Source organism: Trachurus japonicus, chromosome 11, assembly GCF_045865225.1.
Source record: "Trachurus japonicus isolate A0001 chromosome 11, Traja_1.0".
NCBI lineage: Eukaryota > Metazoa > Chordata > Actinopteri > Carangiformes > Carangidae > Trachurus > Trachurus japonicus.
In genome coordinates, this window is record NC_140917.1 from 25,284,100 (window position 1) to 25,345,047 (window position 60,948).

Below are 60,948 nucleotides of genomic sequence, written 5' to 3' on the forward strand. Positions count from 1 at the left end.
TGTTGTTTTTTGGTGAGAGTGCTGGCTTCTTTCCTACACTGTTTATAGGAACCATCAGACATACACATCTTGTATTAATATGTAATCATAGGGCAAGGTCAGCCTTTACATATAAGTTTAGACACAAGATTTGGACACAAATCATAAATTATTCTATTCATTTATTTATTATTCAATTATTTTTTCATTTTAAATTGGGCCTCCTTCACATCATGGTGTAAATTTAGTTTTCCCCATACCAGAGTGCTCAATCTGTCAACTAATATTAAGAATCTAATTCCTGAGAAGCGAGAGATCATGTCAAACAGCCACAGCGCCGTGCAGCTGTCTGGCGACACAGGGAGCGGGCTCCTTGGCTCAGTGCAGCGAGTGATTATCCAGCACAATATGAATGAACACCACAGCACAGGAAATGATGCATCGGGTCAACTTGTTGTGGTTAGTGGAGCGGGTGTGTCCGTGACCATGCAGGCACATTGGCGGTCGTCACAGGAGGGGAGAGGTTAAAAGACGGTGAAAGGACAGAGGTGAGGGTCATTCAGTCACCATGGACACAACCTGTGACCTCGGGTGATGACGGGACATACTTACGAAGAACACGCCTCCTTCCACCTTCCGGGCTCGTCTCCCTGTCACCTTGGCAAAATGACAGGTTGTTTTTTATTTATCAGAAATAATTTCCCCACATCTGCACATTTTCCTTAAAGTCTATGGGAGGATGGATACAGATAGTTGTGCATAACAGAAAAGCCACTCAGATGTGTCAAAGTGGGAAACCGTGGGTCTCTTTATGATTGCTGCACAGAAACAGTCTCGCAGATGTATGAGACCTTTGGTGCAGCTTATCCATTAGAGTCAGTTTACGCTATAATTAAAATGTCACACAGTCTGGGAGCCAACCCTAGCGCAAGAGGCCAGTTCCTCGCTGTGATTTGATACTGGTAGTGTTAACTGCCTGCCCTCTCCCAGTGGGGCCTCCTACCTACTGGGAATGCATCGATCACAAGTCTCCTCTTCACAGAAACCCACAGCAGCCATGATAAGTCCCTCACCACTGAGGAGAATTAAACCTGCCAGGAATGGAAGCTAAACATTCACTGTATATCTAAAGTCAAACTTAGGGATTACAGCGCCATTTATTGCCTGGTAAAGCATAAAAAAATGAAATTGTCGTTGAACCCTGCGGCCCCTCCCCTCTCATTCCACCACTATATATTAATCCTGTCAGAGCTTTGCTAGATCAGCAGGACTGGTATCTGTACATAACCCCATGAGTCATCCGTTATTTACATATCTGAGGCTGTGAGACATCTCTTCCATTCGTCTGAGAATGGAGAGACAAGAAGTGTGAGGGATTTCCAGTCAAGAGACAGAGAAAGAAGAGAGGGAAGCTGGGAGAGTGTGGGGAGAACATGTTGGGATGGGGGTAGAGCACCAGGGGGGGGGGGGCTGATATTTATAGATAACTAAAGGCCAGTGATGATGCAGTCCGTTCAGGCCTTGGCACATATGCTAACACAAGAGTGTGACTGAACACACTGCCAGTAACGGAAATGTTAATGTGTTTGTGTGTTTGAAATCTACAAACTTGGTCTAGAACTTGTTTTCCTAATCAATTTCTGTTTGAAAATGAAATTAAAAACTTAAAATCTAATTTAAATTAAATTAAAAACTTAATATTAGTCCAAGGATGTTGTTTCTGGCACATGTCCATCTTCATATTTGTTAAGAAAGCTTTTGACCAGTTGAACCTTAATTTTAAGGAAAAAACACTATAATATACAAAGAAAACAAATAAAAGAGTACACACACATCTAAGCCAAAAAAAAATAAAATAAAAAATAAAGCTTCTTTTTTTTTAACTTAGAGAAAAAGCAATTCATACATAGCTTATGTGACAGTCAAGTTTTGATCAACATATGAAAATGAGAGTTGGGCTTTTCCTGGAATGGCAACTGTGTCCAACATTTACCAATTCTACTACTAAAGAAGCATAGTAGATTTAATTTCTGTTTTACATTCACCTGTTTGGCTGACAAATACTTCTGGTATGCTCTGGTATGTTTGAGAATTTAAGATGAATAATGTCTTTGCTTCCAGGAAATAGCCATAGGCCCAAACTCTAAAGTCCAACACTGTCACTACCCCTTAGTGAAAACTACTTTTGTTCTCTGCCTGCAGCACACCAAGGCTTTACAGTGGAGGAGAAGCAGTCTGCAGTCATCATGAGCCTTCACCTATCAGAGGGATTTGATCAGCATCAGTTCATGTCCTGCACCTGGCTCCGCCAGCTGAGTGTGGATGATGGATTTGCCCTAACGCTTCACCATAACCACCAAGGTGAGTCTTCAACAGCAGCCAACCTGATGTAGCTGAGCCACATCCCCAGTCTACAGAGTTTTGTTTTGTATAAATACGTAGCATTACACACAAATGAGTTAACTTGTCCTCTGCACTCTGCTCAAAACATAACAATTGCAATAGTTGAAATTCAAGTGTACATCCTCATCCTGTGTGTACTGAGAAAATAACAACTGAGCCTCCCAAAACAATCAGCCAGTGATATTGGAGGATTGTTACTGTCTATAGATAGATAGATAGATAGATAGATAGATAGATACTGTAGATAGATAGATAATCAGATTTAATGTAGATTAAAATTTAATTTAATATGAAAACTGCCTAATTACAGTCTTTAATCATATTTATTACATTTTTTATAGTGAATTAGTGCTGCATTTTGTTTTTGTTATATCAATAAACCGTGTGTTGTTTCGGAAAGGTTCAACACCAGCCTTGTCATCCAGGTCATCAATTAATAATGTGATTGGTAGAATAAAAATGTTATAGGACCATTACAGTAATGTAATGAATGGCATGTCCAGCAACAGGCTCCAGGAAACATAACACGTTTAATATGCTGGTATTCATTGCACTATACTGTATATTATGATAACAAAAGCACACACTAATGTCATCAGCTGCTCAGCTTCAACTGTCATGTAGCCCTCTAATTTCACTGGGCATTAATTTGAATAAAAGCCCTGTAATCTGCCCCGTCCATCACCCTGATGCATAATCACATGCAGTATACTAATGCTGTGAAAACAGCTGCATGTGAGCACAGCTAAACCCTCCCGTGTGCAGTTTCGGATGAATGTATCTCCGGTGTCATATCTTTATTGCAGTGTTGTGATGCAGTATATTTGGATGGATAGTTGAGCGTTATCACTGCATGGTAATGGATGTTTACAGTCTGGAAATACACCACCGTGGTCACGCTAATCCTCTGGCAGCAGAGATTACTCAGCTTTTAGCTACTTTTAGCTCTCAGTTTGGTCTCCTCACCAGGATTTTCCTCATGTTTATTTATTTATTTTTATGTACTTCTTCTTCTTTTTTGTTTAGGGGAATACTAAACAGCTACTAATTCTCTTCCATAGTCCCTCAGTGTGGCTCAGCAGCCTGTCCCAACGATTCCCTGGAAAATGCTACAGTTCCCTGTGCAGTATGCTGATGTCCTGCAGTGCTATAAACAGCAGTGAGCCCTGCCAGTCGCTGGGACTGCTCTGCTTTAATTGTCAGATCAAATACATGCTAACCCTTTAGAAACTAGTGGAGTTTTATTTCTCATACAGAATTGCTTCTGAGAAGTTTGAATAACCAAACTACAACCAAATTAAGCCAGTATCCACCAGATAGACAAGAATATGTGAAAGAACCTTTTCATTCACTTAACTAAGAAACATCAGATAATTGTATTGTCCTTTAAACCTGTTTTCTTTCATACTTGGATAAACTTGAAGTACTTGTCATACAAGATATAATACATGTATATTAATTTCATTTATAATCATAAAGTGCAAAAATGTAAATTTTAGACTAAAATACCACATGTTATGTAGGTTAGCTTCTAAGCCTGGTATCTAAACCCATGAACAATTTTGGATTTTGAAGGAAAAATACAAAATCATTCACGTCTTTTCTGGTTTCTAGATGTCTTATGTGTCTCCTATTAAAACTATATTGATAATCTTAAAGAGATACATAACAGACGTCTGACACCCACTCTGTCTCGCCTTGCCTTGCCTGACCCCACAGCCCCTCATCAATGAGCTTTGCTTAAAGCTGCACGTGGGCCATGTAAACATCAGCCAGCAGAGGACAGGCTGGTGAAGAGAGGAGAGGGGGGAAGAACAGAGGGAAGTTTGGGAGAAGCTGTTTTAATCTGGAAACAACGATATACTGGCACATGAATGGTCAGTGGGACTTACTGGTTTTGGCTTTGTGGTGAGGCCCAGGTGATCCTGATCAAACTCTTCCTTCCCATCCCATGATCCTCTGCTCTCCCCGTTAGACGATGGGGAAACTTTGAGCTCTTTGACCTGTCCACTCATCACCTGTACAGGGTCCAGACTCATCTTCACCATAGAGAATCCCTCCCTCTGTGCTCCCAAAGGTGCCCTGCAAACCGTCCTGTCTGCTCTACCTTTGATAAAGACACAGTTCTCTTCTTAGGCAAAAAAAAGGTGCAACCGAGTGAAGAAAACGTCCCGCTACAGTCCGTAGCAATTATGGAGATCCTCCTACATTGATGATAGTGTCACTAGAGGAGGAAGCCGGGCTTGCACCTGCCCTGAAAGCAGTCCAAGTGTGAAGAGCAAAAGTGTTCAGTCCTCTGTTTCCTGTTCACTTGTCTGAATCCTATTTCTCCTCAAGAGGATTAATGCTCACTGCATCCAATTCCAGAGCACATGAAAGACGCTCACTCATTCACATCCACTATCCTGCACACACACTCCTCTGTGATCCATGCATAGACACACACACACACACAACATACGCATACACGCTGTCACTCAAACAGTCTGTCCTTTCAAAGTGTGTAGCAGGCTGCGCAGCGGTCCATCTGCTGCTATCTCTCTGCCTGTGTCTTCCCCCACTCAGTGCCCCCTCGCTCCCTCGCTCCCCCCTCCCCTTCCCTCCGTCGTCCCTCTCTGTCCCATTCAATCACTCTCTCGGCTCCCCGGCTTGGCCCATTCCCCTCTGTCCTCTCGCTGACCAATCGCGGCTCTGCTTCCTTATTCAGCGTGGCTCCGCCCCCAGCCCAGCACCAAACACCCTGCTGTTCTCTGTTGACGGTGCAGTTTGCCCAAGAGGCTCACGGGACGTTCACACACACACATAAGTACACAGTAAAAAATATTCATCATAAATGTAGAAGAAATCAAGTTTGTATAGAAAAAAATGGCTTGATTTCATGAAAAAAGTAGAATTACCCCAATTCTTTCTGGCACATTATTTTAACTCTTGAAAATATTTAGTGATATGTTTTGCAGTGTATTGTCTGTGTCTCAAATAAGGTTATCATTAATCTATAGCAGTGGTACCTACCCAACCTTTTTTGGCTCATGACCCCATTTTGACATCCCAAATTTCTGGCGACCCCATCCGAGATATTTTTATATGCTGCATTTTATTTGAACTCGATTTATATTTGAGAAAGTGAAAGTATAGAATACAGTTGTTTAAGATTGTGTGTGGTGTTTTTAATCAGAATTTTAATAATAATAATAATTAGTTAAAAAACTAACCCTACTTGACATTTTGGGTGACCTCATTTGAATTCCTGGCGACCCCACATGGGGTCCCAACCCCAAGGTTGAAAAACACTGATCTATAGACTATAGTAAAACTTCCCTAAAAGCTGAAAAAATAAGTAATTCCAGTTTAGAAAGGACATGGCTGGTACCTCAGAGAGAGGGGGGTGGTGTTGGTGAAAGAGAGTGGGGTTGAATTGGCCCAAAGGTAGCAGATAATGGATGTAACCTTCATTTAAAACCAAGGTTGTACAGCGAGTTGAACACAGGGCCATTAGTGTCCTTACTCATGCATGGTGAACACAGCAGCACAGTGTGAGGGCTGACCACGGCCAAATACCTCGGTGGTCTGTTGTCTTGTTTTACACAGAGGTGGCTTTACACAATGTATCTCATAGCTTGAAGGCAGATGAGGCTCCGTGAGGATCTGTGCAGCACAGGCTGACACAGCCTGGCTCTGTAGCCTCACACACACTTCTCCTCACTGATTCATTTCTGAATTGCTGTCAGTGTGTTTGCAGCACATTTTGGGTTTTAAAGCCCAACTTTACCTCTGACCTGATGAGTCAGTATGAGAAGACAGACAATAGAGAACAGACCATCATCAAACCAGCAGATTGTGAAATTATCATTAAAAACTCATTAGCAGTCATTACAGAATGTTATTTCATTCTTATTTTAAAGCAGAAGTAAGCGACATTTTTGTGTTAATATAAGTCTTAAATAGTTCTATCTTCTGACAGCAATCACTTACATAGAGTGTTTGGACCGAAACACGGGTCTCTCAGTCACTCTGCTCTGCTCTGAGCCGAGGAGAAAACTTTCCTCGTATCCTACAAGTTTTATCCAATGAGGAGAGAGAACGGCATGAAGGGCTGTGTGTGCAGGGACGAGGACCAATAGATCCATGACGAGGGCGGGGGCTGCTAACTCCATCGGCTGACAAGACGTTATGGTGCGTTCAAGGCAGCCCGTAACTCGTGTTTTTCCGACCTGTGAAGTCGTACCAGTTCGATCTGGTGCGAGTTCACGGGTCGGAAGTTACGAGTGGCCGTTATAGTGACTTTCACAGGTAAAACAGGTCGGAAAAACACGAGTGGGTTGCCTGGAACGCTACTAAGTCGTGACTTGAAGCTGTAATTTACGGTTTCAAAAGCCTGCCTGGAACGCAGCATTAGCCAAAACGACCGGATCGCTTACTTCTGCTTTAAATTATTATTATTTATTCAGTGCTTAAGTCATTTGAGATTTGAGTGCATTTAGATTCATCCTTGACTCTTTTATTTATTGTTATTTCTTTATTATTGATATAGAGCGAGAAGAAGACGTATTGTATTGTCTTATCCAGTATTATATTATATGAATAATGGCACTTTTTTTAAAAAACTCTTCCTCCATTTTTTTTTTATCACAGTTTAATATTCTGATCCCAGTGTTGCACTAACATCACTTCTCTACAGAGATCTGGGACAGTTACAGTCTTTGGCTTTTCAAACAAAGTAAGTTTTGTGACATCAAATGATCATTGATGATTATTTGATCACTTAGGGAACAGGGAGTTGAGTAGAAGTAGAAGCACTAGTGGTGCTGTAGCAGCAGTGTTTACAGCAGGATCAGTTCTGCTGGTAGTCACAGTAGAGACTAGTGGTAGTTTTACTTTGTCCTCAATTCATCCAGAAATATGTTTTAAGCTTCACATTATTACGTACACAGTATGTTTTAATGTATTTAATCATAATATGCCAAGTGAATGTGATAGCTGTGAGGCTATATTTTGGAATGCTTTGCCAGATTAACATTTAATAGTTTTGTTCACAGTAAAAGCTGAAAACTCTTTCTTTGCTGTGCTTTTATTTAAACTCTACTGTGTATTTTTATTTTAGTATCTGGTTAACATTATTATATTATATTATATTATATTATATTATATTATATTATATTATATTAAGGGCTACAGTATCACTGCTATTGACACATGACAAGTTGTTGTTTTTTTAATCCATGTTATTGCAGCATATAACTCTTGTGGCATCTGTTAAACACACTGACATTTTTGTGTTTGTGTTTGTATATCAGTAGTAGGAGTAGTTAATGTAATGGCAGTATTATAGAAGTTGTAGTTTTCTTCTTTCCTCAGCTCATTCATTAATCTCCCTCTGACCACACAGTGTGGTTGAGTGTTTATCAGCTGGACAGTGACAGTGTAAGAGAGTGTTTTTTCTGACATCCGTCTGACTGCTCACTGATACTGACTCTGTTAAATGTGTTTTGTTGTAGTTGAATGCTGGAGTCTGCCACCCATATAAGTTAAAGTTTTGCCTGTGGGGTCTTTCACTTTGCTCTGTCTTCACTGTGCTGATGTGTTTCTTGCTTGTACACTGACACAAGAGTGCTGTGAGAGAACTAAACATCTGACCTTTGCATTGGTCCTTGCAGTTTAAATGTCACTGGCAGCACTTTGGAGTAGTGGAGCAGAGTGTGACTGAGCTTACGGCGCCATCCTGTGGCTGTTTTATGAAACGCGCCTCTTCACCGTGACCTCTACCGCTGCAGTGTGATTCACTGTTTCTGCTGCTCAGCCTCTGCATGTGCCTTTGTGATGTTTGGTTTTCCACTGAGCTGAAGCCTGATACAGCCGGGCTCAGAATAGATTTATATTGATCTGTGATGGATGGCTGGAGAGGGGGCAATGGAAAAAACGGTTTAGTCAAAACAGTTTTTATCAAAAGAATGAGCTAAAATTAGAGAGCGAGGGACCAAAGCTGTGATGCCGATGTCACTGATATGCAAAATGCGGTTGCTTTCTATTGATGGCCTGTAATATTCACCCTTGGAAAAACACATTATACCCCACACTAAAATATTACACTAATGGCATGGTGTTTCCCTTTGACAAAGCACTTAAAACAGGATATTTATTTTCATTCAAATTTATAATAACGATATTTATGAGTCAATTTGTTCAGTTATTTCTCTCTTGCACCAGGTGAATTAGCCTCTGCAGATACAAGAGGTACAATTAATTTTGGCTGTCATTAAATTTCACTGGGCCTGTGTGCAAGTAGTTCAGATATTACTCTGTTTTGTGTTCATACACTCACATTATGGGGACTTGCTTTCCATATGGGGACAAAAACAAGCCCCCACTACATAAATGATTATAATTTATGGTGTAGACGGGTTTTAAGGTTAGTGTTAGGTTCATGTTTAGGTTAAGATTAAGGTCTGGTTTAAGATAGGATTGAGGCAAGTTTGGGTTAGAGTAAACCTGCAGGAAATGAAAATAGGTCAATGCAGTGTCCTCGGAAGTCATGTGGAGACGCCTGTGTTTGTTGTTATGTGTTTGAGTGTATGTATTTACATGTGTAGTGATGTAGGTGGGAGATTGTGTTGCGTGTTGCGTGTTTATGTACTCCCTGCCGTGTGGTATCAGCGTGGTTACCATGAGAACAGCACGAGGGTGACATCACTGCAGCAGTGTGACATCATTGCCAGACGATGACTCATACTCTTGGCTCACTGTTGTGTGTGTGTGTGTGTGTGTGTGTGTGTGTGTGTGTGTGTGTGTGTGTGTGCATGCGCGCGTGCGTGTGTGAAGCTGCAATCAGAGGAAACACATGGGCCAAAGCAAAACAAACACTTGACATTCATGTGTTTTATTCTATGTAACAAAAATAATTACATTGTCTTTGTTCTAGCAGCCTACAGTAACAATATTGAAAACAAAGAAAACAAAAAGCAAAATCATCCGACGGGACAAATAGACATTTACATGAACATCATAGAGAAATGTTGAAGAATAGCATTATATTGCACAACTGAGCACAAATGGTCCCCTGTCCAAAAAAAAAAAAGTACAATATCCATGTTCATATTCATGTCACACAGCTCAGAACACCTGCCCAGAGCTTCCTGGGGACCGACAGCTGATGAACTGCATCATGTGATCAATACAGCATCACCTCATGTTAAACTCCACCTGATACAACCACACAGCAGTACTGTAATATACTTCAGTATTCTAACGCAACACAGTCCCATCTTTGGCACATAAATCTTCAAAGAGTAAATCTCGGGTTTTTGTTAATGTGGTTTTGAATTGGATGGCGCACGGGAAATATCAGATGTGAAAGCAATCAAAACAATAAAACAAAAACCATTTGTGTCTGCAGTCTGCAGGTAGGAGAGACAGAGCGGCTTTCTCGCTCTGAACCACCGCTAATTAGGATGGACAGAAGCTAATCAGTGGAGGAGGGTGGAGATCAAAACATTGTGGCGCCACTTTGTGAGGCAATCTGCTCGAAACAAACTGTTTTGCCGCGTACCATCTTAGTCAAAAACACAAAGGAGGCAACAAAACACTTTCTGGTAGACCAACTCTTATTTTTGTTTTTTTAATAAGTGCAAAATATCTGCACTTACCTCAGCTAAGTGACTATAATTCCAATAAATTCATACACATAGTAAATTGTATGTCAAATTACACTGATTCTGATGTCAGTATTTGGATCTTCACTTTCTTTTTCATCTACAGAGTGTGTTAAAGAGCTGCATTAGGCTAATATTTATAATTTTTTGTTTGGTTTTGTTTGTTCTACCACTTGGGGGCAGTAAACAGAATATAACAGAACAGAATTGTATCACCTTATAAACTTATTATGGTGGACATGTGCAAGCAAACACATTACTGTATGTCAACGGTCCAATATACGCTCACTCATATTTACCTGTGTTTTTTTATCACCACTAACTCCTGTGATATTGTGTTTCTTGTTCACTCGCTGACTTTCTTTAATTCAGTGTAGGTTTGGTTGTGTACAGAACTGCAGAGTTAGGGATCATTTTCTGTGAGTTTGAGAAACTTCATCACAGCTTCAGGTACTATGATTTTTTTGTCCAATACCTTCCATAGTGACATTTTAAAACCTGCATAAAACTGTTTGTTGTCTCCTTTGCCTTTTGCTTTCAGATGCTGCTGAACTTTAAAGTTTCACTTTCAAATCCTTTTCCATTCCAGAAATTTCATGTCTGGTGAAGTTTACCCTCTTGACTCATTAGTTTCAGTTACAGAGGTCCACATTTGCACCTCCTTTATGTTGGATTTGCCCATGGGAATTAAACAGATAATGTCAACCAAACCGTAAAAATTACACTATTTGCCACTTTGAACTTTTTGCCCTTCCTAAAAAAATAAAAATAAAAAAAGATAGTAAGACTGAATCCAGTCTGATTACGTTGTTTGCATTATATAATGTTGCCATGTTTGATCTTCAGGCAAGTTCATTACATCATAAACAAAGGAAGGCTGTGTAATAATTGAGCTGTTGTGAGGTGTGACAATGTACTTCCATCCGCGGGTTGACAAAGTGACAGAGGACACTTTCTTTTCTTTACATCACTGACACCCCTCTCCTCGCACCTCAGGCTTCCCCTGCCAACAACTGCTCAACAATTTCACAGAGACCCCCCTCACCCCACACCCCCCTGCCAGCAACTGACCTGCCAACTCTGCCACTGTTACAAAACCTGACCTCTATTTGTGAGTTTTATTCGTAGAACTGCAACAGTAGGCTACAGCAAACAAAACGACACGTCCCATATTGGAGACAGTACATACCGTATACCAGCGGACCACAAAAGCAAGTGTAGGTGTGGGTAATAATACTCAGTGCTTCAGTGTGAGGGTTTACACTCAGATTTTTACAAAGTTAAACTAGACTGAGGCATCTCTTGTTACACAAATGATACAAATACAAAAACACATGTGAGCACTCGCAAAAGTGTCACACACACTGAGCTTTCACAAGCACTCACAGTTACATCCAGTTCATTACTCTGTCACGCGCTCTCACACACACTCAAACACACACACACACACACACACACACACACACACACACACACACACACACAGGCAGAGTAGCTGTGTCATCATATGAAATTAGGTCTACGCTAGTGGTACATTTACATTTACATGTTATATTTGTATATTCATAAATACGATTATACAGTCGTATTGTAATGTACATGTAGTTTTATCATTACAAAGGGGGATCATTCTTTAGCTTTCGGGAGGGAGCGTGTCCATTGGCTGGTTGAAAAGGAGACAACTCTAATCAACTGACAAGAGAGAAGTCAAATGTTTTTTGATTTGCGGAGAGGAAGTGAGTTTTTTTAAAGCTCATACAGGGTAGGATATATTTGATACTTTTTTATTTCAATAACTTCTCATGAAGAGTGATAACAACTATTAAACATTTTGTAAAATATGCTCCTTGGCTTTATTACTGAGAATTAGAGAGTTAACACTACTTTCAACACATGCTAAGTACAAAGCTACAACCAGGCAACAGTTAGCTTAGCTTTCTACCAAAAGCTGGAGGAAAGCTACTGTAGTTAAGCTAAAAACTTGGCTTTGTCGAAAGGTTAAAAATACGCCTCTTGATCTCTAATTAACACATTATATCTTCATTCTTAATTCTTTACAAAGTTCATTAGCTAGATGTTTTCCACTGCTAAGAGTCTGTCTCCTGTTTCTAGTAAAATAGGCCTACTTTATGAGAGTGGCATCAATCGTATTGTAACTCTGTATCTCTGATCTAAAATTACAGCTAAATAGGTTAATATGTAACATTAGGTTGTAATAGGGCCAACAAGCCGGGCATTTCTGGCTCTTCATTTTAATGTAGCCTACATGTATGAGACCACCTATCTGCTTCAGGAGCACAAACACCACACACACCACACCACACGCAAGGCTTCCTCTTCAACCTTTTGCTGTTTTTCACATTGATTTTAGATCTGAGCTGAGTTCAGCAAAGTTCCTCTGCCTTCACCCATTATCAAAGCGTTTCCTCTCTGACATTTAGGGAAGAGAAAGACAAAGGGGGGAGAGCAGGACAGTGGGAAGAGGGAGAGGTGGTTATTTCAGTAGCAATTGGAGGCAGGTTTGGCCTTTCTGAGAAATACCGGCTCTGTCATACAGCCTGTAATTACTGTCCTGATTATCCCCACTTCACACTGTAGTTCCTATTGCTATAATTACTGGTCTTGCAGAGGAAAAAAAACACATGTCATATTATACTAAATATTTTATCTTTTTCTGTTTAAGAATTTTAGAGGTAGTTCAGTTTTGATAACCAATTTCACATTTTTATTCTAAAATGAAAAAAACTGTGGTCCTGGGAGACAACAAAGCACATTCACCTGCTGATAATGAAATAACTCATCAAAAGTTACATGCCCATTCATTTCATTTCTGAATAAATTTGTTCATTTTAAGCTGGTAATGCTAATGCTAGATATGGAGCTATAGCAAAAACTTTTTTTTATAGCAAAAAGACCTTTTAAACTCTACATAGGTTATTTTCCATTCGTGAACATTGATTAATATTAATAAGAATTAGATTTTATGAAGAAATTCTTATGGTCTCCAACCAAATTGGTTTCCTCCTTTAAATTGCTTTCTAATTTCTGACCATCAGAAGACTGTGAAGGAAACTATAGTCTCATAAAAAATCTACACATAGGGCCTTTAATTATAATCAGCTGATGTAATAATTCAATGTCATTCTTGCTCCTCTCTTAATAACTTAATAATGTAATCATTAAAATTAAAAATATAATATAAATTTGTCACACTACTGTAGGCTATGTGTTACCTCAGGCCACTGCAGCTGGTATGCAAATGTTACCTAAAATAAAGCAGGAGAGCCATGCAGGGAAGACGTTATTCTATATAGGCTATAGGCTTTATTCTAACCTAATTACATGTCTTAAATGAAATGCATGCAATCATAAGATATTGATTTTGCTAGCATGTGTGTGAGAGCTTTATGTGCAGCCTGAAGTCACTGATTAGCACATCAGTATGCTCCACCACACCATAGGAGGCAGCCGTCTGAGACATTCATCACCTGCCCGCCTCATACTTAGAGTGTAAAGCATCTGGACACCATGCTGTAATCTATCGGAGATGCTCCCTTCAAGTGCCATTTGACTGATTGTGGATTGTTGAGGAAATAATTAATGCAACTGCTGCACACATACAAACACACACACCGAGGGCGAAGTTTAAACTGGGTTTCATCTGGGAACAAATGTATTTTGCTCGTAGCATGTTACAGTACATTCTCTCACACATACACACACACCCATACTCACACACAGCTAATGGCTATGTTCATTTGAATAATTCTCTGGCTGTCAAAATAACATTTGCTTCTCTCTTGTATCTCGACATGAACCATATGGACAAAAACAACAGGCTCTCAGTTGGTTTGATGCCATTCTTTTTTTTCAGCCTTTCCCGTGGTGCACAGCATCCAAAAAGTCTGTGTGTTTCGACACTGGCTCTGTGGGTGCCAGAACTCAATTGGCACACAATAATACATTAAAGGAACAGTCTGACATTTTGGGGAGTGTTTTCTTGGTCACTAATACCATTATGTCACCACGGTAATGTCTGTATGGTACAAACCTTGAGCGCTGAGATTGGCTCATAAAATGGAAGCAAGGGGAAATGTGTTTAAGTAACAGGTTTTGTTTTTGCCCCAGAGCTCTGACTTTCTTGAATCTTCATCATTATCACTGTGATGTTGCTGGGCAACCACCTAAAATCTGCATAAACAGCTGCAATTTGGTGCACATATCAACCAGAAGGATCACAATGGGTTCATTGGTAAATTTCAGAAGTCCTGCTAGGCTTGATTTTTTTTTTTTGTTTAACTCTTGGACAACACCAAGCTGTTTCCACCTGTTCCACTCTTTATGCTAAGTGTAACCTAGCTGCAGTTTCACACTGAATGCAGAGATGCTATTAATGATATTAATCTTCTCATCAAAGTCCCTGCAAGAATATAAATATACCCAAACTATTCCTTTAAACAACGGGTGCAGTTTGGGACAATAATGAAGTAGTAAAATCAAATGGTACAGAAGTAATGCATCCCCTGGATAATTTACATCAAATAAAAACAACCCGCTTTTCAGTTGCCTTTTAAAATTAAGCCAGTGGAAGGTTAAGCAAATTGTGCAAATTTACAAATAAAAAAGTTGGGTAGTTGCAAGTAGAAGCTGCAAGACAGCTGACATTTACGCTCAGCTTCACCCTGCAGCATTGTAGTCTCACATGCGAGGCAGAGAGTCTGACGGTGTGAAAGTGTGAGTGACACTCTTACAGTATTTCCTCTGTTAAAATCCCCACTAGATTTTTTTTTTGTGATGTATGCCAAAATGAGCTGGCTGGAGTTCTGCTTCTCACTGATCATCAGAGTGAATTTATAAAGACTGAAGCAGAAGTGCCGCAACGCTGGAAGAAAAGAATGGCATCAATCAGGTGTCCATTGTGTTCCAAACATGGCTCATTTCTAGTCATCACTACCTGAAGGAAAAAGCCTCCCTACCGCTCTCCTCCTCCTCCTCCCTCAACCCCCCCCTCCCCTCCTGCCTCTCTGTTCTCATATAGTTATATCCTCATATCCTTCTCTAGTTTCAACTCAACTGATCCCTCTCCCTCCCCTCCCTCCCTCCCTCCCTCCGTATCTCTAGCCATCCCTCTCTACTTCTGCATGTCACACTGCAGCAGTAGGACGATGGAGGGGTCAGACTTGGCCGCCTCTTTGAACTCTTCCAGGGTGATCTCATCGTTGTGGTCCTTGTCCATCTTGGAGAAGATTTTGTCCACGCGCTGCTGAGGGGTCAGGCCGTCCTCGTTCATACGCATCATGATCACTGTGCCCACCATCTTGTAGATGGCCTGCAGAGGAGCAAAGGGGGAAAAAATAAAAATAAAATGTTGGATATTGTCTTACAATTACCAGAGTGGACATCCTGCCACATCAAACGCTCCTGAAAACAAACACACCTCTATGATCTCCAGCATCTCCATGCGTGTGATCTTTCCGTCCCCGTCCAGATCGTACATGTTGAAGGCCCAGTTGAGTTTCTGCTCGAAGCTGCCCCGGGAGGTGATGGACAGGGCACAAATGAACTCCCTGAAGTCGATGGTCCCGTCACCGTTCTTGTCAAATGTCCGGAACGCATGCTGGGCGAACTTGGAGGCATCACCGTATGGGAAGAACTGAGGGGTGAAATAAGACAATGACAAGGCGATATAAATCATGAGTCAGTCAATTTATGCAGTACTTGGTCTTGGTTAATATGTAATGTATTAATCTCAATATTTGAAGTAATGAGATTTTTCTCAAACCGCACTTGAAGGGAGCAATTTAAAAAAACCTGACATTTTTAATATTGCATTTCTCTCGTTCAATAAGTAATATATTCATATAATATATCAGCTAATGTATCTGCATGGACATTGACCTGCTTGGTTTTCATTTGATTTGCATGTGTAACCACAATGATTGTGTACTGACCACTGAGCATATCATTATTCTTTCATTTCATTTGAATAAAAGCATCTTATTAACTAAAATAATTATTTGCTGTGATTAGAATTCAACTTGTAAATTCGATTACTATTCATATTAGAATTCAAACGGATACATGTGATGATGGACAGGATGCAGGGTTCCTTGTTTTCTTTCCCAGTCCCAGTCAAGGTCAAGTTGTTTACACAGTGACTCTTCATATACAGGAAGAAGTATGTTTATTTTACAATGAAAAAAACTACTGCAATTTTATGTAGCTGCCAGCCTTGAAAAAACTGTCTCTAAGTCTGTATCTTCTTTTGAATCCCTCTATAAAGCATATTTTTTTATCACGAGGTTGACTGATGGTAGTGATTGGGGACAACGCAGTTTAACATAGTTTCACAACAGAGTGTGAACCTAATGTGCAGCGTGTGAGTTTATGGCTCCTGTTCCCTGTTGGGCTTTTCCATACTGTATATGTACAGTCAACAGCAAAACAACAGAAACATAGAACTCCGATGTTAATTACAATTGCAGAAAATATACAGATGTACAGTCTAAAAAGAGACAATAGCACAACAAACAGACAGATTGTCAGAAATGATTAATAAAATTACCAAGAAATTATTTCTATTTCGATGCTATCTTTCATGTTTTAGATTCGCTATATAAAGTTCTTGTTGTTATTGTCCTGTGCAGATTACCACACATACTGTTGTTTTCTGAGTCACTTTAGAATTGAATGACAGTCAATGAGCCTGAGAGGTTATGCAAAACCGATTTAAAAATATCTTTAACTCTTTGTGCGTCCATAAAAAAATCAGCCAGCCTCTCTTTGACGCATCACAGAGGCTCCAGAATATTCTGAGACGCCGACAGAGTCAGTGGCAGTATTACAGTACAGACTCTCTCTCTGTGTGCCCCAAACACAGGATGATTAGTCACAGTGGCAACAGTAACATAAACTTTCTATGCAGCAGCCTAACAATGGTATGAGTCATTTGAAAGGTTTAAAAGGTTCCTATATTCTTATATAACTATGGAAAAAACACAATTTGTGCCGCGGGCTATTAAAAACTTAATGAAACCCGGCTGTACAGGAACTTTCTATTATTCTATAATCACCTTAACATAGAGCTGCTGAAACTCCTCCAGGTTCAGAATGCCAGATGGGCAGTCTTTGAGGAAGCCTTTGTACCACTGCTTGAGCTCCGCCTCATTGAATTCGGTGTTCTTGGTCAGGTCATCCAGCACCTCCGGAGCCAGCTTGCTGTTGTGTTTCCCCATGATGCTTCACCTCGCTGTGGGTGGGAGGGAGGGAGAGGGGGAGGAAGGAAGGGGGGAGGGGGCGGAGAGAGAGAGAAAGAAAGAGAGGGTGAGCACAGGTGAAGAGGTGCTAGACAAACAACAGCAACAGCGGCAATGCCCCTGTGATGTGGCGGCAGCGGCAGTGGCAGCAGCAGCGGCAGCAGCACAGGTCTCTGAGGATGATTACAAACAAGGAATTACCTGCATGGATGCACCTGCAGAGGAGAGCTGCTTTATCTCTGAGTGGCATTGTGTGACAAAATAACACATGATATCCATATTAGCGAGTGATTTATCCCTGCATTCATTTAAAGGGGACATAATGGAAATATCACTTTAATATATTTGGGTGTTTTTCTTGCCTTCTGGCCCCCAAAATGTGAGAATTGACATAAAAATCTGTAATTTTCAGGCTCCCTAGGTTGAAATCCACATGGTTTTATGAGCTGTTCCCTCAGTTGTCTTCCAGTGATGTAACTAGGATCCGAATTTGCATAACCCCACCCCTACCTGGGACCGGTAGAAGGGGCGGGGCAAGCAGTGGTTCATTTGCATTTAAAGGGACAGACACTGAAAGCAGCCGTTCTGAACAGGGCTGTTTAGAGAGGATGAAAAGAGCTGTGATGTTTGATCATTGGCGTATTTTGACCAAAGCATGTCACAGACATGTCTTTAAGGGTGCTTTCACACCTGCAGTTGTTCCGATTCATCAACTAAACCGATACAACTGTTGCATTCTTTTTTCTGGGCCGTTTGTGTTCACACTGCATGATTCTAAAGTGGTACAGCGCTTTGCACTGTGGAACAGTGCCATAGCAACGGCCCATAACAACAACCCATCAGCTGATCAGCAACAATGGCAACAATGAACCACGGGCTGACTTGCAGTAATGAGGGGGTTCAATTTCTTATTAATATTTGGGCAGACGAGTAGCCTATTACGTTGAAGTTCGATTAAAAAAAACCTGACTGGTTTATGACTGGGGCGCATAGACTGTATGAGGCGAGACCTTGAAGTGTGCCTATAATGTGCTATAGCTACAAATGTAGTCTAATAGGCTACATTATTATTATTATTATTATTAGCCTATATGTGACCAAGCGCGCTGTCCGCTGTCTCAGTGCTGAAATGTGAATGAATGACAGAGCGTGTCACTGCCCGTGAGAGAGAGACAGAGTGTGTTGGTCAAGCTGTGTTTTCAGTTTCAGGTGTCATAGTTATGTCAGATGAATTGTCCTCTACCACACCCTAGTTTGACTTTTTTTCTAGTAAACGGGCAGCGTAGCATACTGTATAGTTAGTAGGGGTTGTTTGCGCAGCTCTGCCCGGTGCTGATCGCCCGCGGCGGATGCTTCCTCAACGACAATGCGCCGTGACCGGCTCTGGGTCAGCTTGGAAAGGCTGGTGGACTCATGGCTTGAGTTTGTGTGGCTTTCCTGTTTTGTGTACATTATTAAAAGGCCAAGACGACACGCTGCTGATGCTCCATTATGTTTTTGGAGCGGTTGCCGATGGTCCACCTCCTTCAGTTGCCAAGTAACCAGTCAATTTGTTCCGATACCTGTGCCGATTACGTTATCACTACAAACGAACCGCTCCAGGGCTGGGATGGAAACGAGCCGAGACCGCCTCTCCCAAGCGATCTCGGCTCGCTTGTTTTGTTCCGCATCGAGCGCGATTGGTGTGTTCACATCTGACCAAACAAACCGATCTATGACGTAAAACGCTCCCTGTTTCGGAAATGGTCAGGTGTGAAAGCGCCCTAAGACACCTGGGAACTATTTTAATTTGTGGAAAGGCGGCATAATATGTCCCCTGCAACACAAATTAGCTTTAAAATAATTTCCAAATTCTATCTTGTTATTACCGAGACAGGTTGCACATGTGCATAGTACATATATGTGTGTGTGTGTGTGTGTGTGTGTGTGTGTGTGTGTGTGTATAGGAAATTGATCATTATTTAAAAGGCAAGTAAATCTGTATTGGCCTAAGTGGAGTCATTTGTGTATATGATTGATGCTGCTAGAAAAGGTCTTTCCATTGTGAATATGACTCATATTAATCCACCTCCATAATCACCTCCTGTGACTAAAGCCCCTGGAAGCATCGCCGGTATTTTGTCCATAAAATCTGGCCTATTACCCTGGCTCCGAAACCACACACCTATCCACACAGCTGAGGACCACTGCAGCGCCTTCATGACGCCATGGCTGACTCATAGCCCCGTCTGACAGTGCTCGCACTTTGACACCAGGACACAGCCCAGCCAAGCGACCACAAATCCTCCTCTAAATTGCGAGGAAGAGCGTGGGGTCGGCTTGCTGGCTGAAATATCATCCTGTTGTGGTTTTTATGGCGAGTGAGTCATAGAGAAAGAGGCGACAACACCCCAAGTCACTGCAAACTGCACAAATATTTTGGATTTGCGATATTTGCGAAGTGCGAGGCAATGTAAGAGAGTAAAGGGCTCAGAGGAAGAACAATAAAGGATATCAATAGGAGAGAGGTCATTCTCTCATTAACTTGATTTGAAAAGGTCACATGTGACATAATCAAGCTGAACCACAAAAGAATGAATGTTTGTCTTTTCTAAGGGGTGTTCATCCGTTCATGGAAGTCCTGTTTTCTCTGTAGCTGATGGAAAGTAGCTTCAACTTTTAGCAGCTTCATAATAAAACCAAGCATGTTAAAGGGAAACTACATGTATAAGTCCAGTCGCTTTTCCGCTGTTTTGCTAACCCTCCTCCCAGCCATGTGCATTTGTTTTCAACAAAGCCAGCCAGAAATCAATCCATGGAGCGGGGGATAACATCATATATGTGTGTATATTTATAGTCTTAGCCATCATAACCAGGATATTACCGCTACAGGGCACATTTGTGTCACGGTGCTGCAGAGACGAGAGCTGGGACACCGGGTCGGAGGCTCTGATCTTACAAGGTTGGTTTTCAACCAAGAGACACTAGGTGGAAGGCAGAGAGCCTCCATTCTTCCTCTAACAAGTTACAGGTCATTTATTTAACCATCACAATTACTCCAAAGCTGTTTAATTAAGGTAAAATACGTAGTTCCTCTTTAAGTCGTCTGTTTCCGAAGAGTAGTTTGTATTTAAATTGTGCAGTGACACCAATGAAAACAGACTCTTGAGGAGAATTTTAAGAAGGCGACTCTACGGTGGCCCAGACGGGTCAAGACAAGTCACAAATAGAAATGCCAAAAAAAGAACAGATAAATGCAAATGAAGCCACGACACAAACATAAAAACAACTGTTTTTTGCATTGCATTGATCCATCTGGGCCACCGTACTCCTCTTCCAATGTTGCATCTCACGATTTTTCTACATCAGTTTAAAAGCTTAACTAATGTAATCAAGACACAAGTACAGCAACACACACACACATACACAGCTTCACTGCTGGAGGATGGATGGAGACAGATGCTGAGGGCGGCTGTGCAGAGGAGGAGGCTGATGTTGTGGCACAGACACCTGTAGTGCTATTTCCCCCTCTGTCAGAGAAGGTCAGTTTTGTGAGACACCTCGAGTTAACACAAGAGCCGGATCCACAACGACCTCCCTCAAGCTGCAGACGTGTGAAATGAAAGTTTAACTCTCGAAATGATTGACAGCGTCCAGGTAGCTCAGTAAATCACTGACTGCATCAGAGAAAACACCACCAGAGGAACACCAACCTGAGGCCACAGGCAGTGGGTTTATTTAGGCTTGTACCCGTTTACACACACACACACACTGCACAGAGCTATCCACCACTTTATTTTCCCATGATCCATTGCGTCACACAACAACGGAAGTCGGTTTTAGTAGCATTCTAGCAAGCGGCTAACTGGTAGCATTAGCCACCGGTGTGGGTACCAAACGTGGGGGCTCCGGGCTGCCAAAACCGTTTTGACTAAATCTGATGTTTGTTAAGTCTATAAAACGAATTATTGAACAAACTTTATTATTTTTGTGTGCACATTTTTGTAATTAGTCATGGTTATTGTAGTTGTTAGCTGTCGGACACGACATGAAACTACTCCAGTTAGCTCAGTCATGTTGGAACTAGGATATCCACTGGAAAAAATATTTTTTTCATGGGCCGTTTATTGAGTTATTGTTTATTGACACTGCTAACGACTAACAGCTAATGGTTATAGCCCAGCTAATCTGAAATGTTTGTTCAAAAATTCATTTTATAGACTTCATAAACGTCAGAGTAGTCACAACGGTGATAGTGATGTGAAAATGTGACGTATAAACCTTGTCTGTAGTGTTCTCATTAAAATTACGTGATGATTATAAATAAAGTCATCACGGCAAATGTCTATCAACCAGTCTATGCTATCAACAATACAGTAACGGTGGAATGGAGTGTCATGGTGACACCCAGCGTCAATATTCTCCGGAAAGTGGTGGATAGCATTGTTTCTTATTTCTGACTGAGGACTGAAGCAGAACCAAATGTAGCAGATAATAGAGTTTCCTGTGGAGGATAGCGAGGGGCCGTGACGAGCCAGGCCAGCGAACACATCAGAAACTTATCCCATCTGAAAGAATCAAAATAAACACCGCTCACAGCGGCAAGACAGGCGACCCACGGGCTCCACAGGTTGGATGCTGTCTTCCAGCGAGGCGCTCAGGTCTCTGCCAGCTCATCTCACTCAGGCAGAAACCGTGATGTGGGGGAGTAGATATTCAGTTGGTGGAGGTTATCTGGAGTTGACCCCGGCTGTTTCTTTTTCTTGGATTAGCAAATAAATCACATCTCTGTGGAGCCAATGAGATCCAGTGAGGAATACAGATTAACTGGTTGTTCTCCCATTTTCTCTTTTTGGCTGCCTTAGAAAAGGTGATGCCTATCTGTGTGACTGTGTAGGGGAAGTGTGTATTTGTACTGCTTTGAAGATGTGCTTGTGTTAATGGTGGATGTATAAGACTCTTGATGTACCTAGTCCAACAGCAGACCTCTGAACCTGTGCAGACACAGCAGCTTTAGCAGTGATTTAAAAGGTTCTTACACTGCGCTCACTGATGGATGTTTCCTGATAATAGTCACAAAGAAATGTCTGTGTTCATTAAATACATAAACAGAAAAAATGCCACTTATAGACACAGCTGTACTACGGGTTTATTTAAGATACAACATAAATAGAAATTCATATATTGTTTTTATTTCGTATTAAGAGTGGGTGAAATTCTAATGCGCAATGTCAAAGGCAAGGGCCTAATTTTGGATTACTTTGGGTTGGGGGGGGGTTACGATCTCTGCCCATGTAAGTATTTTTTTAAAGCAAAAAAAAAAGTCAGCATGTGTCCTTGTGCAGGGGAAGAGTGTAAAATACTTAACTTTATAAAAGGATAATTCAATTCTTTATTTTGGTATTCCAATATTTCAGTCATTTACCACCACTATTTTTAATGCATTTTATTTTGTTGTTAATTCTTTGAGTGCCAGACCTTTTATAAAATGGTCAGTGCCATGTGCCAGCGTTTCGGGGCATTTTGAGTAATATTTTAAGACCAAGAGAATATTTTGTATTATGACTCTGAAAACACAAAATAGCTCAAAGGAAAGAGGAGACTCTCTATTTAACTAGAGAAAAAACCATTTGTTTGTACCTTGTTCCATTCTTAATTTATCTTAAGTTGAATAGAGCCTGGTTGCACCAAAAAGAACACTTTTTTTCTAGAAAGCTGAGAAAAATGCATTTTTGTGGAAGAGAGTCTCTCAAGAAAAACAGTGATTTATCCGTTTTAATTTTGGTTTCAAAAACATGTAAGACATCTGAAAATTTCATTTCACATGTTTTTTCATTGTACAAAAAAAAAAAATAATAAAATACAACAAGTAGGAGTCTTACTCTGCAGAGTGATGCCTGCTCTCCTACTCCTCCTGCAGTTGCTGCCCCCTCACCTCTCCTAACCCTCTCCTCCCCCCTCCCCTCCTGCTGCTTCCCCTCGTCTCTGCAGTAGGGAGGGAGACGTCGTGGCGTCTTCAGCCTCTGTGCTGGACGCGGCCGCGCTGATCTCTCGGTTCGTCGTCACAATGTCGGTTTACAGCAACTGGTGAAACTGACTCCGCGATCCGCTTTCGCTTCGGCATTTTGGTGCTGATCATCTAGATGAGTTTACCTTTCCTGCCTCCTCCCATCACTTCATGCTGGAGCTATGCTAATAGCATCCGTGGCTAAGCTTTCCTCCAGCTCCACGTTACACTTGTTCCAGGCTCTGCCCGTCGTTTTTCCTCTAGAAATAGAAACTTTTCCCAACTTTGTTATCTCTGTACCGATCGCACTCGTCTTCTCCTTCCTCTTCACTTCTTGCTCTGATCTACAGTCTTCTTCGTTCTACACATCCCAGAAGCCCCAAAATTACTCACATTGGACCTCATTTATCAAACTTGCGCAGGATCTGGTGTAGATTCTGGTGTAAATATCAGTGTACGCCAAGTGTCACGTGTGATTTACTAAAAGTGTGTACGCTGCTGATTTCGGCGTAGAACCGGCGTGGTGGTGATAAATCCGGCGGCTGAAAACGAGCGTAATTTAAATGTCACGCCCCGATATATTCCTGCTTTAGAGGCGTCGCCCTGCCCCTTTTACGACATGGAGACACGGAAGACGGCCAAGAAGACGGACTTTACTGACGTTACCGCGTTGAACAGGGAGAGGGCGGCAACATTAAATATCTGCACATTGATAGATTGATAGATTTTGTGATTGATAAGCGTCATCCCGATGGATGGAGGCTGCAGACGCACGTGTCACCGACCACGTCAGGAAACCCAGCGATCTCATGAAATGCTCCTGCAGTTTACTAAACACAAGTGATTGAGGAGAAATCATAGGCATATTACTGCTGCGAACGCGACTTTATGACCATCAGCACCGCTGGCATGGTTCGGCTGATGGAGGGATGTGAAACACCGGCCCGATGTCCCGCTGACAGGTCCCGGTGACGGGAAAAAAAAAAAACACTCCGCCGCGGAGATCAGCTGGACCTGGACAGGTAGCGGAGCCCCCCCCCCGGGGGTTCCGGTGTCCAGCAGAGAGAGACTGAGGAGCCGTCCGGTCATGCTCTGGTGCAGGAGATGTTGGAAGTTTGTGTGTGTGATCTACAATAACAGGTCTGTCTGTCATTGACTGTTTCTGTTTACACAGCTGATTAACGAACATCTGTCACGTCGTGGTTTTTAATTCATCTCAGTTGCTCAAAATAAAAGTTGAGTTAAATTTTCAACACGGACTTGGTTGTAGCGTTTCTTTCTTTTTTTTGGGCTACTTTTTATCTTTTTATCAATATAAACAACAACAACATGTGATCCACATCGCTGCGTTATTAGACTATGGTTTAATAATCATTTTGACACAGCAGCACTCGTTCCTGCATGTTCTACGCTGGTTCCAAATGTGCGTATACCTGGTCAGAGCTGGCGTGAGATTTGTGCGTACCGTACGCTCACGCTCAGATTGATAAATGCCGATCCTTGCGGTGAATTTGGTGTACACCCATTTTTTTGGTGTACGCAAGTTTGATAAATGAGGGCCAGTGTGCTCAACAGCGTCCCCATTTACCAGCCGCAGAAAACTGCATTTGACATATATATACGTCAATGGCACTCAATGAGTTAATTAGTTGTGGTGATTACGTAACACGTTTATTCTGAAATGACCAAGCGGTGCGAATGAAGCGTCTGGCGCGATTGTATTCGCGTCTATCGCGTCCGGTGTGAACGCCGCTTAATAGGTGACACTGCTAACATGTTTGTCATAACAACTTTTTTTTTCATGGTGATATAGTGTTGTAAATTTATAGATTGTTCCACTTGCCCCACGTGGGCAGATAATCAATTGATGCAGCTTTAACTTACAGTATTTGTTCAATTTTGATTGTGAACAAGACTGTGCCACGCAGCCACTCTGTGTTATGTAACTCTGGACTGGCTGATCGGGGAAAATATACAGTAACTATGTGCATCGGACTGTGCAAAGTGTCTGAATAATAATGTGAAGCAATGGTTATCAAGCTGTTTTTACATGAATCTCAGTCAAAAACATTGATGTTAAAGAAGAGAAAGAACACTAATGTGGTGTTGGATCAAGTGTCTGAATTCCTTATATCTTTTATATGGTGGATATCAGCATGAACTGCAAGAACTAAACTAAAATTGATTTTAGTATTGGCATCAAAAGCTCTAAACAACGTGACAGCGGACACCCATGCTCTCTAATGACAGTGCATTCAAAGTCATTCCCTCTGGAGATAACATGAATAGCTTTATTCCCTATACTGCAATTTCCCTCAAATATACAGCACTCAACGCCTGCTCTGCACATCCCGCCAAAGGGATCAATTGGCCTGGCAACATGCTGTTGCTGTGCTCAATGACGTCTTTGACAATCCCTTCACGTCAACGCGCGGCACAGTACACAATCACACACACAAACACGCCGGCTTCAACCGGGGGACTAACACCATGTATTAGCCCCATCACAGACAGACCTGTCTCTGACATTCTTATACATTGCAGACAGTCAAACGGTGACATGGAAATTATAAAGGAGGGGGGAAAGACTCAGCATGGGAAGATAAATAGGCCGTGTGTAGAAAAAAAAACATGAGCGGGAGAGGATGACTCAATCTGGATTCACACCTCTGTGGGAGAGGACAAACAGAGAGAGAGGAGGGCATTGAAGAAGTGATGAAGATGGAGAGACAGAGAAAGATGGTGGGATGAGGGGGGGCACAGGAAGATAAGCAGAGAAAATTGTAGAAAATTGTCTCAACAGGCGTTCAATACAGAGAGACATGTATCTTATTGAGTCTGAAGGGGCCTTAATGCATGTTCATTCCAACTGTCAGACTGATAGTAAACACAAGGTCTAATCTGGGTTGTGAATGTGTGGGAGGCTCTGTATGTGTGTTTGTGTTTTGTGCCACTGCATGTGTGTGTGCGGTGATCCAGCTGGATAAGCTGGTTACTATACAGGCGGCAGGTTTGTGTGACAGAGTCTTCCGTTTTAGTCAAGACTGATGATGACTGATGTCTAGTGGGTGAAGCTGAATCGGTGGCAGTTAGCCATAAATGGAAAAGGACTTTCCTTGTCTTAAAGAGGAACTAAGCAGGATTTCTCCCGTGGCTATGCTACATTTTTACTTTTATTAAAAAGCTCCGGAGTAATTATGATTTAACTACATGACTTGTGACTTGTTACGAGTGAGAATGGAGGCTCTCTGCCTTCCACCTTGCATCATGGCTGAAAACCAACCTTGCAGCATCAGTGTATTACCTGGCCACCACCCAGGTGTTTTAGCTTGTCTCTGCAGCACCACGACACGAATGCACTCCGTAACCCATAATCTCTCTTGTTTATGACAGCTAAGACTACACAAATATACACGTTGTAACATCGTATATAATGTTTTCCACCGCTCCATGGATTGATTTTTCTCCAGCTTTGTTGTAAACAAATGCACATGGCCAGGACGAGGGTTAGCAAAACAGAGGAAAAGCGACCAGACTTGCATAGTTCCTCTTTAACAACCACTTCATGCACTTAACACTGCTAGTCACATTCACCCATTCACACACACATTGCAAATGCAGCATGTAAAGTAGCACTCTGCTGCCATACACACACACCGATGATACAAAACTTGAGGGCTGGAGGAATCGGGCATCGAACCAAACCGCCGCCCCGCTGTGTCCCACTTCAGGTGTCAACTTAAAACAAGAATGAACCACATGTGTTCTGCAGTTCTGCCAGCAGAACATAAAACTGCAGTAAAATCACTGAGTAAAGAACAATGACAGATCAAAGTCTGGACCTTCTGGATGCCTCCTCTGTATGTTGAAACACTAATGATATTATATTGACCTACTATATAGATATAGTTGCGTTATTGCTCACAGCCATAATGTAAAGTTAATGTCATATTTTGATTGATTGATTTGTCAAATTCTTGCATAAACTCTGGGTGATGTAACAGGTAATTTTGCTGTGGCCAGTTTGGTTTGTTTAGCTGCTACTTCTGCATGTTGATGACATTGGTCAATGCTGTTGAGTAGGGACAGAACAATTATCAGCATGGCCGATAATATTGGCCGATATTCAACATTTTTCGATAATTTGTATCAGCCATTTTTTTCACAGATAACTGATAAAATAAATGTATTTTAAAACGCACTCCTTTCTTTGCCTCTGATGCAGCCTTTTCTCTGCCTGAAGTTACAACTCTTGGCTGTGTAACAATGTCCCGCCCACTGAACCAAGATTTGTGTTGGAGTTGGTGTTATTCTAGGAAAACTGAAGGTCTTTTTATCACAGATTTTCACAGTGTACAAATAAGAAACAAACAGTAAACTGCATTCAGTCTCATCCCAGGTGTGTTCTTCTAAATTTTGATACCATATTTTTATTGCAAATGAATATCAGTTCTAAATATCGGTTATAAGATTCCTTAATGACTAATTGGTATCAGTATCAGCCCATTGATCCATAATGTTGAGTCGGAATATCGTTGTTTTAAAGCGGACATATTATGGAAATATCACTTTTTGAAGGCTCTTTAACATATATCTGGATATTTGTCTTGTCCCCAAAATGTGAGAATAGACAAAGAAACACAAAACACTTTAACACTGTAATGTTCAGGCTCCCTAGATTGAAATCCATGTAGTTTTACGAGCTGTTCCCTCAGTTGTCTTCCAGTGATGTAACTAGGTTTCGAGGTTGCATAACACCACCCCTACCTGGGACCAGTAGAAGGGGCGGGGCAAGTAGTGGTTCATTTGCATTTAAAGGGACAGACACTGAAAGCAGCCGTTCTGAACAGGGCTGTTTAGAGAGGATGAAAAGAGCTGAGATGTTTGATCCTTGGGGGATTTTGACCAAATAATGTCACAGACATGTCTTAAAGACACCTGGGAACTATTTCAATTTGTGGAAAGGGGGCATACTATGTCTCCTTTAAATCATGTTATAATCTCAGACTTCTGGTTAAAGATGGAAGAAGCATCTGACAACGATGTTATATGGGTTCTTGCTGTTATTCCTCAAACCAAGGAACTGGCAGACTGTTTTCCAGACTGGAGTTCTCATCCCTGTAGAACTGTGTGGGACCTCTCCCCCTGCTCCTTCAGCTCTTCCTTAAGCTGGCCATTTTCTGTCTGGAGGGCCTGCCTGACCTCTTCCTCAGCTGTGAGCCTGGTGACCAAGTAAAGGTCACGTACGGTCAGTCATCCTACTTCTGCCTCCAGGCCCCAGCAAATCCTGACGGAGAAAGCCCACGGATCAACTCCTGATCCTCTCTCACCTTTTCAGCATGTGACTTGTGTTTCCACCTCATCGTTGTCTTCATGTGGCTTTAACTGCTCAGCCAGCTTCCTCTGGACCTCTGTGATAAAACCCTCGGCGTGTTTTCACAGCCTTGATCTGTTTGGTTTGGGTCTCCTGCCTGGTAGAGCGCTCGGTGACCTTCTCTTCCTGACAGGCAACATGTTGCTCTGCTTTCTGGAGGGGAGCCTTCAACACCTCCACCTGGCTGCCTGCAGCCTTGTGTACTATCAGTCCTTCACCTGCTCGCCCCCACTTTTTTTTTTTTGGAGCCAAAGGCTGATACAATCTGTCTAAAGGCCACTGTTGTCACTATCAACAGTCTTTTCCATGTTCAAAGATTTCTATCTCTCAGAACGACGTGTCGCTCTGTGAAACGTCTGTTATGAAATATTTTTGTCTGTTATTTTCTCGATCACTTGCTTTGCAGAAATACGACAAAATTCCACTTCAATATCAGTTTGCGATAACACAGCCAGACTGATCCTGTCTGTACATTTAACTCAAACTCACTCACTGTCAGCCCCCCTGGAGTCAGGAGCATGTGTGTGTGTGTGTGTGTGTGTGTGTGTTGCTCTCTGGGGGCAAACTGGGATCAATGTGTGTCTGTTTGTAATTCAGAGGTTACTGAACTGTACTGAAGTACTACCACACAGCTGATTGTAATGTCCTATTTAGGGATGCAGATGGTGATATACAGTAAGCTTTTCTCTGCCATTTTTTCTTTTCTAAATCTTACAGGTATTTGTTTGCTGGCCTTTTTTTGTTCCAGTAATAAGCAAATGCACTGCACATGGTGTGACAACCATTCATTTTCAGACCACAGTTTACCATGAAACCTGTGTACTGATGCATCTCTGATGACATCATCTTGGCCTTCAGGAAAATGTAATTTGCGATAGTGGTTTTCACTTTTTTCTGATATTTGATCAATAAAAACATCAATGGCATCATTGAAACATCCAAAATAATCAGTGGTAAAAAAAAAAAAAAAACATGCATTAGCTGCAGCCCTATTTTTGATATAGGAATGAATACTTTTGTGATGTTAAAAGGATAAAAGATGATAACAGTAGGACATTAGGTAGGGATTAATTTGGTTCATGTTTTCCTTAATGCGCTCATTCAGGAGTTATCGTTTTACCCATACTAATATGGTTTACTTTAAAGGAGACATATCATGCCCCCTTTCCACAGATTAAAATAGTTCCCAGGTGTCTTAAAGACATGTCTGTGACATTCTTTGGTCAAAATCCCCCAAGGATCAAACATCACAGCATCAACAGTCATTTCAGTAGAAGGTAAACACGAGTACAAGTCACATGACTAATGTGATTAAAACTTGTTAAAGAATTGCAAACAGTTATTCAAACAGTTATTCACACTACAATTATGCTTTACCACTTATCGACCTTAAAAACATTTATTCTGTCTGGTCAGTCACGGCACAAGGTCACAAGGGGAAGAAAACAAGGTTAGAAAGCAGCGGGCTTACACCAGCATCATGATGAGACTCAGGCACTCAGGCTGCAGCTGAACGTAGCCCAGAGGGGGAAATGTGTTGGTGTCCCCGTGACTGAAAATGATTAGCTGGCAAAAGCTGTAATTGAGTTGGAAAGAGAGCAAAAATAGGAATCTGGGCCTCCCATACAGTAGTAATTTCCTGTGTGTGGATGTGTGTGTGTTGTGTGTATGCAGTGGCAATAACCTTTGTGAGAGTGGAAATGTACAATGGACTGTCACAGCAATAGGGGAACAATCAATAGGAGACCAGTCCAATACCAGCCCTCGACGCGAACAACACTCTGAAGTGTGTGTGTGTGTGTGTGTGTGTGTACCAGAACAAAAGAAATAGAAATATAGGAAGATGGAGAAATGTGATGAGAAGTGGACAGCCTGCGTATTGACATGTGGCTGATAAACCACACTGTGAATGGTCTTTGTGGCAGCCTGCCGGACCATCAAAAGCTAAATAGAACAATACGTCGTCTTGACAACAGTTGCCCGGCTCACTGCCAAACAGCCATCCGGCAGAGGATTAGGGTCAGGGCCAATCATAACAGTCCCTCTGCCAACTGGACCTGACCAATCGACTTGCTGATACATGGGTTTGACAAACGGGCTTAATTGAAAATCTAAAAACCGGGCAGTGTGCTCTTCATCCCACATGATGCTCTGTGGTTGACTTGATATAATCTGATGAGTGGTCAATAGCCTGTTAGAAACCTGCAGTCCTATTCATCATTGTACATATAGGCTACATTTTTTGTTTGTTTGTTTACAGATTTTCATTGGCCGAGACAGGGCTGCCATTGGAATGAGTCTTGTTTTGAACATTTTGTAATTTAACATTTGATGATGTCATTCTGTGGTTTTTGATGGATTTGTTGAGGATTGTGGGTGTTTCTGTAGCACCACAACACGTACTTTTGATACATTTTACCTTTATCACCTGATATTGCACTTTAGGTAATATTCTGCCCTTTTATAAAAAGATGTGGTTCTTTCATAAAGAGTGAATTTCCAACATCCAATCACATATCTTTAAATTCTATAACATGTGACAGTAACAGCAGCTAAAGATTTAGCTGTTTAAAAAGATGTTTTTACAATCTGCAGCCTCCGTCATTTCACTTCCACAGTATTTGCCAATTTTGAGTCCCGTCTGGAGCAATAAAGCTGTGTTTGCTCTCAAGTGCAACAATAACACTGTATAGATAGGCCTATATATCACAGTCTTGCATTGAACTGAAGACAGTGTTGCACTGGTCTTGAAGAATCATGAAGTTTGAAATAGAAATGAATCAGAATTGATCTTTTATGATCAGTGACTTGAAAATCTGCTGTACCTGTAATCTACACATAGACAGCTATAACCTGATTTTAGCTCATATGACCCAGTCACCCCCAAAACACAAAGAGCTACAGCACAGTATGCTCCTTTAAGGCCATTGTGAATTTACAGTTTTGTTTGCATCAGCATTATCAGGTAGACTCCCACTCCCTATCTACTTTTTATATAATGACAATGAATCATTGAATTTTCAGAAAATGCACAACATTACAATACATCCTGATATCACTAGTAAAGCTTTTTCCCTCATTGTGCACTCATATTTTCCATAATGTAGTATAGAATAGATTGATTTCAACCATATGCTCCAGCCATTAGTAGCAGTAATGGGATAAGAAGCAGGAGTAGATCGAATTTTGTGGTTGCTATAGAAGTTAGAATAGATTTTTTAGACCAAAATATAATTTTAAAATGTCACAAGACCCATAAGATTCTCCAGAATATAAAGTCAATAATATAATGATAGTACTTTGGGACTTAAAAACAAATATTATGGAGCTGAAGTGTTACCTTCCAACGGTGTGATGTATATGTAAGGGATAATGTATAGTTCGGAGGTTGTTATGGAGAAATAAACCCCGACAGGTTGTATGGAACATGTTTCATTCAACATGAAGGGGTTTATGTGGGTTTATGTGTTTTTATATGTGGGACAGCACAGTCTGGGGGGTGTAGTCAGGACTTCATTTCACTGCTTGTTGTAAGTGTACACTTTGACTTTGCATGTGACAAATAAAGAATCTTGAATCTTGAATCTTGAATCTATTTCTCCATAACAACCGACCAACTGTACATTATCCCGCTTATTACACGGTTTACGAGTGAAATAATTAATTTGAAACATAATGTTGATCAAAATATGACTTTCATCGATTTAAAATTGCATTTAGCGAATCTGCAAGACCGGTCACTTCCGCTGTTTTGCCGAGCCTCCTCCGATCTCAGTGGATCGATGGATTACCATACACGTGTTAAGATGTGTGTATTGTGTGTAGTCGTATCTGTCATAAACAAGAGATTAACTTTACTGTTTACGGGGTGCGTTTGTGTCGCGGAGCCGCGGTGCCACCGAGACGAGAGGAGAGCTGTGACACCGGGTCAGAGGCTCTGATCGCAGGTTTAGTTTCCAGCAGCGATGTGGAAGGAGCCTCCACTCTCCTTGTAACAAGTTACAAGTCGTTTATCTCTAACATCACTGTTAGTCCGACGCTGTTTAATGACGGTAAAAATGAAACACAAGGTAAATATCCTGCATAGTTTCTCTTTTCTGTGCTGCGCTGATCAGAGCGGCGTCCCTAGCAACGGTCTGTTATACATGACGACGGTCCGTTATACAGAAATAACAGACCGCAGAACGCAGCGCTGGACCAATCAGAGAGCAGCATTCAATAGAGCCGTGTAATAAATGATTTTATCATCTACATACATCCCTGTGGTGACTGGAGCAGGAAGGATGCATCACTATAGAAACGCGGCTCACCTCAGTGCAGTTCAAACTCTAATTTAAGACCAGGCAGCATATCGAGCCTGGGGAGAAACACGGGGGACAAAACGGCTGCGTGCGTGTGCCTTTATGAGTCAGACTCCCTGCTAACCTTTGTTATCTCCAAAACACCATGTATTCACCTCACGCTTTTGTTTAATGCCATAATTGTTACATGCACACGGAAGTCTGACTGACTCATGTCTGAGTGCTGCACTAATTCTATTGTTTCTATATCTATATGTATCAAACCAGCACAGCCTTTTAAATGTGGCTAGTACTATTCTGGCAGCACCTACTAAATCAGACAGAAGCATGCACACACACAAATACACAAACACAAACACAAACACGCCACACAAAAACACACTTCCCTACATTACATAAGCCCTGGTGGAGAGCTGTTTGGTTGTTAGGCTCAGGTGTTTCAGCATCAGATAAAAACAGTCTCCGGAACAAATATGCCCATTTCCCGTAAACACACACACACACACACACACACACACAGTAGTGTGTTTATTGTGTAGTGTGTTGACAGTAGTGTAAGAGAACAGGGGAAACGGAGCATGAGACAAATGCCTGCAGCACTTGCTCCTGTACTGAAAGGTATCCTCTCATCACTGTCCTTTGTTAACATGAACATTTAATGTGTTCTGAAACAAAGACCCGGTGGAGGGCGGCAGTTCACCGACACACAACCAACACTGTTATGTGTTGCTTTGTTTTTATTTAAGATAAAATAACACCTCTTATTCAGGTGGTGCCATCTGTGTAGCATGTCTGTGTAAATGGAAATGATGGCACATGGAAAGGGCATTGTAGTTGAATGAGAGTTTGTTAGTAAGGTACAACACTGAATATACAGGTGTATACAAAACAGTGTGTCATTTCTCATTTATTTTACATCTCATCACAAAGTCTGTGTAATGAGTGTCTACAACTTTGAGGTTGACAGTTGGCAGCATCTCTATTTGTTTTGGCACTGACATGGACAAAACTGGACTGAATTGCTGTCTACTTCTGCTCACACTGTCGGGAGAATTTCTGGGTAATTCCCGGTAAATTCCTCAGCACGAAATTCAGATTGTGACAAAATTTCTCACATTAAGGAGGAACTATGCAGGATTGTGTCTTACAGTAACTATGCTACATTTTTGCCTTAAAGGGATAGTTCACCCAAAATTCAAATTTCACTCATTATCTACTCAACCTCATGTCGACTAAGGGCTGGGAGAATTTTCAGAGTCCTCCATGCCTTCTCTGAGTTACGGGGGGGTCCGCGCAGCAGTATTTGTCCATATGATGGTTGTGAACGGTGCTCACTTTTCTTCGTCCAAAAAGACACACCAAAAAACATCCATATACCCTTGTCTGTAATGTCCCTCTTGTATTGAAGCCCCAACATGAGAAATTGTTCTGCCGCTCAGTGCAAAGACACAGGAAGCGCAGTGAACTGAGACACTGGGAGCTTCCACTACAAACAAGCTTAAAATATAGACTTATTTAATTTTTTTCGGAACAATTTCTCATGTCGGGGCTTCAATACAAGAGGGACATTACAGACGAGCACTATGGAGGTATTTGGATGGTTTTTGGTGTGTCTTTTTGGACAAAGAAAAGTGAGCCCCATTCACAACCATTATATGAAAACCACAAGACATTTATGTCCTGATGGTCAAGCATGTGGTAGCCTTGTTTCATAACTAATGGGTCTATAATAAGAAGAATACAAACAAAGTCTAAGTCTACTTTATATAATTGTGGGTCTTTTTTTTATTAATGTTTTTATTCATTTGACAGGCAGAAGTACATACAATGAGAAACAAGGACTTTTTCCTTTTTCAAAAACAACAACAACCACTTATTCCCTAACCCTTACTTTTTCACTGCACTTTATTTAATGTAGAGGGCACAATACCTGATGTTGTCAGCTGTAAACGATAGGCTAAATATAATCATAGAAGGCTGAAAACCACAGGACATTTCTTTTTTCTTTTTTTTTTACAAAAGAAAAGTCGTAATGGTATGTATGTGTTTGTGCGTGAGTGTGTGTGCGTTTGTGCAGGATGTGGATGATTGCTTAAATGAATGATTAGCTACAAAAGTAAAAAGTTTCAGCTGGTCGGGGTTGGAAGTGGGAAAACATGTTTAAGTAAGGAAGTCAGCCAAATGCAGAGGTGAGTTTGTTGGCGAATGTGGACCAGGTTTTATTGAAATGGTTACTGTTGTTATTCAGAGAAGCAATCATTTTTTCAAATGTGATGTGATCTATTAACATGTGTGGCAGCCCAGTATGTGAAATAGATGAGTAGTGATTTTTTGTAGTCTAGGCTGAGGGATCTCAAACAGCAACACATCATCTAAAGAAATTCAAGAACAGATGAAAAAACAAATAATTGACATCTACCAGTCTGGAAAGTGTTATAAAGACATTTCTAAAGCTTTGGAACTCCAGTGAACCACGGTGAGATCCTTTATCCACTAATGGAGAAAGCTAAGCTTAGAACTTCCCTAGATGGCTTCCCTACCAAAATACTATTAAAAAATATATATATAAAATGAACATTTAAGTGTGACAAATTTGCAAGAAAGTAAGAAATCCAGAATGGGGCAAATACTTTTTCAATGCACTATATTTTATGGAGAGGGAACAATACCTGATGTTAACGGTAGGCTAAAAATAATCATAAAAGGCTGAAAACTGCAGGACATTTCTGTCCTGATAGTCAGCGATATAAAGCTCAAGCAGCCTCCTTTCATAACTAATGGGTCTATAATAATAACAATAAAAAGTCTACTTTATATAATTGAATTGAATTCAATTTCTAAACGCTGGCTACGGCCCTGCGCCCCCGTACCCCGAATCTCTTGTTTATAACAGATTAAACTATACAAATATCAAGTCGTAACATTGTATGTTATTTACCACTTTATTGATTGATTTCTCGCAGGCTTTGTTGTAAACAAATGCACATGGCCAGGAGGAGGGTTAGCAAAACAGTGGAAAAGCGACCAGGCTTGCATAGTTCCTCTTTAAAACAGCTACAGCTGAGCAAGACTTGTCTTACGTAACTCATGCCAACAACACAGTCATCTATTATCTCATTATGCACAATTGATTCTGTTGTGACGGATGAGGTCACGATCAATAGTATCCATGTCAAACGCAGGGTGAGTAAAAGCGAGGTAGGGAGGGAATCTGGAGGAAGGCCTCCTTTAATATTCAAAGCCAATCAGCTGACATAGGCTGAGGGCGGGGTACAACCTGGACAGATCCCACTTCTATCACAGGGCTGACATATAGAGACAAACAACACACACAAACACTCACACACTCACATTCACACCTATGGGCAAAGTCATATCATATCAGTTGTTTCAGTATAAATATACTATTCATATTGTTTGCAATATAAGATGGTAAATTATATGGTTGACATTAGGATTTGATTAACTTCATTATGTTTGTGTTGAGACAAGACATTAAAATATATTCACAGAGTCGACCTTTCTGCTTCCATAACTCATAACATCCTTATGACATCATCAAACATCACCTAATTTCTACTGTAGTAAGGCAGATAACAAGCTACAACCTAGTTCCCATTCAAATGAGCCTACATGTGCAGCCAACAATGCGCCAAGTGGCCATGGATTAACTAGCAACTGTTATGACACTCAGTAGATTGCCAGTGTTGGCGGCTGTGGCTCAGGAGGCGGAGCGAGATGTCCACTAATCAGAAGGTCAGCTGGTTCCATCTCAGGCTTCTTCGGTCCACATGTGTAAGTGTCCTTGGGAAAGATACTGAACCCAAAACTGACACTGACATTTTTGAATGTGTGTATGTGTGTGTGTGTGTGTATGATAGAAACATGATCTGCAACAGTAAGTCTTGGCAAATGAGAAAGTAAGCATGTCTAAAGAAACTTAACAATGCTGACACTGGTACCTTGCTACTCACGAATAGGGCCGTCAATCATGACATTTAAATAATTGTGATTAATCATTTAATTGTCTTTTCCTAATCATTTTATGCCACTATTATAGTATAAGCCTAAACATAGTTTGATTATACACAGACACCTTATGAAGAAGAAGAGCCATTTATTACCTTTGCAACTAAATCAATGATGCACACTCTGGTGCACACTAAAGTGCGCACCAGGTGAAAATTGATACATTGCTTCATTTTTCAGCTTGGTCCCTTGCGTTGACACATAATTTCTTCACTTTGGACCAAATGCCACACTAAAAACCACATGTCAGAAACAGTGCTGTCATTGGTCAATCTCTTTTCTGGGGGACCCGTTCAAGAGCATCATGTTTCCATGGTTACCTCCCGGGAGAGACGAGTTGAAACGGAAAAGTAAACAGAAAAGCCTGCAAAAATGGAGAGACAACATCTACGCGGGTTGTTGCTGGCACTGATAACTGTTTTCTATGTCGTTTGCTTGTATCACCGTCATCAAACGATGCAGTTTGTACTCAGCGCAGCTGACTACGGGAGCCTGTGTGGTGCAAACTTGTGAAGTACACCAGGCAGGTAGGTTGGCCCGAGGTCCCGACGCTTTCACACCAGCAGCAGACTGCACCAGAGTTCAGAGTTTGCCGTACTGAGACCACCTCCTCAGGTGGGTCTCGGTACGGCCCATTTGGTGAGAACTTGAGGGTGATCGCTGTGTTCACACTGACCCAAGCGGACCTCACTTGGGCCCAAACTTCAGTTGGGTCGACCTAACCAGTGTATGTGCGAAAACACCCTAAAATAGCACCAGTCAAACCACAAATGGTGGACAACGACAAGGAAATAGTGATGAAAATTACACTTCTGTTAAGTTTCATTCAGCTGTTTTCATACAGATGAATGGAAACCATTTTAACGACTAGGCAAAATAACTGCGGTCAGCTCAATTGCAATCAGGCAATTATGTAATAATTGTGACAGGCCTACTAACGAACCAATCAGGCTTTGCTATCATGAGCAATACCATTTGCAAATGGGACAAACCAACAATAATCTACTGGCCTAGTGATGCACAGCAGAAACAGAGCATCCTCCATCAATAACGGGCTGGTTTCGGGTTTCAAGGTACACACACACACCACGAGTTGAAAAGGCAAGGGGTTCAAAACCACTGATATTTTACATCATACCGTTCCTGCAGCATGAGCTGTTTCCCACTGCAGTTAAAATGACTCATCAAAAACAAAAAAGTGCAGGAATCATATGCCTTCTCCACATCCATGTAAAATGTCTTTCAACACTCAGAGGTCTTTCCACCTGTTCCACTGAGACCCACTTTGTGGTCCAGAAGCTCCTTGTCTTTGTCTCATGATGGCGTTTCTTTTTCAATGTGTGTTCTTCTGACCTCTTCAGCTCTTCAGCCATCCCTCCTTCATGACAGTGTAATTATTTTGTGGAATATAAGCTGTCACATCACCGGTGGTGGATCGTCTTTCAATGCACTTGCCTGAATTCACAGTTGATCTCTCATCTGCAGTCCCCAGGACTCCACACAGTCTGGCTCCTTCTTCTTCCTCTGATAAAATTGCTGCATGTTCTCGTCTGTCACTCTCAATACCCCCCCACCCCTCCCTCCACCAATCTCCCCTTCTTCTGTTGACCTGTGCACAGCGAGAGCGGCTAGAATACTTTAGCTTTAGTTAATTTTGCGTTTACAAAACCAGAGCTGCACTGACATTCACAGAATTTCTCAAATAGTACAAGAGAAGAATTACTCACTCCCTCTTTAAGGCCACAGAAAAACCCACGGAGACGAGAATAACAAAGGCTGAGGTACGACCCAGCATGCACTGGGCCAGAAGCAGGGTGTATCAAAACAGATTGTTATTCTATCGCCTCACCAGGTTGACACTTAACGATATAGAAAGAAAAACACGTTCACACTCATATTCACACCTCTGATCCATTTTAAATCCAGGCTCACCGGGCTGTATATTTTTGAACTGTGGGAGGAAACGGTGATTACAGACCAGAAGTAGATCAAAAAACGTTCATCTAGAGAAGCCACGCAGATCTTTTTTTTTTTCTACATGATCTACGGATACCAAATTTCTCATTCTTACTTACACACCACAGTTTCTAGTGTGGGTTACATGGCCATTGTACTGTATTCTACCTGTCAAGACAGTGGAAAAAAAAAAACTCAATGTCAATGATGTCCATTGAAAAATGTTGGTGTTCATTAGTTAAACGTCAAGTATGCCAAACTGCCTCACTCAACGTGCCTTTGTTGCTGCTCAGCCACCATCAGGCTGACCATGAACTCAGAGGAGCTGGTAGTGTTTCTCAGACACACACACACACACACACACACACACACACACACATTTTTACATTCCATCATAAACATCCTTGGGTAATAAAGCATGAGACAGTAATGGATGAATCGATCAGTCAAAAGAGACACATCAAGAGACGCACACACAATACCACAAATACACACGCACATGTAAGCACACGCGCACAATGATGCGGTGATGCGTGAGACAGATGCACAGTTCACCTGGTGACAGGCTTACAACAAAATGTAAGTGATATAAAGGTAGAGAGCGAAAGAGATGCACGAAAGTGGGGGGTGGGGTGTCATTCATCTACTGCTGTCAGGGTCAAAAAAAAAAGAAGAGTCCGGGAAAACACAGACACACACATACACAGACACAGACAGGCAGGAAATTGTAGTGCAACATGTTGCTCCAAGCTGATATTATTGTACTCCACAGATTGTGGATCAATAGGTCTTTCCAGAGTAGATAGAGGAAGTGGTTATAATCATGTGTTTAACCATCCAGTGATCTGTCAGTCAGCTATTATGTGTAATTGTAGCTTCTCTCCACCTCTTATTGTAAACAACAGGGCGTTTGTATATGTTGTTGCCCATGATCACCACAAAGACCGAGTACACAGTGTGCTGTAGAAGCTCTAAAGTTTAACAATATAAACCCCTGAGTAGCAGGTTTTCAAACCCCAGAAGAATTTATTGAGAATATACAGTGACTGTGTATTAGTTTAAAATTATATGGAGAAAGGAGCAATGGTGAGCCCGTGTTAAAGGTATAGTTCAACATTTTTGCACATAGAACGTTATGAGACAGTTGTTTTCGAGGCAAAAGCAGAGACTGCTTGCTGAAAAACTGCTCCCGACGGGAACGCACATCAGACGTTTTGCATGAATTTACTACGAAAACATCTCTCTTTTAACGTTTGTTGTTATCTCATAGTGTGGTGAATGTGCAGGTCATAACTTGTCCATGAGAGTGTTTAGGAGTTGTTGGATTGTGTATTTGATGAGTTTGATGAGGAAACCAAGAAATTCCATTTGTCTCCGTAGCGTAGCTCTGAGCAGCTGGTGGCTCTGCTCTGCTGTTCTAAAAATAGCTTGCACAGACAAATAATTGGCAATGGGCCAATTTGCAAAAATGTTGAACCATCCCTTTAACTGTGTAGGTCAATGAGAAAACACTCTCACATATAAGTGAGAGAGAGAAATTTTGTGGCAAAATCAATTTTCCAAATATAAATCAACAATAGCTTTAATATAGGAGGGGAATCAGGTGGTCTTATATAGCCTATCGATCTTACGTCAGTATGATCTACTTTTTAGATGAATCATACAGATCACGTAATTAAAAGGTGGTATTAGATGCTTCGATACTAAAGAGCATTCACTGCTGCAGCTGCTCATTGTTAACTGTTTATTAGCTACTGTATAGCCACACCACTGCAGCCAGTGTCAAGAGACTATAGCACCAGTTCTCCGCCTGAGCAGAGCAAGCGCTATGGTCACCCACTGAGATCCCAGACAGTGGAGTCGCAGCCAGTGGGCAAAGAAAGACGAAACATCAGAGCAGACTTTCAGAAAGACATTATGGATGACTAATGCAATTCTGACCCTGACTCAAAATAGATTTTCCACAGATCCCCCACTCCAAACCTTTACTAGAAAAATCTAAACAGATTTAAAAGCCCATGCTGCAGCTAAACAACAACAAAATCAAAAGTATTCATGTTTTTAATGCTGAGAAACACATGATGCATTTATTTCATCTAATATAAAAGGCAATCTCAACTATTTATACAGCATGTGAATAAATCTGCAGTGTGTATGCTAAAAACAATGACTGGGGATTTGAGTGGGGATTTGCAGGTAAAGCATTTATATTAATGTGATGCTCCAGAGAATCTCTATAGCGGAAAAGTAGGGAAATGGATTTGATTTGTGCCTCTGTAATAGCTCTCTTATGGGATGCTCAAAACCCACTTGAGACAGCCTGACTCTTGAGATCTGTATACAGCCTGTGGAGAGCGGCACAGTGAGGGTGCAGCGGAAGTAAAGCAACAACATTTTTGTATATTTTTTCTTTGCTGCAACAGCCAATCACACTGCTGACTGCAGCATCTTATTGTGGTATGTTTTGCCCATCACTTGAAGTCAATATACACTTTGCGTAAAAAATGTGACAGGGTATAAAATGCGTGCCCTTCGGTCCTGATGCCCATCATGCACTAAAGACCCGCTCCTGTTCAGTTAAAGGCCAGCTGCCAAAGGGCTACAGAGCCAGACTGAGCTGTCACTGCCACCAGCTGTCTGTCATGGATGTGCACATCACATGTGTGCATTTGCATTTGTTGTGTGTCTTACCATTTTCATTGAACAGTGTTTTTATGACTCTGTCCTGTATTTGAAGACAAACATATGAACTGATCACACGCAGACCCGTTATACAAATACGCATAACACACAGAGCCAGTTGCAATAATTCATCTGATATGACCCTTTGATGCACAGGCGCATGAAGGCCACCGGTAATGTGAACGGGCTCACACACGGCACACATTGGAAGCTGCTGCTATTGATCATGCAGGTCCTGGTGTCATCCACGGCAGGATTATTACCGATAAAACTAAACCGCTTGTCTGGCCATCAGCTTTCTCTTCACTCACAAAAAGACTCTGCAGGCAGAACAGAGCTACTGTATACTGTAGGTTTCTTTTGCAAACATGTGGAGAAACTCAGGATGTGGATTATGTAGTTGCAGCACAAAGCAAATCAGGTCAATCAAACCTTATAGTTGCGAGTAAATGGTTTAATTTCAGTGATTACGCCGTGCTTATTTATGCCCTGCATGTGCAAAACACAGCCAGAGTCCAGTTTCAGCGGTGCGACACACGGGTCGCCTTATTTTGTTCAACCATTAATTGCTGCCAGAGCATGAAGGACATCCTCTGACTTTTCCAGGCTGCATTTTCACATCAGACTCCTCACAGTGGAATCATCCCACCAGCACAGGCTATATTATGAAACAGTCTGCATAAGAACGACCCATTCAATTTAACACACACATGCACATTAATCAGCATGGTAATGTTTTCCGCCACAGCAAAGTGTCTCTTGTCTTTTCAATGGGGAACAATGGTTCAATTGCCTCTACAAGCCTGAGTGTCCTTGAGCAAGGGACTGGAGCCAGTGTAACTGTTTACTAAGACGGTTCAGTGTAATTGAAGACCTTGATTTAACTGGTTTCTATTGCACAGTGCAAACACTGACAGGGTTAAGGGTAGAGTTCCCTCTCCGTCCTGGTGCAGCAACTTGGATAATTAGCCCAGCTAAATAATGCCCATGACTTCCTCTCTCATCACCTATTGCTTTTGCAAGTTAGCAAGTAAAGAGCACATCGGACACATTTTTACCAAAGCCTGCACACATTAACATGACGATGAGAGACCGTTTACAAAAATAAATAAATAAATAAAAATGTCCTCCACTTACCTTGTAATGTTTAGATGGAAAAAATGTTCCTTTTCAGCTGGAAATCAAAAAGCTCTTCTTTGCTTCTGCTCCCCCCGGTTATTGACAGGGTAATGTTTTTGCTCCACAACAGTCCCTCCCTCATGTAAAATAACCTTCGTGTTAACTCACCTCTCTCTCTGGGAGAAGATGAATGAACCGCTGCGTCTCCCTTGCCAACACATTTGCATGAAGGTCGCCTCCCTCGCGCGCCGATTAGCCAGGGCGACGTTTAAAGGTGGATCCTGTTCATCTGATTCGACGGAGCGGCTTGTCAATAATGGGAAAAAAAAAAAAAAGGCTGAGACGCGAGCTCAGACCGTGCGCGCGCCCTCGCGTCCTCTCCGTAGAGAGAGAGAGAGAGAGAGAGAGAGAGAGAGAGACTGAAGCTAAAGAGAAAGTCAAACAGGACCAGTCAAAACACAAGAATATAATGATAAGGGTCATTCCGCCAAAAGAGTGCCATTTGCTCATTGTAACTCTTAAAAATTAAACTTCATTTTTCATTCCATTTCAGTATAGAATTTTTTAATATACACATTTACTCATTCAAAATGAGTACTGGTCAATCTCAGGCTACTTTATTTAATTTATTGCTGCTTTTATCATTGCATTTTTGAAGAAAAAGTAACAGCAATGAGGGTAACAGCAATGAGTTTTTAGCATAAAATCAGCAATTGTGTGAAATCTAGCCAAATAGCATCTATACTAATAGCTTGAGCACACAGAGCACATTCTGAGGATTTAACTGAATATTTTACTTTTGATATCAACAAACACTGTCTAGAGATAATTTAGGTAACAGGAATGAGTTTTAAGAGTGACGGACCCTGACATAGCTACAATATCATTCAATTTCAGGAAAAATAAATTACAGAATTTAATGTTGGTCTTCCCATGACTTTCAAAAGACCTAAATGATGTCACTTCCAGCAGAACATGTCACTGGTGGAATGTTCCAAAACTTTTAGAGTGTAGAATGTGTTCGGGTAACAGCACTGAGTGAAAACCTGGGGACGGGACTAAAATGTGAATTTTAACCAAAATATAATTAGGTTTTAATTTAAAAAATGTTATATAAGTGTAGATATAATATAAAGTCACACTAATATGCAAAAAAAATGAGATTTTAGAAGGATTTTATTCATAATGCATTGTGGTAAACTATAGCGTTTGGCTCTGGGGACATGCAACAAAGGCTATGTTTCAGTGCTTTGAAAGCCTTTTTATAGTAATTAAAAATTATATATCTTTAATTTCTACAGTGATTCATGTGTATGGTGCTTTGTTTATTAATTAAATGCAATTTATATTATATTATTACATGTTTTTATACATTTAATATGCTGGGGACAGAAATGGCACTCTTTTGGTGGAATCGCCCATAAGTGTAAAATAACTTCTCCCATTCCCAGCTTGTTCTTCAGCCTGGAGGACTCACAGTTTACCTCAGACCTGAGTTCAGTCTTTGACTCAAGTGCTTTGATGTACCGGCCATTTACATGACAGATATTGCCAGGAAGTGGGCTTTATGTAGGCTGACAGGGAGACAAACAAACATCTGTTTAGCAAAGACAGACCTTTGTCCACCTGGAAACAGAGCTTCACCCAAAATGACCTTTTCATGCTCGTTTTGAAAAAAATCTCCATGGTTTCCAGAAATATCTGTGTACACACAGACCCACTGAAAACAACTCAAAACGCTGTAGTACATAGGCTATGCCAGGCCTGTGTGGAGCTTGCCCGCTGTAGGCTATTCAAGCTCCAAACATTATAAGTCGACTAAATGTTGACTGGGAGTCGTGTCAGTGCAAATTTGATGACCGATGATGATTTAAAGCAGAAGTAAGCGATCTGGTCGTTTTGGATAACTTCCTGTCAGCAGATGAGTTAGCAGTCCCCGCCCTCGTCCCTACATCACCACATTCACGCGCATCCCTTGGCTGCACACACAGAGAGGACCGCCCCTTTATGCCGTTCTCTCTCCTCATTGGATAAAGGTTGTAGGATACAAGGAAAGTTTTCTCATGTTTCAGACCAAACACTCTATTGGCGCATTTCCACTAGCACGGCTCGGCTCGATACGGCTCGGCTCGGCACGGCTCGGCTCGGTTTGGTTGTGTTTCCATTACAACTGAGTATCACTAGTGCCGCCGTGACGTCATTTACACAGCGCCGAGCAACGCTCTAAACTCTGTAAATATATAACTTTAGCAACATTTGAATCATTTTCAGGCGAGAAAGTAGTCGTTTAGATCCCCAACGTGTTGAAAATCTGACAAAATACCAGCTGTTTACAATTTTGTTTCGACGAAGTCGGCGTTACTAAAGCTAGCCGTAGTGAGCAACGCACTTCCGGTTATTTTCACAAAATAAAATACCCGTTGCCTTTTATCATAAGGAAAGCCATTACGATAGAATTTGTGCTTTTACTTTGTAAACAGGAAGTGAACCTACCCTCGCTGTAGCTAGCTTTAATCCGCCGTTTTGACTGCTCTCGTCCCGTTAACGGCATTTAACCGTTCAATATGCCTTACCGGAGAGTCTTGCCAGCTCTGAGATCGGCCTGGTTCATTGTAAAACATTTATTTATTGATGTAAATGTGGTGTTTTCTGTGCGTACAGACCCCAAGGCAGTGCTGCTCTTCTTTCTAACCACAAACAAACTGCTGCTACAGCCACAATTGTTAGATTTCATCAATGAGACCAACATTTAAGAGTTTAACCAGCCGGTGGTAAACCTCTAAAAGCCATCGGGTAAGTTAATTAGCGGTCGTTTTCTCCTCGGGGTGACGACCGTAGGCTGGCCGGCGGAGCACGTCAGGAGCCGGGCTGCTGCCTCTGTGATGTCGCGGTCGCTGCTCGGACCTGGAGCTTCACTTCTCCGAAAAACATCGGGGCAAACTTCTAAACAGCCGTCGTTTGGATAAACTAACCGCACATGGGGATCTAAACAGTTACTTTCTCGCATGAAAAAATATTAAAACTTAATAAAGTCACGTACTAACAGAGCCAGTCCCAATATTAGAAATTCTCTGGTAATAACAGGCTTCAGCAGGAACATTTCTGTTGTCGGTCGTCGCTTCCAGTGACGACACTCATCGGCCAATCAGTGGAAGGCAGTCGGCTGACGTCACGTTTTAGTAACGCTTCGGCTCGCTTGGAACCAGGGCTGAGGTGATACCAAAAGTGTACCTGGTTGAAGGTACTGCGTGCTAGTGGAAACACGCAAATAGCGCGCCGAGCCGTGCCATGCCGAGCCGAAGCGCGCTAATGGAAATGCGCCATATGTAAGTGATTGCTGTCTGAAGATATAACTATTAGAATTCAAGCCTATTTTTTAGGCCTTTTCTCGAAAATTGCATATCCATAATAAAATGAGTATATCTCTGCAACCAAAAGGTCTATTTGAATACTTTTGGTGTCATAGTAAAGGGAAAAAAATGAGGAATTGCTGAGATGTGTAAATTTCAGTATATCTGTTACTGGTGAAGAGTAAATGAAGATGACACACAGAAAAAAAATTAATAAAATTAATATTCGCCTAAAAAAAAGTCATATTTTTGATGAGTGCCCTTTAGAATAATGCTGATGAAGCTCAAACTCTCTATAAAATCATTGTACAACATGTGAACATTGTCTCTGCAGTGGTTGATTCTGATTAATTGAAGCAGGACAAAATTATTGAGATTTTACTACAAAATATCCAGGCGAACTTTCCAAAATGTCCATTTTTGGCACAGCTTGGAACCACCTGCTACTATAAACTATTGTTTAATCTTTATTTTCACACAATTTGGATAAACTAACTGAAAATAAATCTACTGGAACCGATTGGAAATAACTAACATAGTGGATTCAGTGTCTCTGCGTCCTGCTGCTCAGAGCAGCTTATTTGGGGGGGTTTGGCTTTCAGCCTCTATCTCTTTCAGCCTCTATCTCTATCGCAGCGGAGTGGTCGATTCGAGTGAGTGGCGGCTCATTTTAACCAATAGAGAGAGAGGAATGACGCTAGACCCAGGTCGATGTGATTGGCCGCACTGGCAGCCATGTGACAGCCATGAACCAATCAGATCAGCAGATCCACGTGCAGGCCAACGTGGGGTTGTATGCGCTCCGTCAGGCTCCGTGCAGGGTCCTAGAGCCGTCGGGTTTCGGCCCGGCTGATTCAGATGTAAACACTAGGCAGAGTTCAACTGGAAATATTGTGGATTTACCCATAACACAACCTTTTCACGGCAAAACAGCAAAGGTAATGTACGGCCATGTTTTGGCCACGCAGCGTTTGTGTTTGCTCGACTTTGCTGGTTGTTGTCTTCTCCCTCTGCCGTGCTGCTGCTAGCTGCTGTGTTAGCCGCGGTTGTTGAGGGACGCCCCAGTGTTTACGTTCAGATGAGAGGTCGCTGATGTGTTTTGCATAATGTACAGTAGTATACGAGCCAGAAATGTGGCGACTGGGTCCACACAGAGGTGCTTTATGAAGTTTGATGTCTAGTTGTTTGTTTGAGTAGTGTTTGGGCTGTGTTTGGGTCATATAAACATGGTTTTTACACGTTGTAGCCCAGCTTCTGCTGTTTAATTTGACATATAATATGACCATATCCTTTCATAATCAGTGCACTGGGGGCTCTGTTATTGTTATGCATGTCTTCAAGTCCCCCAAATGGGGGACTCTGGATTTTAATACACAAACAGTCCGCTTACTTCTGCTTTAATGGAGGGAGCCGACAGTAGTCAGCAGTTGTTATTATTATGTCCATAGACTGTATAGCTACATCTACAGTAGCGGTGTGGCTCAGGTTACAGGTGAGAGCAGTTAAGGTATGACATCATCGTGTCACAAAAGATTCCTTTTGGGTGTTGTAATGGTAAATTTGAATATTCCTTTGTTTTAATCACTTGTGACATCCCTACCCCCTGCTTTCCCCTCCAAGGTATCAGAACTCCCTTGTTTGTTACCCATTTGTGTAGCCTATTCTAATGTCTAGACCTTGTAATTGCATTTCAAGTTTCAGAGACACCTAAGCTCTCATTTCCTCATGATATACTCAAACCCTTTTGTATTTTAAAGTGCATTGATTAGACCACTTAATCACACTCCAGGATGTCGGTGCCAACACCTGAAAAGATATCCTGAGTAGGGGGCTGACCCCTGCAGCAGACAAAGGGGTGTGGAATATACCTGAGGGGGCGTTCCTCAAGTATAAATGTTTAGGTCTCCCCATTATCTTGGTCTTTTCTTTACCATCACTCGGATATGAATTGACCTTTTCTTGCAAGGAAATAAACACATGTCGGCCGGCAAGTCTCTATTTCATTCTTCACCAGCAACAGAGAATTTCCACGACAGTGTTTTACATGAAAATGCTGGGGCAGCGTTTTGAGATTTTTCCACTCTGGGACCCGTTTCCAAAAAATAACCCCCCACCCCCCAGACCAAGACCAAAAAAACACTGTTTTTTGTCTAGATGAAACGCCAAAACGATAAAAGATATATGCAGATTCACTTAAACCCATATCCATGTGGACGGGCTCACAGTGACACTGAAAAATCGTTTTAGACAGGAGCTCTGAATGAACCTGCTCAGTGGGTAAATAATGAGCGGCCGGGCCCCCGTTAGCGCCCTGATCCTTTCAGCGCAGAATGAACATTAAGGAGCATGATAAGGTGTACTAATGTTGAATCTGTGCTTGTTTGAAACATGTCTGAGCCTCAGGGAACCTTGAGGTAGACCTAGATTTTGACAATGCATGAAAAATTTTCAATGATAAGATCCAGCGTGGTTATATAATGGTTTCAGCTGAGTGTGTATTGATTTACTTTATGCTACACTCTGTTGTTGCTGTCATTCAACCATTCACTTATAGCTTAGTTTCTATGAGTTTGTTATTTTTGTATTTTGACGCCATTTATGTAGCCTACTGTTTATCAGTCTTTTGTGCTCTTAAATAAAACTTATATAACAATGATATTTGTAATTCTCATTTCACAGTTTGTGAAAAAAGTCACAAATTTAAAAACACACAGTCCTCAAACTCAGTAAATGTGTTAGTAGGTGTATTTGCCTCACATTTTGGCCTATAAAGTGTTGTAGGAGTTACTGTAAGAAATAGGCTATTAGGAAAACATCCCCGAAACAGGGGGGGATTTAGGAATGACAGAAAGGTGATGTGATACAATGTGTATAGTCAAGGTCAGCTGGGGTCTCTCGATGGGTGTGGCATGGCCTTTGCACAAGCTAATCATCCATCACCCTGTAGGACCACTGCAACACACACTTAATGTATTCTAAGGTGTGTGTGTCCTTCAATCCAAGGTAAGCACCAGTCACTCTGAAAGAGATAACCAGATAAAACGTGGATATATAGAATTATTACACAGCAATATGGGAGGTAGCTGGGCTGCAATCATAGAGGATGCACTGAGCAGGATTTCTCCTATGGCTATGCTAAATTTTCACCTTAATTAAAAAGCTCCAGACTAATTGTGATAGTTAACTATATGACTTGTAACTTGTTTGGAGTGAGAATGGAGGCTCTCTGCCTTCCACCTGGTGTCCACCTCATCAGTGTAGTTACTCGGTCGCTGCCCCAGTGTCCCAGCTCTTGTCTCTGCGCACCGCAACACAAACATCTTTTGTTTATGACGGTTAAGACTACACAAATACACACGTCATAACATCTTTGTTGTTGTTGTTGTTGTTGTTACATGTTATAATGTTATCCACGGCTCCATGGATTGCTTTTTCGTGGCTTTGTTGTAAAGAAATGCACATAGACGAGAGGAGCGTTACCAAAACAGCGGAAAAGCGACCAGACTTGCATAGTTCCCCTTTAAAGGGACGGTTGGAAATTCCAGGATATGCACATGGTTGTTTTCCTGGAGAGTCAAATGGGATGATTAATACCACTTAGCTCGGCCTAAGGACTGGAAAGAGCTGGAAAAAGCTAGCTTGGCTTTTTCAAAGCTGTAGTTGTATTAAAATGTTTTATGTTGCTTAAAGGGACAACGAGGAGTTTCTATTTGGTTATAAAAAAAGTCTCACGTTAATGTGGATGAATCTATGCTACCCACACTTGTTAAAGGACAATTCCAGGCGTATTTTCATATCATTTTAGGTCTAAAAGAATGAATCTGAAGATTTTCAGTTTAATTGCTCCTGTTTTGTGGTAGTTGCGTCTGTCCCCGCATCGCCACGGCAGCAATGAATGGGAGTGGATGTAAGTTCCGCTGTTTAGGCTGTTTACATCCCTCAAAGCCGCATTTTTTTTCCACAGACAGCGTCAGATGGCGACTCAAACATGCACCGAGAAGTTTATTTACTTCAAGCAAGCTGACATGTTTGTAAAACTAGATCTAATTCAAAGTCTCCCGGAGTCTAGTGCGAGACCTAGTTGCCGTGCGCGGTGTGTTCACATGCAGTGGGAAAAGCTACCGTTTGTGTCATAAACACAGGAATATCAACTCTTTACTTGCTTCAAGTAAAAAAAACTTCTCGGCACATGTTTGAGTAGCCACCTGACGCTGTCTGTGGAAAAAAATGTACACTTGAAGCAAGTAAAGAGTTGATATTCCTGTGTTTATGACACAAGTGGTAGCTCCTACTGCGCCTGAATACACCGACACTGCAACTTCGGGCTCGCACGAGACTCTGGGAGACTTTGAATTAGATCTAGTTTTACAAACATGTCGGCTTGCTTGAAGTAAATAAACTTCTTGGTGCATGTTTGAGTCGCCATCTGACGCTGTCTGTGGAAAAAAATTGCGGCTTTGAGGGCTGTAAACAGCGGAACTTACATCCACTCCCATTCATTGCTGCTGTGGCGATGCGGGGACAGACGCAACTACCGCAAAACAGGAGCAATTAAACTGAAAATCTTCAGATTCATTCTTTTAGACCTAAAATGATATGAAAATACACCCCCGAGTTGAATTCGCCTGGAATTGTCCTTTAATGGGCCCATTTTCGATAAATATAGGGTTTTGTCTCTATGGTTATTTTGTTATTATTAGTGGTGGTGGAAATGCTTCCACCACCACTTTCGGTTTCTAGGCGAGTCATGAGAATAACGCCGCCGAATTGCCGTTTATGGTTGGAACTACGATGGTATGTGATCGTCTTCCAACCTCTGACTTTAATTCTTGATGAATGAAAATATGAGTCTATCTTGCGCCGGTCACACTTCGCTTTTCCAAAACTCCTCGTTGTCCTTTACGAGGAGCCATAAACGGCGATTCGGCGGCGTTATTCTCATGACTCGCCGGGCAGCATCCGCAAAACCGAAAGTAAGGAAACGCTGGTCGGCTCCACCACCACTAATAATAACAAAATAACGATAGAGACAAAACGATATATTTATCAAAAATGGACCAATTAACAAGTGTGGGTAACGTAGATTCATCCACATTAAAGGGATAGTTCAACATTTTGGCAAATTGGCCCATTGCCATAATCGCTATAGTCATAGCAGTAGGTTCGTTACCTTTAATTGTCGGTGTAAGCTATTTTTAGAACAGAGGAGCGGAGCGGCAGGCTGCTCAGGGCTATGCTATGGAGGCTAAGGGAATTTCTTGGTTTTCCTCATCAAACTCATCAAATACACAATCCAACAACTCCAAAAGGCTGTCGTGGACAAGTTGTGAGCTGCACAATCACCACGCTATGAGATAATAACGGAACGTTACGAGACGGAGCTGTTTTAGAGGTAAATTCGTGCAAAACCGCTGATGCACGTTGCGTTCAGGGACAGTTTTTCAGCAAGCAGACTCTGTATTTACCCTGTATTTACCTCGAAAACGGCTCCGTTTCGTAACGTTCCATTATTATCTCATAGCGTGGTGAATGTGCAGGTCACAACTTGTCCACGAAAGCATTTTGGAGTTTTTGGATTTTGTATTTGATGAGTTTGATGAGGGAAACCAAGAAATTCCTTTAGCCTCCATAGCGTAGCTCTGAGCAGCTCGCCGCTCCGCTCCTCCGTTCTAAAAATAGCTTACACCGACAAATAAAGGTAACGAACCTACTGCTATGACTATAGCGATTATGGCAATGGGCCAATTTGCCAAAATGTTGAACTATTCCTTTAACATGAGACTTTTTTATCGTCGCGGAAGTTTTCGTTCTGCCGATGGAGAAACTCCTCGTTGTCCCTTTAACGCTTCATTAGCAGTGGTGTGCACGGCTCAATTGTTGAAAAACGCGTGCTGAAGTGCCGTCTTCAGTGGCGAGGACACACTGTTTTTGCCCTTTTTTTTCTTTTTGCCCCTGCCCTTCAAAAAGTCTGTGCATGCCACTGTTCATAAGTAAAAACAAACAAACAAAAGCTAGCTGGTTCCCCGTCTTTGCCGATTTTGCTTTGAGTCAGTGCTAGCTACCTGCTCTAAACTAACTGACGGCTGGCATGACAATTTGCTCAATATTTCTCCTAAGAGTGAGATTAATCTTCTCATTTCACTCTCAAATGAAAATGAACACACACTCACACAAAATGTCCGACTACTCCTCCTAAGTGTTATAGCAAAATATCCGTCTCCCAATGTTTCTTCCCGTCTCATCTTCCCTCTCTTTTTCCCTCTAATTTAAAAATGTATTATTGAAACCACATTAATTGATATAAAATGAATCTCTCGGCCTCTAATTGAAATATGCTTTATTGAAAATGGCATGAATATAGTATGAGCCTCTCTCCTTTTTACTTCTATGAATATTCATGGGTGTGTGTGTCCATAGGCAACACAGGGTTGCCACGGGAGACAACCCATCGAGCCTGTCCTCGTCCTCTCATCCCTCTTCTCTCTTTCATCTCCGCTGTCCTGTGTCACCATCAGGCCATTCATCTCTTTTTGACACTGCTCAGTGTTGTACTTTTCTCAAGTCCTCTCTTACCTACTTATCAACACCGCTAATTTTTGTGCATTTATTTTATATCACCAGAATTAAGATTATTCTCAGCATAAAGAACGGAGCTGGTCCTCAAGAAACAAGTGCAATTATTACTTCACAGAAATAGATTTGTATTTGTGAAAAAAAAGGAAGACTTGTCTGTACAGATTTTCTCCACTTTTGTTATAATAAGGGAAGACAGGGCAGATACAGTACGTGACTACATCACACCATGTAGACTGCAGGCCTATTCGCTCAGCAAGAGGTGATACAATCTTATTCATGCTAATTGATGGGCGAGTTGGCTGCCCGTTAATGAAATTCAAACCATTTATGTCTAAGTGTGTATCTGAGGTTGCATGTGTATTCAGTGTGTAATTCTGCCCCATTGCGGCCTGTAAACTGTCTAATTGACCTTTCCACACTCCACAAAGGACAGCTCCTCCAGCCGCCTCCTTCCTGCTCTTCCCTCCTTCTCTTCTTTCCTCCATCATCCCTTTCGATTCCCCCCTGACACTTCCGTTCCTCCTGTCCTCTAGTTTCCCCTTGCCATTTTGGCCCCTCTTTATTCATGAATTCTTCTGGCATAATATGCAAAATGCCTGATACCACTGATCTGTTCTGAAATGGAGTAATATCACTTCACATTGATCAGGTTCAGATGTTCAGTTCACATGTATTTTAGCATTTTAAAAGACACTTTATTTAAAATTATTCTGGTAACACACTGAATTTGTTGAAAAGTATCACAGCACTCATATGTTGTCATATACTGTAAATAAGAGAAGCAAACTTTACATAGGCTACATCATCTTTGACTGACTTCTTCTTCGAAAGTTGCTGTTTGTTATGACTTGTTTCACTTCATCTCTTGGTCCCATTATGTCACTCCTTACCAGTTTGTCTGATTTCATTCATCTGGTATTTATTTGTAGTTCTATTCTTCCTGTTCCTGTCCTTTGCTGGTATAGGTACAGTATGGGTTCTTTGCGACCATTGGTTTACCTGTTTTGTGGCGCTAGTCAGTGTTTTCACTATCCACTAAGCCAGTACTGTATGTTCCACTATTTGATTAAAGGTCCAGTGTGTAAAATTGGGGGAAAACAGTGACATCTAGCATTCCGATTCTGTTATTTATCTATTAAATAATTCTATTGTTTATAATGTGAAACTCTTGAAACATGCTCTCTGGTTGGCTGGATTTTCCATTCCATACAAACATGGTGGCGCAAGATGGCAACACTCTCTAAGCAAGGCCCTATATAAAAGAAGAATTATAAGACTATGAAAACCAAACCGATTTTATTTTACAGCGATTATACACTTATACAAATATATTCATTGGTAGTACTATATTAAGATTTTGCCAATAAATCTTGACAAATATTACACACTGGACTTTTAAATCTCTGAATTGAATCTGATGATCTTATTGTGTGCATCTGGGTTCTGCCACAAGAACTACAGTGCTAAGCAAATCATGATTCTTCTAAATTCCCAACAAAGCATCTGATCCTGCAATGACCACAACATTTCAATAAGGCACAGCCTACACTTTTTATTTCAAAAGCCTATATGCAGTTAAAAAAAAAACGATGCCACTCAGTACGCTTGACCACATAGACGTGTCCTCACAAGCTGCATTGTGTGTCTGATCACAGTCAGTTTTGATTTAAACATGCAAATAATGCTTTCCCGGATTTATATATATATATATTCTCCAGACAGGCAAGTTGTATAGTCTACCTCACCCATGCAGAATAGTGTTCACATACAAACAGTTTTTCTGAGATTGTGACCTGATATATATGAATTTAAATTTCTAGAACTGCTTTGCTGTCCGTCTCAAGAGGAAACAATGGCTAATTTAAACGTGCATGTAAATGGGATTCAAGTGTTCCACCTTTAGTGGTTGTATATAAACCAAAGAGGTGGCAGAGCAGTTGTTCTTTGGACGAGAGTGGGAACGACAACATTTTAAGCAGATAGCAAACTGTTTTGCTACACATCTGTTTCTTGTAGTCTGTCCATATTTGGTCCAGAGTCTTTAATTACTGGCTGTCAGGGGTGATACATTCTGAGAGAGAGAGAGATGGTGACTGAGTGTCTAGGAGACAGGAATGTGTCCTTGTAGCTAATTGCCTGCACTGATGATTAAACACAATGTGTGTGTGTGTTTCTGTTTTGTTGATCGATCCACCTGCCTCAGTCTACACTACACAGGAGGCCTGTAGCGTAGCGTACTACAACTTTTGCCATCAGCTTTTAAGGATTCAAACCTGACACAGTGTCTGAACTGGACTCCAGTGACCTTTCAGAAAAGACTGAGATTCCTCTCATCTCTCCTTTTAATTACCCTTTTTTTTCTCTCATCCGCCCTCTCTCCTTTTTGCTTGTCCTCCTCTGTTATGATGTAATAAGATTAGAAGAAATGTCTTATGACTCTTATGTCCTCTCCATCGCAGGTCTACATCTGCCATTTTCTCTGATGTTGTAGATAGAGTTGGACTGTCTCAAAATCTGTTAAACCTGCTTTAACAGTTATCTTCTCCATTTCAGTACAAAGTCTCTAATGCACCCTTGATTACAGTCGTAATCCATGTGGTATGGCATGAAACCGGTCTCAATTACTAAGCAATGTGAAAGACTATGTTCTGAAAAAGGTTACATTTGAAAAACCTGTACCAAGGGGAAGAACATCTAATAAAGCACACTACCCAGACAGCACACATACTACATCTCACCAATGTTGATCCAATTTATAAAGCTGCATCCGCAACTTCAGCCCTTAATCAAAAATCGTCTGTTGCGGCGAGTCAAAGGTGACTCCATGCGTTCCGCTCCTGCTCCTCAGGTGGAGGCTGATTGTCCCACTGTGTGCTCAGCGGGGCCTGGAGATCGGCCTGTGCTATTGGAACTTTACCAGTGATTTTGAGTGTACATTCTTACCTGTGTTTCCTATTCTGCCTCCAGGATCCTGCTTCACCTGGATCATCCACGTCCCCTAGGCCCGCCTGCCTCCTGCCACTCCGTCTTACCTCTATTTTGCCCTCTACCGCAATAAACTGGTTGTTTGACTCACACACCCAGTAGCTATCCTACTGTCTGATGAAGAGCACACCTTCACTGCTCGAAACATACGTCACTACAATAAATTGATACGCTGAGTCCTGCAGAGTTGCGAGTACTCTTGTTTTTTCTATTTTCACACCCACGTCTGGTCGTCTGCATTTGGGTCCAGAGCTCAAACTCAACACGACATCCAGACTTATTAGAGATGTAAATGCCAACTCTGAGCAAGCATAAACACCCTAAAGGGGGGTTTCTTCTTTTTGTGTCTTCAATTCAATTCAATTCAATTCAATTCAATTCAATTCAAAAAACTTTATTGTCTGTCACAAGGACAGAAAATTGTCATCAGTTTGGCCTCAGTTAAATATAAACATACAGACACCAACATAAAAACTCACATTAAAAGATCTCACCATTCTTCTCTCTTTCTCTGCTTTCGGGTTACAACTCTTTACTTTTTGAATAATTAAAGCAACATTATGAAGTTTTTTGGCCTTCAAATAATGTTTCTAAACTCATTCAAGTGGTAGAAAAACAGTTGATAGGAGCCTGAGCAGGGTTGCACATGCTGCAATTGCAGTCTGCAACTTTCCTGGGCGGATTGGAACAAAATCCGACTCCCCCGTAACTCTAGCGGAGTGAGATTCTGGTGGAGAGTTGGAAAATTCTACAACACCTGTCCAATATTTAGGCTGTTCGGAAACTACATGTTGCTTTAATTAATCAGGTGTTCTATGTAGATGGGCAAAACAAAGTGTAGCGATCTGGCGGGCAGTAACAGCATTGCAGGAGATAAGCTGAGTGTGTGGACACACAAACAGGTGGGGTGTGACCCAGACATGAGAATCACAAGTGAGGTCAGTTAATCCCTTCCTGCTTGCTATAATATCACTGGTGGACTTGAGTGTTCACGGCTCAGGCCAGAACAGCCCAGGCCTTTGGGATCAGTGCCATCCTTGCTGTTGGAACCAGCTGCCCTGTTAGCAGTAGAGCATCTGAGCCACAGAGAGGAAAGCAGGCGGGAACAAGCGGTGTAATATCAAAAATGATGGATAAAAATAACTTTAGGCCAGTAAATCTGCAATCTAAATAAATGAAACTGTATAAAGATTATAACAGGCAACGCAAGTTTATTTATATAGCACTATTCAGACATAAAGCAATTCAAGGTGTTTTACAAAGGGATAATGATGCATTGCAGATAGGCCATTAAGATATTAAATTGAATTATTTTTGTTGTATGTTTCCTGTTTAATAGGAAATGCTGAGAACCCTGCTGTTGTGACTGTGAGTATACCTGATACTAATCCCAATTTCATGGTCTAGCCTCTGCAGCAAAATGCTGTGGTCTAAGGGCAGAGGATGTTGTTGTGATGCAAAACCCTTTGAGACAAACTGTTTGTAAAAATGGGCTATACAAATAAAACTGCCTTGCCTTGTCTACTCTTATTGTGAAAAGTGAATATTACTGGGTCTCTAGAAACACATGTCTAGCATTGTTTTCATCGTCATCCTCTTGAGTGGTAATGTTACTGGACAAATCTAAATGAGCAACACTGGTCAGTTTTGTTCTAGTTGCTTACATTTGTTTACTTATGGCATCTTCACACTTTACCAGGTGAATACGTGTTTCATTTTTGTGCGAGAACCCCCTGTCGTGTTTCAACTACAACACCTCCTTGAAGTGTTTCTTTAAAATGTGTCACATAAGAGCCAGAATATTACATAAGCAGCACAGCCTTAAAAATACAATATTACGTTAGGCCTCTTTCAATGGTCACGCATATTACGGTTTGAACTTTTCTTTCTTGCCACTAACGACTCACCTCTCTGTAGATGGAGTCTACTGGTGTTAATGACCCTGTCTTTAAGCAGAGCAATGGATGTACCACCTTGGGCACTGAACCACTTAATCATGTGGGGACAAAAAAAGGGACAGACAAGGGGGAGATGAAGTGAGGGGAAGAGCTGGGAGGGCAGGGGAGAGGAGGGGAGGGGTGAGGGCTAAGGCAACCATGACGATCACCTCGTGGTCGATCACCTAGAATTCATTCCAGTGGTTTCACATCGAGATAGAGGAAGAAAAAGGGGATAATAAAAAAAAGAGGGGGAAGAGGAGAAGAGGTGGTCTGACACAGTCTTAATTAGCTGTGATAATGAGGAATGTGTGGGGGCAGGGTGGCGGGGGATGAAGCAGATAAATCAATCCATACAAGGGTAGCAAGGAATCCACAGTCTATGAACAAAAGTAAAAAATCAGTCACATAAAAGAGCAGAAATGGAGGGAGCAGCGACTAAAGTGATACATTGTTAAACTTAAGATGTGAGTGCTTGCCATCCTCCCCGTCTCTCTGTAGCCGACATTGACCAATTTTGAGAGTATCTCTATGCAGCCTGTCAAGTGGAGATGTAGAGGTCAAGACTGACAGGGACTGCCTGGTTTTGGCTTCTTTATAAATATGTGCAAGTAGAGCCTTCTTCCCGATTGGTTTTGAAGCAGATCCTTTTGCGAATGTGATAACCACTACATTATGGAAACTACCCTCTGACGAAGCGTTTAATAGTCACACTTGTTGCGTTGTGAGAGCTTTCACATCTGCACAAGTCCACACTCACTGTGTCCAACATCAACAGATTTGGAGTTGTCTTCATTGCTCAATCCCTAGTGGTTGGCCTAAGGGGCCTCACCACTTGTGCTGGTCTGTGTTCAAATTTTACCACTTCTCAGTCTCCACTTTGAAGGGCAAGTTCTGGGTTTCAACTCAAGTAGCTAACCTGAATTTTAAAGTTATAGTTCAACATGTTTGGCAAATTGCCCCATTGCCATAATCCCTAGTTTTAGAAGTAGGTTCGTTACCTTTAATTGTCGGTGCAAGCTGTTTTTAGAATGGCGGAGCAGAGTCACAAGCTGCTCAGAGCTACAGGGGCTCAAGGAATTTCTTGGTTTCCCTCATCAAACTCATCAAATACACAACAACTCCAAAACGCTCTCGTGGACAAGTTGTGACCTGCACATTCACCACACTATGAGATAATAATGGAACGTTACGAGACAGAGTTGTTTTCGAGTCAAATTCATGCAAAACCACTGATGCGCGTCCCTGTCGGGGGCAGTTTTTCAGCAAGCTGTCTCTGCATTTGCCTCTAAACAACTCTGTAACATAACATTACATTATTATTTCATAGCATGGTGTGTGCAGGTCACAACTTGTCCACGAGAGCATTTTGGAGTTGTTGAATTGTGTATTTGATGAGTTTGATGAGGGAAACCAAGAAATTCCATGAGGGATTATGGCAATGGGCCAATTTGCCAAAATGTAACTATCCCTTTCAAAAGTACCACTGACTAAAGGGTTTAATTGTCAAACTTGTTGCAATTTGAGAGCTTTCACATCTGCCAGTCCACACTCACTGACATCTACAGATTTGAAGTTGTCCTCATCCAGCCAGTGATGCTTTTTGTAAACTAACACATCAAGGTGACTGTACACACTGAGTTCCTGGCTTCACATTGTTTTGAAAATCCACAGAAGGAGAAACTTGTTTCCGCCCAGTTTCGAACTGAGGACCTTTCGTATGTAAGGCGAACATGATAACCACTACACCACAGAAACTGCACTGTGCCAGTTGTTTTCCTTTCCACGTCAGTCCTGTGAGAGAACGGAGACCAGTCCAGGGGGTCCAATGCCTTTTACCCAATGTCTGCTGGAAATGGCTCCAGCACCGGTATGGCCAATGAGTAAATGAATTATCTAAACTCTGTGTTTGGCAAACGTAATCTTGATTCACTTCCCCAAATCCATTAAAGAGTTTAATATCCTCAGAAGTGATGACATTAGGGGTTATAGGAACCTACTTTTCACAATTAGCCAACCAACACACACATAGGCTACTGTCTCAGACACAGAGATAAAGATCTCTGTGACCTGTCTATTTCCAAAACCCATGTGTGTGCAAACTGCACACACATTTTACTGATTCAAACACACATTGCACGCATAGATAGACTCATACCTGTGGCAAGAGAACGCATATTTTTCACTGCTATGGCACTGTGAAGCTGACCCAGTTTCCATGGCGACATGGACGGGGGCTGGTTGCTGGCTCCCAATCCCTAGGACACACCCATTTTTCACTAACACAGACCAAGAAAGGGAGGGATAGGGAGATAGAAAGAGGAAGACAGGGGGAGAGTGTGATGATGACAGAGTTGAAGGGAGGCAGATGGAACCATGATGACTGATGAGGGATCAAGAACAAGACATGGTATGGATGAGGGGGGAACAGGAAGGCAGTTTTAAAAAGGGACAAAGCCTGATGGGTGTGAGGAAAGTGGAGAGGTGAGAAACATAATAAACATCTGTAGAATTGATGGAGTACTGAACCAGAGAGTGAGCCAGTTCTCAACCAGCAGCTCTCAAATCTGTTACTTCAAAAAAGTGTCAGTGAAGTCATAAGTGTTGTGTCATTCACAAACGTTTCATTCAAAGGAATGAATTGTTTGAGTGAACGAACTGATCGGAATCACTTCCTGACCTTTCAGCGAGCGTGCAGGCCAGCAGTGGAACTGCCGTGTGGAATCACTAAATCACTCGTGAATCTGGTGGCAGAGACTCTCACTGCAAAGGGACGGTGCATGCTCAGTGATGCATGGGGGGCAACCGCCATTCTGACATCCCACCAGTCCGACATATAGGCCTCTAATTGTCTAAATGGCAACACTTGATTTTCTATCAAATGTCCCATCATTCTGACATTTCTTGCCCTCTATGGTCGGAATGACGGTATTTTTTTCTTTTTTTAAACATCCTACCTTTCTGACAATTCCTTTAATAGCGTTTTTGGTTTTTTTTGCAATGGTTGGGCTTAGGTGATGATGAAAGGAGTTGGCTAAGTTTAGTAAAAAGACCAGAAAAAAAGACCATTTAATTTTTTTTTTTAGAACAATTTCGCATTTCGGGGCTTCAGTACAAGACGGACATTACATACAAGCACTATGGAGGTATTTGTTTTATTTATTTTACCTTTATTTTACCAGGCAAATTGCTTGAGATAAAAAATCTCTTTTACAAGCATGGCCTGGCCATGGATGGCCATTTGGATGTTTTTTGGTGTGTCTTTTTGTTACGAAGACAGTTGGTATCCATTTGCAACCGTTATATTGACATGCACTGCTATGCCGAGACACCCTGTAACTCAGAGAAGCCACGGAGGACTCTGAAACT

At 41.6% G+C, this 60,948-nt stretch overlaps 2 protein-coding genes and 1 non-coding gene across 4 annotated transcripts in view; all 3 read right to left on the reverse strand.

The window, feature by feature from the left end:
• Positions 1 to 5,018, reverse strand: part of nt5c1aa (5'-nucleotidase, cytosolic IAa) — a 21,633-nt gene extending 16,615 nt beyond the window's left edge. Inside the window, exons 1-2 of one of the 2 annotated variants that reach the window (XR_015037141.1) lie at positions 4,275 to 4,720; positions 592 to 636 (exon numbers count right to left, since the gene is read on the reverse strand). Coding sequence is in view for 1 of the 2 variants with exons in the window: in XM_085791994.1 (XP_085648120.1) it covers positions 592 to 636; positions 4,275 to 4,430 (201 nt within the window). In the remaining variant the exon portion in view is untranslated. Of the gene's footprint in view, positions 1 to 591; positions 637 to 4,274 lie in introns of both variants that reach the window. The other variant, XM_085791994.1, reaches the window with a different exon arrangement.
• Positions 5,019 to 14,819: 9,801 nt separating this feature from the next.
• LOC146978924 (hippocalcin-like protein 4) lies at positions 14,820 to 42,950 on the reverse strand. Its single transcript, XM_085791995.1, has 4 exons — positions 42,750 to 42,950; positions 17,102 to 17,277; positions 15,466 to 15,681; positions 14,820 to 15,357 (listed from the first exon to the last, which is right to left on the reverse strand). The coding sequence occupies exons 2-4, from the start codon at positions 17,261 to 17,263 to the stop codon at positions 15,160 to 15,162; spliced, it is 576 nt and encodes a 191-aa protein (XP_085648121.1). The 5' UTR covers positions 17,264 to 17,277; positions 42,750 to 42,950; the 3' UTR covers positions 14,820 to 15,159.
• Positions 42,951 to 59,264: 16,314 nt separating this feature from the next.
• Positions 59,265 to 59,337, reverse strand: trnav-uac (transfer RNA valine (anticodon UAC)). Its single transcript has one exon. It is a non-coding gene; the product is annotated as a tRNA-Val (tRNA).
• Between the last annotated feature and the right edge of the window lie 1,611 nt (positions 59,338 to 60,948).

Excerpts from the sequence above, each read along its gene's own strand:
- LOC146978924 (XM_085791995.1), bottom strand. The coding sequence starts at position 17,263 with ATGGGGAAACACAACAGCAAGCTGGCTCCGGAGGTGCTGGATGACCTG. Across the intron at positions 15,682-17,101 it reads TTCAGCAGCTCTATGTTAAG|TTCTTCCCATACGGTGATGC; the intron begins GTGATTATAGAA and ends TTCACCCCTCAG. Across the intron at positions 15,358-15,465 it reads AGATGCTGGAGATCATAGAG|GCCATCTACAAGATGGTGGG; the intron begins GTGTGTTTGTTT and ends GCTCCTCTGCAG.